General features: G+C 45.2%; 1 protein-coding gene across 1 annotated transcript; it reads left to right on the top strand.

Moving 5' to 3' along the window:
* Nucleotides 1–24,276: 24,276 nt before the first annotated feature.
* On the top strand, nucleotides 24,277–26,344 carry ASCL1 (achaete-scute family bHLH transcription factor 1). The gene is made up of 2 exons (XM_084794381.1): nucleotides 24,277–25,583; nucleotides 25,906–26,344. The coding sequence occupies exon 1, from the start codon at nucleotides 24,857–24,859 to the stop codon at nucleotides 25,541–25,543; it is 687 nt and encodes a 228-aa protein (XP_084650507.1). The 5' UTR covers nucleotides 24,277–24,856; the 3' UTR covers nucleotides 25,544–25,583; nucleotides 25,906–26,344.
* Nucleotides 26,345–65,422: the final 39,078 nt, after the last annotated feature.

Genomic DNA, 65,422 nt, shown 5'->3' with positions numbered 1-65,422 from the left:
ACGCTCACTCGGTGCTGCTCTTGCCACAGGGTGCGCTGGATAAATGGAAGATAATGCTTAAAGTCTGTATTCCCCCCCCAAAAAATGTGATACCAGACAGTTATTGAGCATTTGTTCTATGTGCCTGGTGGTGTCCTAGGCACCGGGACTGCAGCAGGAGCAAATAACCTCCCGGCCAGCAGTGAATCATTCTAGTGGTCAGACAAAATAAGCAAGTTCAGACTGAGCTAAGCAGGGGCGGGGGGGGGGGGGGGGGGCGGAGAGGATGGGGGGGATGGGGGGAACGGGACAATAGAAGCCTGAGCTAGGGGTGAGCTGAGTACTAGGTACTGGGGAGTGGTCTCAGGTGGACATGAAGGCAGCGTGTCAGGACCCCATTTTCCAGAGGAGAAAACTGAAGAGAGATACTCACTGCTAGCAGGGAAAGCAACCTATATAAACAGTGGGAGGGTCAGTTTTGGAAAGATTGAGAAGTCAGGGCCATCAAGGGACTCGAAGCCTGCTTAATATTTACCCAGGCAAAGGTAATGGGCCGTGAGGAAACAGACCAATAATAGAAGGTGCTCGGAGTCCACCCCATCCCCGCCCACAATTCTTTGGCCTAATATCCAAGTATCTGGCAAAATTTAAAAAAAAAAAAAAAAAAAAAAAAAGGAAGAACAGCATTCCAAGCTTGAGATTCAAAACAAGTGGATTAATTCCTCATTGGATAAACAGCAACTTGCACCCGTGCCTCAGTTTCTCTGTCTTTAAAATGGAGGTCTAGGGCTATTATTAGTTAGGATTCCTTGAACCTCTGTAATGCGACAGATTTTCTCCTGAATCCCAAGGCTGTCAATATTGTAAGAATACGTTCTGTCCGAAAGATGTCTTTGGGTGTCTGATCAGTCTTCCCTCTGACAAGTGGCAAGGCCACATGCCTGGCTTTCACCCTCTCTGTCTAGTGGTTCTCAACCCGTGGGTCTCGAGCCTCTAATCTCCAAAACCATTTACGTTGCGATCCGTCACAGTAGCAAGTTTACAATTATGGAGTAGCGACAGAAATAATTTTACAGCTAGGGGTCACCACAACCTGACACCCTGTATTAATTAATAGAGGGCCGCAGGGTTAGGAAGGTTGAGAAGCACTGGTCTGGAGGTCGTAGATATGAAATAGGGCGTGTCCTTCAGCTCAGGACTGTCTTAGAAGTGCCAGTGTGCTACAGAGGGCAATGCCATCAAAAGGACCTCCCATGAGGACATGGGACAATGAATGAAGCAGCCATGATGGCAGCCTCATCTCCAGGCACACTATGTGCTAACCACCAAGTGGTGGCAGCCTCATCTGCAGGCACACTGTGTGCTAACCACCAAGTGGTGGCAGCCTCATCTGCAGGCACACTGTGTACTAACCACCAAGCCAACCTCTTCACACACAGGACTTCATTCCTTCCTCTCATCAGTCCTACGGACAACTTTTTCTCCTTTGTATAAACAAAGCAGTGGCTGTCCAGGACATTTAAACCCACATCTGGAATTCAAACAATGTTTGATTCAAGCCCAACGCCTCTCCTTATTGAAATAAGCACTTTAAAAAAAAAAAGGATAACACAGTGACCCGTCTCTTTTCTTTGAACATCAGCTAAAAGCAGAATTCTAATCCTATTTTACCTTTTAACAATTGCCCCAAGTATAGGTTAAAAAAACAAAAACAAAAACAGTATATTTCCTTGCTCTCCTGTAAAAAAGAATGCTAATAGTTTCCTTTAAAAGTAAAATAATAAAGACCTCGGTGGACTGGGATGTGGCTTAGTAGTTTGTTTTGAAAGTCCTAGGCTTGATCCCCAGAACTTCTGAGAACTTGGTTTGGTGGTGCATGCCTGTGATCTCAGCACTTTGGAAAGTAAAGGCAGTAAGATCAGAACCTCAAGAATATTCTTGGCTATTGAAGGAAGCTCAAGCCCAGCCTGGGCTAAATGAAAACAGGTCTCCCAAAACAAACAAACAAAAAATTTTACTTGAGCAAAAAAGATGATTGCATTTATCTATGGACCAACACAAGAATGGATGCCGTAGGACATTACTTAGTGAAATAAATTTCATAGATGGTGGAATGTGTGTTGTGACTCACAAGGGCAGTGGTGGGTGATAAGAAAATGGGGGGGGGGAGTGCAGATCTCGAAGTGTTCCGTAGACCAAGGCGGCGCGTTAATGGATGTGCAGAATTGAGCACCATGTAGTGAGGTGAGCAGCCAGCTGTTACTTGGCCGTCTTGGAGCTGACTTAATTGATTTAAAAGTTGAAGATTTCCCAACCGTTGCTGGTTTATCGGCTCCTTTCTACCGAACTTCATGCACACAGGGCTGAGTTACTCATAATCCACAAGTTCATGGCACACAACCAAATCCTATGAGGCACTTTACTTACCTGATTTGTTCATTCTCTTTTATCTTGATTACTCAAGACAAAACAATGCCCCTGGGCACCTTCACTGCTGGGTGTGTTGTCAGATGCACACCTGTGTGTACAGTAGTGTGTCTTCCTGATATGTGATGCTGTTCTATAGATTGTAGCATATAGACCTACCATAGAGTTCAGAGTCTGCTCTGAAAACACAGGCATGCCCTGGGATGTGGACACGGTTCTCTGATGATCTGTTTTAGTGTAAACTATCCTCTGTGTGTAAACCACTACTGTTGCTGTTGGACGCAGGTTTCTGATGTTGTAACCTGTATTGACTTTGCAAAATTCTTCTGACTGTAGAGTGAAGTTCATCCGCTCCCATCACAAAACGTTGAATTGAACAAGTGACTTTTAGAATTTACTAAGAAAAGCATGTGATCTGCTTCCATTTAGTCCATTAATGTGGCTAAACATTAATAAGATAACATGTAGGATTATAGCCACAGAATTTTCAGATATGAAACCGTTTTTACTCTAGAGTAACCTTTGTTCACGGTTTGTTAATTTTAATGCTTTATTACAGATGGTTCATTCTTATATATGTTAATTGTCTTGCATTCGTTTGTGTATGTTTGTGATCATATGTGTACCATGTCACATGTGTAGAGACCAGCAAACACCTTGCAGAGTCTATATTTTCATTCGGACATTGTAGGGTGCAGAGGACAACCTCAAGTCATCAGGCTTGGGGTCAAGAGCCTTTCCTTTACCCGGTAGTAAAACCATCTCATTTGGTTCATTATTAGTTCACATCCCATGGAAGGCTTTTCTACCTATGTTTATGGGAAAAGTGAAACTTCCACCTTCACCTTTCTTTTATGTCATCTTATTTTGAAATAACAATTGTAACTTTTTCCTGTAAGACCTTGCACAGCTTTCTCTGTCTTTATAGTTTTGCTCAGCATCTACAGAAGGTAGAAGGTATTTGTTTCTTGGCAATTTTTTAGGCCTTCTTTTATATATATACTGGGCCTGAAGTAAGTGGGTAGGAGAGGGGATCTCAGGGAAAAATTTGAGGACACATTTCAGTTTCTTTAGCTTTACTGTCCCATTCCTGGGGTCTATTTCATCTACTTTTATATTTTTCCAGAAATGAATGGAGCTTCTTAAGGGCTCTACGAAATAAACATATTACTGTTCATAACGTTATTTTCCTATTTATCTGTACTTATATCCATCTGTTTTTTTTTTCTGTGCTTCATTATTTGTTGTTTTGTTGGGGGGTGCGTGTGCACACCACGTGTGCTTGTGCGTGCGTGGAAGATGACCTTAGGCGTCTTTCTTCTAAGGCCACACCCACCTGTGTGGATTCTGAGGGTCGAACTTTGGTCTTCTTGATTGCACGGCGAGCACTTTTCAGACTGGCCTACCTCCCAAGTCTTCTGTTTTATTTACTTGCATCTTCTCTCCTCTTGCCTGATACTTGTGCACGAAGAGTGGACATTTCATAACACCAGTCTCCTCCGTGTTGCTCTCTTTCATTGTTTGCTCCCTACTTCCTCTTACTCTTTCTTTGTTGAGCTTGTTGTGTGAGTCTTTTCCCATCTCCTTGGGTTGACCACTAATTTGTTTTCAGTTATCTGTGTTTCCTAATAAGTACATTTAAAATGAAACCGTTCTAAGCACTATTGTAGTTCAGTTCCATTAATTTCATACATGTGTTTTGCTCCTGCTCAGCAGAAGGTTTTGAATACAGTCTTCTCAGTAACCCAGAGGTTTTAAAGGGTGTGTTCTTTATATACCAGGTTGGCTTTGGCTACTCTCAGCTTTCCTCTTTATCTCTAATTGGCTTCTACCAATTTATTGTCCATTGGCAAAATGTGAGTCTTTTTCCCTAAACCTATTCTAATACAGTGTGAGGTGGAATGTGACACTGGTGATGAATATCAACAAGTCCAAACTCAAAGAAGGACCAAGCATCAGTTGAGTAAAGCTGATGGAAATGCTTAGACATTTTTTTTTCTCACAGAAAGAGGTCCTTCACATTGTCTGGGACAAGCCTGCTGTCTTCACCAGGTCAGTTCCCCTCAGAGACAACAACACCTGAGTGAAGGTCAGTCCTCATGACAGCTCTCATTCCTGCTTTACACCCAGACTAATGGATAGGACACCAAAGGAATTCTGGGAAGAACCTTGCCTGGATGCCAGACACAAATGCCTGGAGCAGACATAACACATTAATATCGTGTGTGTGTGTGTGTGTGTGTGTGTGTATGTGTGTGTGTGCTGCACGCTTACACAAATAGGATATAACATAGCTTCTCCTCTCCTCACCTGGGATTAAAGGTGTGTACCACCACGCCTGGCTGAATTTACTAACTTTTATATTCTGTATCAATTAAAAAAGGGAAGGGACCTAAGAATTCTTAGAAGTATTTAGACAGTAAGTTACCTCACAATAAAACCAATTAGTAAATCAGGTGTGTTTGGGTAAAGGTAATCAATTAACATTTCTCACCATGCTTCATGCATTATGAGTTTAAATGATAACTTTTATTTTAAGAAATGCTTTCATATATTTAAACATACTGCTTGTGGTACTGGTAGTTGGATTTTGGATCTTGCATATGCTGTGGAAATGCTCTACTACTGAGCAACATCCTTGCTTCTGTAAATATAATTTGCTTTCAGTTTACCATAAAAAATTTTTTTAAAGATTTTTTAAAAAACTATCAGGCAGGATAAAGGCCAGAGGTTTGTATGTAACCAGAGCCCACTTCCATATCTAGGTGCACTGAGGCAGAAAAGAAACTCCACAACTGCAACATGGCATTGGATGCTTTCTTTCTTTTTTTTTTTTCCCCTTTAACAATATTTAACAAATGTTTGAGATGTCCTACTAAGTATTTTGAACATACTCATTACCCCTAGGTCCTCTAATGAGCACCCTCTGAGCCCTCTGAGTCCTTCCCGCCCAACTGGGAGATATTTTTCCTTTCCTCATCAGTCAGGTGTGTGTTGCCCAGTTAGGCTTAAGAATAGGGCCTAGCATCTCTGGCCTTCAGAGGCTTTCTACGTCATCTTCCGTAAAGATCCATGGGTCTTGGGGCAAGAGGGTTGATATGGAAGTCCCATGTAGGGCTAAGCACCTGACAGCCTCTTATTCTCTGCACACTGATCAGTTCGGGGGGCAGGGGCGTGGTGGTCTGTGTTAGTCACCATCTACAGAAAGGAGAAACGTCTCTGGTTTGGATTGAGTGATACTCTGGTTGGCGGGGAGAGCCATAAGTCACTGAAGCTGTTTTAAGAGTGTATCTACTGAGGCCATGTCGATGTCCATGGGCCATGCTGCTGCTGGGGGTCATGTAAGAGTTCGAAGATCCTGCAGCCGGGTTCTGTGTTCACGTCTGTAGTCAAGGTTACTACCGAAGGCCATGAAGATGTCCATGGACTGTGCTGTTGCCATGTCTATGTCCACGAGCCATTATGCCACTGGGGGCCACACTGTTCTGAGTAGCCTGCATCACCACCTGAGACCATGATGATATCTGGGCCCATGCTGCCACCAAGGAGACATGTCTGGGTCTGTGGTCCTACTGCAGTTAAGGTCTGAGTGGATGTCCGTGCCCCAGGCTAACCCCGAGGGCCGTGCTGCTGTTCATCGTCTGTGATGCAGCTTGAAGCCATGTCGATGTCTCTTGGCGGTACTGCTCTCCAAGCCCATATTGATGTGGGTGGCCTGTGCTGCCACCTTGAGACCTGTGTTGATGATGTCTGCGGTCTGAGCAGCCACCAAGCACCTTGTCTGGATCCTGGACTGTAGTCCCACTTTCCCAACATGGGGCCATGATCTGTGCTGTCACCAGAACCTGAGTGAAGACCAGTGATCCGTGGTCCCACTGACTGTGAAAATCAAGGAGGCTTTTTTGCCATGATACCGATGACTACAGAGGCACATGGAAGACTTCCGTGACAACCCCTCCCCCCCCCACAAGCTCCCTCTCCTCCCTCAAAAAAAAAAAAAAAGTAGCAGCCTAGACAGGAAACCACTGAAGAGGATTCTTTAAAACTACGACAGAGAAGCCTAAGAGTGTCTCTCCACAGTCGATGGCTGCGTGAAGGGATGTGAAATGAGGGGGAAGGACTCAGATCTATTTAAGGGGCAAGACAATAAGGCTTTGGCCATGATCCGGGGAGTATATACATAGCACAAAGTAGAATTTCTTTTTCTTTCTTTTTTTTAAAGTATTTTTATCTTTTACTTCTTTTGTGGGGAGAGGTCACAAGGTAGGGGGCCGACATGGAAGAGCTGGGAAGGGATGGGGGTATGTGGTGTGAAACTCCCCAGAGAAACAATAAAAATGTTATGTGGGGGAGGGGAAGAGGGAGACTATATCCACTTAGCGGAATATTCGTATTGGGTTCTTCCCTAGGGCCTATCGAACCACAAGGGCGTCAGGCAGCGGGAATTTCCTAAGCCTTATAGTGTGACATTACATTGCTCTCTATATTTTCCTGGGTTTTTGTTTTGTTTTTTAATATCTAGACTCTAAGTATTTCTCTGATGCAGTATTTTATTAGTGCCCTCCCTGGTGATTATTTCTCTCTTTGGGTCAAAGGGCATTTCCAGGTCAGGATAATAAGGATAACTCTGAAGATACTCCGTAGTATTAATACTTCCTTCCTCTTAAAAGAAAAAAAAAAGCTTGCTTTATTCTGGAGTTAAAAACCATGCCTGTCTTTGGAAAAGAGCATCGTGTACTCATCATCAATTCCTCGCTACCTTGCTATCCGAGCGCCCTCATCTCAGAACGCCTTAGACTGAGATCCCACCTGAAGCTGTTCCACATTGACGGGAGGAGCCGATGAAAGCCCCGTCGTCTCTTACATTTTCAGTAGCAAGCTGAATCCACTTATGCTGTTTCCCCACCAGCCCGCTTTATGGATGCATGGCAAGCCCACTTTCAAGAACTTCAGAGCCAGCTGAGGAGGGGGAGGAAGGGAACCGCAGCACACACACCTACACAGGCCAGCTGGACCCTTCTCACTTGTGCAATGGAAACTGGAGGTTGGGCTAAATAGCTGAAATCACTCATAGGAAAAAAAACAGTGCATTTCTCAGACTTCCTTGAAGCTAAGCATAGCTCCAAATCAAATGTGTGACCCTAGAAATGCAAGAAGAAAATCTGTGTAACTACCAGGAAGTGCTTTTAAGGCAGTACACCCTCCTCCATCCACTGTCTTTTCCTTGCAGGTCCCAATGCAGAAGTCACGTTGGAGCAGGAGCTACCATGTTGGATTATGAGATAAACTTAGAAATATCAACCGTTTTCTGCTTTTCGAAGCAGAAAAAGAGAGAGGACAAGAAAGAAAGGGTGTGGTAGTCGACATCTGGAATTTTGTAGAAACGGAGCAACGAGCTGCTGTTTCATTTAAGCCCATTGTTTTGTGAGGTTTCTTTCACAGCCACATCCCGGTGCTTACGAGATGAGTCAGAAGGGAGGGGACTCATGAGACGGATTTGCAGTCAGGGGAATTGCTCTTCCTCCAAGCAGAACGTAAAGGACACGCCTCAATGTCACGCCTCAGATTGCAGGAAATTCCCACCCTGCAGTCACCTTCTGCAGAATTTCTGCAACACCTTTTTCTCTAATCGTCTTCCCCACATAGACAGCCCAGAAATCTGCAGGTCGTTATTGACTAATGCCTCCATATACTAAACACAATTAAGGTATGAAGTCATGCTTTTTATCAGAATAATATTTAGGGCTAGCTATTCCGGGAATTCCTAGCAGACCGTAGGCATTACCTTGGCTCGTAATTAAATCAATTAGTAAATCAAGTGCCTTTGATTAAAAGTATATTAAATGAAAAGGAGATGTGCTAGGATGCAGTGCAGCTTCTGGAGCCATCCCATTAGCATCTCGTCCCGGCAGCATCAGAGTGAGATCACCGGGTATGGTCATCTGCTCGCTCATGTACTTGGTAAATATTTGTTGAATACATATTTACCAGGCACAGTTCTGGGCAGTGATGATCAGGACTGTCAAGGTTACTGTTCCCATTGATTTCACATTCTAGTAGGGACACGAACAGTAAACAAAAAGACTAGGGGAAAAAAACCAAGAAAAATAAAATAAACCCAGCATTGGGTATTCTTTTATTTAAAGAATATTATTTAAAAAAAATATTATTTAAAAAAAATTATTTAAAGCTATTATTTAAAAAAAAAAAGAGGTTTTGAGAAAGGCTGGCTAACATGAGAGGAGATTTGTTGAACATGGAAACTTTGGGCAGATTTTTAGAGCAAACTAGGTTTTTGATAGAAGGGACACCTATACAAAATCTCTACAGTAGAGTTAAGTGGGACACTTCTCAGAGATACCCAGGAATACACCTAAGCTTGTGCTTGGAGCAGGAGAGAGAGGTGTGTGCTGAGCTTAAGCGAACAGGTAAGTTCATGCACCTCAGGGACTGTAAGAAGACTAGAGGAAACTTATCCAGGCTTCGAAGAGCTGGTTTTCCAAGCATTTGGTAGCCCTGATGCTAAATATAATTGTGACTTACAGATAAATTACATAAACTCACAATTGAAAAAGGTACACCAAAAACATGAGACTTGGTCGGAGAAATAGCTCAGCGGTTAAGAGCACTGGCTGCTCACCCAAAGGTTCTGAGTTCAAACTCCCAGCAACCACATGCTGGCTCACGACCATCTGTAATGAGATCGGGTGCCCTCTTCTGGCGTGCCGGTGTACATGCAGGCAGAACACAGTATGCGGACTAAATAAAAAAAAATTTTTTTAATGTAAGACTAAACACATCACTTTCTAACACTTGGCTATGTTTTACTACCACCCATGCTCATGTGTGGTAGAGATAAGAATACATTTCGTGTGTGTTTAGTGGGTGTGATTACGTCATTTCATGGACAATTAAATGAAGCTGCGCATTCAGGTGTAACGAGGACTCCGAAGCCAGTCCTGTTAGCCGGCACACTTTACAGTCCTAAAATGTTCTTCTATTCTACAGTGGCCACTTTTCTTCAATTCCTAGCCAGAATGTTTGCTAGGAGTGTTTGTTTGTGTGTTTGTTTGGTGTGAAGGAACTTTGGTTTCTTTCCGCCTTTCCCCTCTTTTACTCAGGTGTCTGCAGAACAGCTCAGGCCCACGCAGTTGTGGCTCCACCCCACCCCCCACCCCCACTCAGTGGCCTGCGCTGTGGGAGCTGCTGACCAGTCCTCAGCAGCTGGCTGGGCGCCCCAGTCTTCAGTCGGAAAATGCTGGATGGGTACAGAGGGCACCTGCACACCCTCAGACTGGTCTGTGCCACCTCTGGCTGAGCAGGGGTGAACTCAGGAGCAGGCGAGGGACTATTTGCTCTGAGATTCCTCCTTGATCATGGTCTTTTCAGCATCAGCTTGCTCCTCCTCAGTCTTCTCGGGGACTCTGTAAAAGTAGAGTTCGGATGTAACCTCCTGTGGTTGCTTACGTGGCGGGGGGGGGGGGGGGGGGGAGGCCGGGCGGGGGAAATGGTGCCACACATTGCAGAATGCTTCTGGGGCCAGCAGCCCCAGCCCCGCGGAGTGAGCTCCCTTGTTGCTAGGTGGGATGGCAGTGCCCATGTAACTCAGAGCCATGGTGGGTGTGAGGGGCTGGCTGTCAGTACCGGGATCGATCAGTCACCACTTTTGTAGATATAATACTCCATCTGAAAGTCAAGACTGGTGCCACCTAAGTGGGCTCCCTGTGGCAAGGAATTCGAAGACATCCTCCTCCTTCATCTGCAGGACATCAAGGGCTCCGGACGTTGTGTAAGTTTCCCTTTAAGTTGCTATGGGAATCAAGAACTGGTCCCTGGGCAGCGCAGAAAAGGAGGGGTCTTCATAATAACAAAGCATAAATAAATGTAGATTGCATGCTTTTATTTTATTTTATATTTTCTCTTGCTCTGATCAAAGGGATGAGAACCATGGCAACCCAAGGACGAAAGTTCACATCCTTAGAGGAACAGACTGGGTAAAGTGAATGCATACCAAAGGGGGCTTACACTGTGCGTGTTCGGATAGTCCGACAATGGTTATTTCACAAGGGAGAGGCCGAGAACTGGTAGCTTCTCTTTTTTCTGTTTTCTTTCTTTCTTTTTATTTTTTCTTTTCTTTTTTTTTTCTTTTCTTTTTGGAGACAGGGTCTCTCTGTGTTAGCCTTGGCTGTCCTGGACTCACTTTGTAGACCAGGCTGGCCTCGAACTCACAGCGATCCACCTGCCTCTGCCTCCTGAGTGCTGGGATTAAAGGCGTGCGCCACCATGCCCGGCTCCGGTAGCTTCTCAATCCACAGAGCTAGATGCTGTACCAGTTCCAGCATAGCGCTGAAGGAGTGTCGGGTTCGTACAAAGCTGCTGGTCTTCAGTCTGCGTTGGAAGCCCCCAAAGAAGCTGGGTCCTAGTGTCAGCAAAGGTGCAGCAGCAACAGCAAGTTGTATGAACTTGCCAGTGAGAATGAAGGCAAAGTTTCTTTCCTTTTCCTCCTTTTAGGCTGCCATTGGCAAGCAGCACCATCATTTACAGTAGGTTCTTCTCACTTCAAATAGCCTGATCCGGAAAAATCCCTCACTGGATCGCAGATGCCGTTACGTTGGCAACCAAGATTTAGCATCACAGGCCAGGGGCACCTGATGCACTGTGCCAGTCAAGTGATTCGCTGAACAAAATGAAGTCACTGGCGAGTGCATCAGCCTTGAGAGCTTCTAAGAATCAGAACCACAAAGAGGTTAGAAAACAGATGAATAGATTACTGGATAGATGATAGATAGATAGATAGATAGATAGATAGATAGATAGATAACAGACAGACAGATGGATAGATGACTGATGATCAACAGTTAAGAGATAGATAAGTTAATTGATGTATAGGTGAAAAACAGATGGAGAGACATTATATATTAGAGATTACTTCACTCAGCCTCAAGTCCTACAACCAGGAGACCCAGGAACAAGTGACCTAGAATAACATAGAACAGTTGTTAGATACTGGTTTACTGATTTATTTAGTGATGTACTTGAAGCACCGCTTGCTTGGACCGATCATTTCTGATCATAGCTTCACCTGCTGCCTGGAACAGAATGGCCTGGAGGAAGAGCTGAAACTGTGGGTTGTTACCCTTAACGACCTGACTGTGAAAGCTTACACCCATCAGCTATAACCGAGGCCTCCTAAACACAAAAGGCTCGCTGCCTCCTTCGCCTCTGTAAACTCTCACTTGCTTGCTCACTCCCGCCTTGTGGTTTTAGAGTATAAGATGAGACTATAAACTGGCCCCCTTCTGTTCTATTCAGGTCACCATTGGGCTGGGGGAGGCCCCAACCTAGGGAAAGTAATTTGTACTGCCCAGTCTACATCTCAAATGTTAAAGTCATCCAGAAACATCCTTAGAGGCACAGTACTAAAACCACTTAGCCGGCTACCTTAGCATTTTGGCCCAGTCACCCTGACACAGAAATTTAGCGGTCAGAATGAGGACCTTTGGTGAAAGGGAAACATCAGCAAGGGTGAAAAACAAATGGATGAGTCACAAAGGCAAGGGATGAGTAGCCTTCCTTTTTAAATTAAAAAAAAAAAGCCTTTCTGTTTGCTTGTTTTGTGAGCACAGTTATGGCTTAGCAAAGACATTAAATCTATGATGCGGGCTTAAGCATGGGATTGAGAAAAAGAGAGATTTGATGGAGACATCGCATTTAGGGCTGTGAGTGCTGGGCTCTCTCACTCTCTGCGTAATGCCTGGCTGTGGCCCTCTAGGTTTGCTCCCATCTGCTGTAAGAGGAAGTTCCTCTGGTGACGGATGAGCAGGCACTGGTCTGTGGCAATAGAAGAATATAACGAGGAATCATTTTATCACTACATTTTGTCTTTTGTTTTTAAACCAGTATTATTTGGTGTCCCCCCTGCCCCCCGTAGGACCAAGGACTATCTAAACCCCTCGGAAGAGGAGGCAGGAAGTGTATGCGAGCCAGAGGTGACAGGGGGGGGGGACACCAAGAGAAAGAGACCCTCTAAACCAGTGCCTTCCTAATGCTGTGACGTGACGCTCATGTTGTGGCGGCCCCCAACCATCACACTGTTCGGCGTTGCTGCTTCATAACTGTAATTTTATTACTGTTGTGAATTGTAATTGTAAGTGCCTAATGTGCCACAGTGGCCTTAGGCAACCCCTGCAAAAAAAGGGTCATTTGATCCTCAAAGGGGTCACAACCCACAGATCGAGAACCTCTGCCTTAAATTACCATGAGCAAAGCTCTCAAAAATTCACGGAGGCTCAAACAGGTCTGCACCAGTTCCTAGTACGAACAGTCTGTGTTTATGGCTTCCAGTTTAGTGTTTTTGTGGGATTCCAGAGTGAGGGAACAGTGGGGTTTCCAGGCGTAGGTGCCCAATATGTAATGGATCCACAGGGTTTTTTTTCTTCTGTGTGTATTTTATTTGGTTACAGTTTGGTGGGTGTTTTTTCTGTTAGGAGTGGCTTCATTTTCTTGGTTTGGGGGAGATTCTGTATTGGGCTTTTGAGACGGAACTTGGAGTTGAGCCGGTAGAGAGGCGGGGAGGATCTAGAAGGGCGTGGGGGAAGAGAAGAATGTGATCAAGAATATATTTAAATTTAAATTTGTGTTAAATAGTCAAAATAAGCTATAATAAAATAAAATATGAAAAAAAAAAACCAAATAGAGAAAGAGAAACGCTAAGAGCGAACAATAAGACACCGAAGAACACGGGGTGTTGCTTCTCTAAAGGAGTCTCCAGGAAAAGTTGGTGATTCTAAATCTACGGGGTAATCAATCAAGCTTTCTGGACCGAGTTGCAAAGGGACCAGGTGGGAAGAAAATAGTGGTGGCTGGAGGGAGGGAGAGGGAGAGGGGGAAGGCGGAGGGAGAGAGAGAGAGAGAGAGAGAGAGAGAGAGAGAGAGAGAGAGAGAGAGAGAGAGCGCTCAAGAATGTGGATAGGATACAAAAGAACCTGAGGATGACGTCACAGCAAGGCCAGGAAGCAGCCCCCAGCGGAGGAGGGCTCAGTAGAACGGAAGTGGTTAAGAAGGAGAAATCCCTGACCCTGAGCAATCACGTGGCCACTTTAGCCTTTGAGTCACGTTTCTGACCACCCATTAAGGCCATCACAAAAAGCCATCTCAGTAATAAGGTATCCATTTCCCCTGCCCTCGAACCACCAGGGCACCTGACCTTCCAGGGCAAGCATAAATTCCTTACCATAAAAGGTTCAGTTTCCCTGCTCTTCACTGCCTTACCCCTTGGCATGCTTCAGGCAAGGCAGCTCTCATCCTTGGCATAGGAAATGTGGCTGGTTGGGAGAACAAGGTCCCCGGTCTTGTTCGAGTGGGCACGAGCGGACGTTTCGGAGCCCAGATGTGGAATGCACCTTAAGTGTTTGGGGAGATGGCTCAGACAATAAAGTTCGTGAGACTCAAGTATGTGGACTTGAGTTCAGAGCAGCAAAAGTAAAATAAAATAAATGCCAGTCACCATGGTGTTTGGGTAAAGGGATGAGGAGTTCCTTGGAGCTCAATGGCCAGATAGTCTCACCAAATGGAAGGAGAGACACTTTGTCAAAAAATAAATAAATTATATATATATATATATATATATATATATATATATATATATATATATATAATTTTGTATATACATATATGTGTGTGTATGTGTATATGTGCATACACATATATGTATATATGTATATATGCATGTGTGTGTATATATATATGTATGTGTATATACATATATGTGTATATATATATATGAGCCTGACTGAGGAAGAATGTGTTCAGTGTTGACCTACCATCCTCTGCCTTATACACACACACACACACACACACACACATACACACACGTATACATGTATACACACATACACCACACACAGAGAACACCTCAGACATCACTAATGTGGCCATCATGGTAAATGAGACCCACACTTCACGGTGCTCTACGGCTAAACTGCCTCACGTAGAGCAGAATTCACAGACTTGAGTTGAATGGTGTGCAGTGAATCCCATTGCAGATTCCCCACCCCACACCCAGTCCCTGTTGCAGTTCAACAAACACCCAGCAGGTGGCAAGCGACACACACACATCCCTCAAAGGAAGCTGGGGTAATTAATTACCAGGTCCCCAAAGCCCACATGAGAAACTTGTTCCAATCCCAGGTGTGTGTCCCCTCTCTCCAGCAAAATTGTGGGAGACTGTGGTGTTTCACTTCATTGCATGCTAATCACAGACTGGATGGTTACCCTGGCCCCCTAATCATTTGACTCTGGAATGGGAAGGGGTTGCCCTCTGGCTAGCAGGGCCCATAATTTGAACAGCAGCACCATCCCTACATAATGCAGGATGAGGATGATGTCATTTTCCCCTGAAGGTTATTTTAAAGAAAGGACTAGCAAAAAAAGAAAAAAAGAATAAAGAAGAAAAAAGTTCAAAGAAGAGAGTGACTGTCACTAGAGGACTCTGTGGAGGATTTGAGGATGCATGCATTTGCAGCCCACTTTTTTTTTACCTGAAATGTATATCTGGGAGGTATTCAGGCATACTAGGAGGGTGGAGTCCAAAGATAAAAGAAAGATGGAGGCTGTTCTTGGTTGCCATGCTGTGTCTAAATGGATTTTCTTTCCATCCACATCAGCTATGCCATCTACAACTTCATGGGAAACAGCCACTGTGGTCTGTTTTCTTCCTCCCAAACTTGCAACAGTTAATTGATGGATCAATGACTGTATCAGCCCAAATCACTTTTAGAATTAAATAGCATTTTCTAACACTTGACAGAACTAGTGTGCACATCTTGCTACATATGTAAGTGTGAGTTTAATACATATTTATCTGGGGGCGGGATTCTGTGTGCTTGGCAAATTGTCAGAACTTTATAAATAGTCCTTAAAGCCTGTCTTTGTTGCTATTTAAGGTTTTATGTCAAGGAATATCCATGTTAAAAATTACCCCCTGGCCCTCTCCCCTACACACACACACACACACACACACACACACACACACACACACAGTGAAAATTGGCTGGCTGCTGTCACTTGTTTTTGCTGCAAATAAGCCTATGAAAGAGTGGCACTAAACAGAACCAAGCAGGCAAGGCTGTTCTGCCGCAGTGAGCAGCATCTGCTGCTTCTGAAACCTGTTGCTTAACAGTAAACTTTCCCTTTGGCCTCAGTGCCAGCGTCCAGGTTTGCCAGAGATGGAGAAAGCTGTCCATTGATAAGCCAAGGTATTTCCAGGCTGTACCGCAAGGAGTCAGCCTGCGTCTGGACTTTAGGGAGGTGCTGATGGACACAGGACGCGTGGCCACACAATGGGGACACACGACTGACCTCAGACACTTGGGTAAACTGTCCCAGCTTTCCAGAGGCGTAGGAGCCTGTTTCTCACCCACTGGGAGGCTCCTTTGGCCCCTTATCTGGATGGCGTCCACAGGCTAACAGAAGCTCCCGATTCCCTGAGCTTTCAAGTCCTGCCCTCACGATGCCAGCTAGGGTCCCTTCCACAGTGTACAAAGAAAGGTGATCGGGCTGAGCCCGACCCTAGGTGGCTGGAAGTGAACTTTCAGGGTGAACTTTCAGAGGCCCAAGGCAGGCGGGTAGTGTGGTGACTTTACAAGGAGGCTCCCCGGGATAAAAGGGATAATTCGTGTTTAGCTGAAGGAGGGGAGGTGTGTGCGAGAAATGAGAATTAAGTAAAAGGCTTAGAGACAAAAATTCCAGAAGGAGCAAGGTAGGGCAAAAAGAGCATGGTTTGGGTTTGGAGAGTTTGTTTGTCTGTTTGTTTGTTTTTGTCTTCTATGCAACGGTCCCTTGGTCTTAGTGTAAAGCCTCATTAGCATGAGCTGCAGCCAACTCACTTAAAAGTTCTAATTATTTATTATGCTGTCCCATAGGGGTCGCAGCCCAGCGACGCACGCGAAGCTACCCCAGAGCTCCCTCGTGGCTCCGGAGCCCTGAAGCGGTAGACTGCCCAGAGTTGATGCACGTCTGTCTAGAATGCCTTTTCCTCAAAATTCACGGTAAGGCTGCTCTGGTCCCGGCCAAGGTAACGTGCCTTTTGCCTAACACCAAGTGAGTGTAGGCTGCTGGGATTTGAGTGCGGTAGCCAATGCATACACTTCCCAGGAGTCTGAGAGCAATCTAAAGATCGCGGCAGCCCCAGTCCCTGCCCCTCCTCCACCCCCACGCTCCAAGATGGTCCATAAGGGGGCGCCGGGGGGGGGGCGGGGGACGCGGGCGGGGGAGCGGTGCGGAATGCGGGCAATGGGCTGAAATCTGGCCACTCACATCCACGGTTCTATTCACAAAACAGTTTCAAAATAAGTTAACCTCCGTAGGGTGTTTACCCCTCCCTATCTAATTGTGCTGGTTTCCCCCTCCCTCTCCCCATTTCCAGTCTGTTCTATGCCCCTCTGCGTTGTGCCAACTATTTTATCTTTATTCCCTCTCTTTCTCTGTCGCCATTCATTCCCTTTTTTTGTGTGTGTGGCTTCTGAGGCCGATGCGCGGCTCATTACCACCCACTGCAAGCTCGCTCCTGTCGCTGAGGTGTTTCTATACAAACGGGAGAGTCCAGTTGTCATATTAATTATTACACTGAGTAATGACTGAAATGGTCAAAATAAGGGAAGACTCGAGAGTGCTTTTCCCTGCTGCTCAAAGATTCAGCAAAGAAGCCGTGCAACAAAGCGCTAATTGGTCCCCAGAAACACTCTGACAAGGCATGGAAGATAGGTTTCACAGAGCCCTGTGATTGTGAGGAGAAGCTCTGAATGGACCCCACGCTTCTTTTCTAAACTCTCTCGCTGAGCAAAAAAAAAAAAAAAAAAAAAGGACCTCTGTTTGAATACTGCCCTGATCCTTGAATACTATACCCAGCAGAGAGAAAAAAAAATGCACCATTTATTGTAAGTTTTTTTTTTTCCTTCTCAAGCTATTCAGGGGTTTTCTGTGAAGAATCAGCTGGTTTTGTTTACGGTGAAAGACCTTTGCTTTGTTTTCATTCTTGGAGGAGGTGCCCAGGGGGGAGGGAAGAAGAACTCTGTGCCTAGACTGAGCTGGGCAGGCCCTACTGTAACAACAAAATAGAGTGTAACAAATCCTACAAAAGTTTAGAATGTATTGATTCTTTGGAGAGCTATATAGATTAACGACTTTCTTTATGCTTATCCAAGGAAGGTATTTAATCATAATGTAAATGGGCCTTTAGAAAAAAAAAAAGAGTTAGCATTAGTTCTCCTTATTTAGAGAACTTCAAAAGCTCCTGTGAGGGTGACTGCAAATTACTCCTCCCTCCCCCACCTTCCTTCCTTACCCAAAAAAGCCACAATAAAATATACTTTGCACTTGTTTTGTTCCATTTGTTTCTCCAACTTTTTTTTTTTTCTTTTTAAGACATATTGAAAAAGTGAATAGATTCATTAGAAGTCTGGAGTTCCTGATGCAGGTGCAGGCCGGGCTGTTGTGACCAATCTGCTGAACAAAACCAAACGTGAGGCTTGCCTTGCGCTCCTTGCTCCCTTCTGTCTGGTCCTCCTCCGGAGGTGACCTTCTCTGCCTCTGCTGAACACCCAACAATTGCCCTCAAAGTTACCTGCAAAGGCTGTGCCTGACAAGATGAGATTATTTAGGGTGTGCTTTGCATTTTCCCTGGGGGAGGATAGTATCTACCATAAACTTAGGGCAGCTTACCCACCAGGAATGAGGTCCTGTGGTGTGGCTGGCAGGAACTATACACTCTCTTTTCTCACAGCACCTGGAGTTCTGGGATTCAAAACACCTCCAACTTGATGATCAGGCTAAAAATCTTGTGGCCAAAATCAGAGTCCAAGGCTTAACTACATTTTTTTTTTACTCTTGGCCTCCTCATTTAAAAGCCACTATATACATAACTTTATTAGGATATTGTTCCATGGAAACAGTTTAGCCAGATGGTAGTGACATACGCTTGGGAAGCAGAGGCAAGTGGGTCTCTGAGTCTAAGGCCAGCCTAGTCTACAGAGTTCCATCCAGGAAGCCTTGTCGAAGAAGAAGAAGAAGAAGAAGAAGAAGAAGAAGAAGAAGAAGAAGAAGAAGAAGAAGAAGAAGAAGAAAGATGGGAGAGTGGAAGGGAGAGAGGAAGTCAGAGAGGGACGAAGGAAAGAAGGAAGTCTAGATTAGTCTTTAGTATTGAATATCCCAACCTAAAATATGGCATAAATGAAACTTTTTCAAAGAGACTAGACACACCCAATTTCTACAGAGAGAAGTCACAGGATTCTGAGTTGTATATGAATAAAGTATTACCTTACTGACCTTCTACTGTGAGTGAAAATTAAGATTCCAAAGGACTAAATGCACAGTCTCCAGTCAGCTAAGAAGCAGTTCCCACGGCTCCCTAGGAAAGCCTTCTCCCTCTATGGGATCTCAGCACAGGATACAGACAAGAACCAGCCTAAAGTATGGTCCAGCTCCAGGATGCTACAAGAAAAACTAAGGGCAGAAATTAAGTCCCTTCTCATATTTAAAGATAAGACACTCTCCTTTCCCCCAGGATGTCTGGGTAATGCCAAACAGGGGACCAATGTATTGCCCTCCCCTACCACAGGACAGACAGAACATTCATTGTGCACTGCCAGTTGGGAGAATGAAAAGAGCAGTTCCTGATATGCATAGGCGTCATTACTGAGCTTTACCCATCAGCAACTTCTGACTTCTCACCCATAACAGCTTTGACAGATAGGCAAAGGGTGTGTGCCTCGACCCCATGTGGGATAAAGGTTTGCAGTTCCTCTATGAGACATCTTAGTCCTTCCTCCTAGATAAATGGGACTTTGTTCAGATGAACTGGTCAGGTAACTTGTTTAGAGTCAGCCCACTGGGTGGACAGGGAGCCACAGAAAGCTGATGTGGAATGCTGGGCCATTTCGTGAGAGATTACAGAGAACATCGTCAAGACCATTAGTGTTTTAAAACTTGGTTCCTCTCTCTCTCTCTCTACTCACCAGCACCATCCCTGGTCTTCAGGAATAAAGGGAATGATTTAACCTTAAGTGATGGGCACAGAGATGCGATATTGAATTTCCAGTAGTTAGAACAGTTATCACGGGGAGGCTTCGGGAAGCTAAAAGCTGAGGGTCTCCTGCTCCACATTAATTTGGACCTTAAATATTCCCTAGAGATCCATGAATTAAAAGTCTCGTTATTCAGGGTGATGTTGTGGAATGGCACTAGAACCTCTGAGAGGCAAGACCTCCTGGAAGCTTCTGAGGTCCCTGGAGGCCTGAGGCCTGAAGGGGACTGTGGGACTTCAGACGCTTTCTGTATCTGCTGTGATAAAACATGATCAACAGAGGAAACTTAAGGAGGAAAAGGGATTTTTTTTTGTATTGTTCTGCTTCTTTGTTTTGGGCTTAAATATCCTGAGTCACATTGAAGGAAGAAGGAATGGAGAAATATTAATTGAAGGAAGCCAAAGCGGGAACTCAAGATAGGAACTGAAGAAGCAGAAGCCATGGGGGAATGCTGCTTGCTGGTTTGTTCCTGGTGGTTTGGTCAGTCTGCTTTTTTATACCATCCAGGATCACCTGGCCAGGGCTGCGCCATCCCATAGTGGACTGGGCCCTCCCACATCAATCCATAACCAAGAAGATGCCCTACAGGCTCATCTACAGGCAATCCGATGGAGGCATTTCTCAACTAAGAGCCCCCCCCCAGATATGTCTAGGTTTGTGTCAATTTAAGGAAACCAATCAGTATAATCAGCCCATTGTCAATTGGACACAAACACATCATTTATTAAATCATAAGCTTTCCTTTCTTGTTCATCCCCAAGATTTCCCACTAATATCACAATATAAGCATAGCATAACTTTAAAAGTCTCAGTCTTAACATTTTTAATACTTTAAACGTTCAAGTTTTCTTTAAAAATCCAACATGTATTTTTTTGAGATTATAGTTTAATGATGTTTCTTCTTTCCTTCTCCTTCATCTAAGCTCTTCCCCATATACCCTTCCTTGCTCTCACTCAAATTTATAGCCTTTTAAAAAGTAATTGTTATTGCACGCAAATATATATATATATATATATATATATATATATATATATATATATATATATTCTTAAATCTAACCTTTTCAGTCTGTACGCTACTTGTATGTTTGTTTTCAAGACTGACCCTGTGGCACTGGAAAACCAGTATGCTTTTCCCTAAATATGCCTTTATAAATTCAAAGTCTCTCAGCTGTAGGCTCCTGCAGAATAAAAAAAAATTAAGTTAAATACTTTCTTACTCCAGGAAAGATGAATCAGGGCACAGCCACAATCAAGTCAAAGAAAAGCCAAACTCCAATAGTATAAATAGCTCAGTGAACAACATCTGGGACTCATCCACAATCTTCTGGCCTCTGAGGAGTCTGAGCAGCCTTACTTCTCTGGCTCTGCCACACAAAGCCTGTCTCATAGGCTCAGGTGGATCCCACTCCACAGCTGCTGCTCTCCTTGACAGTCACCTCATGCTACCGGTAGCTTCACTGTGCTCTAAGTGAGACTGCACCTTCACTAAAGGCTTATCTTTGAGGACTCCAGTCCTGCCATACTGTGTCAAACCTCAGTCGCCTTCATGCCTTCAAAACCAGTACAACCTGAGGGTGGCTTACGCATTGATTGTCCCGGCAAAGCAAAATGTTTCACTTTAGTATTCCTGGCCTCTTGATAATCACAGCTGACATTTCAGCCTCAGCTTACCAGAACCATGAATTACTAATTCAAAAAAAAAGCAGATGGTCTTTGCTTCCAAGGCCTGCATTGTCTGCATCTCTTTTCAGCATCCCTACCTTTCACTCTCCCACAACAGGGCATTGGAGCTCTCAACATTCAATGGGGATTCCAGAGCCCTCCCCAAATCCTCCCAAAACAACATGGTCAGGTCACCACAGTATTGTACCTGGTATTGATTTCTGTCTTAGCTGGGCTCCTATTGCTATGATAAAGACCATGACCAAAAGCAACCTGGTAAGGAAAGGCTTTATTTCTTTTTTATAGCTGTAGTCCTCCAGGAAGGAAAGTCAGGGCAGGAACTCCAGGAACCAAGGCAGAGGCCAAGGAGGAACACTGCTTTCTGGCTTGCTCCTTCCTCCCAGTTTTGCTCAGCCTCTTTTCTTAGACAACCCAGGACCATTTGCCAAGGAGTTCCCACTGTGAACTGGGTCCTTCCACATCAATCATTAATTTAAAAAAGAAAATCCCCCAGAGACTTGTGAATTGACAATCTGACAGAGGCATTTTCTCAATTAAGATTCTCTGTTTCCCAGGTGTGTGTGTGTGTGTGTGTGTGTGTGTGTGCGCGTGTGTGTGTATATATATATATATATATATATATATATATATATATATATATATATATATATATGCACTCTTCTCTTGCCCCTTTATTTTCTGGCCATAAAGTGGCTAGTTTTGCTCTTCTATGTATTTCAGCCATGATAAGCCCTATCTCACACATGTTCAGAACAAAGGGGCCAGTTGACCACAGATTAGATTAAACCCTCTAAAACTGTGAGCTCCAACAAATCCTGCCTCTCCATTAGGCACCCCAAACCTTTCATTGTTGCGACAGGAAGATGGCATACACAGCCTCTCAGGGCCCATGTCCTAGATGGGTGTTTCAGAATGACTTCCTTACCAGTGCAGTCTCATTCTACAGTCGACTTCTGTTGCGGCCTGAGGAACCACGGTACTGAGTGAAGAGAGTTAACCAAGATAGAGCCTGTGGGCTTCTGTGAAATAGGGGGTGGGGGGGGGAGACTACAGAATTGGTCTGTTGGCCTGGCTACATCCAGTGCTCCCCAGACCTAGCCTTCTACAAAGAGAAAGCCAAGGCAAAGTGTGTGATTCACTTGGGAAGTCATTCATTCTTCTTCCTACACACGAGCTAAGAATACTGTTAATTAACCTTTCATGTCTAGGACTTCTCTCTAGGTCATCCCCATGGACCCTTTAGGAAGACGGATCTCCACAGAAAGAAATCCACATAGAAGTAATTATCCTGGTCTAAAGGGAAGTGATAGCCAATGCTCATAATCTCAATACTGGGGAGACCAAAGTAAGAAGACAGCCCAAGAGCTCAAGGCCAGCGTAGGCTACGCTGTGAGATACTGAAAAGATAGTATTAATAATAATAATAATAATAATAATAATAATAATAATAATACCGACGATAACTAGAAGCCACTATCCTTAATTCACCATAAGCATCAGTGAACCCCAGTCCTGGACTTCTGGAGAAATCCACGAAGTGATTGCCCTCCCCGTGGTTCTACCTAGGCAGACCGGACCAGAAACCAGCCCAGGGTGCCCCATAGCCGACCAAGACCTTTGCCTGCAGTGCCTGGCGTTTCTAAGCTGGACTTGGGTCAGACCGAGAGTGCCAAGCCATAGGCCCAGAGAGGGCGCCTGGGCAGGCACTGTCCCAGCGTCTGGGCTACTGCTGCAGGCGCCTCCCCTTCTTTGGCGGTGCCAGCACACGGCCCCAGCGGGCTCCGCTCCCAGTCGCCTGCCACCGGCCCGCCAGGCACACGCCTGGGGCGGGATGGAGGCTGCGCCAAGGCCTCCGAGGCGCCTGCAACAGGGCGGGACAAGGAGGGAAGGCTTTCCGTTTGCCCAAACTTAGTTACCCTCCGTTCCATTCCGCACAGCCTACACCTTCTTTCTCCAGAAGATTTGGAATAACCTATTACCTAGAGCGCTCTCCTTTCCCAGCTGGACTAAACAGCACAGGGTGTTATAGAAGGCCAAAAACAGATAAGCCAGAGAGCGTTCATGTATAATTTCCCTACACCAAGGACTACAACAGTCGCGCTGCCCAGTCACCTGCGGGGGGGGGGGGGTGTTGCAGGCGCGCGCGCGCGGGGGTGGGTGCCGCTGAGAGGGAATCTCACAATGTAGTTCATGTTATCCTCCAACTTAAGATTCCTGCCTCAGTCACTTGGATAACTGGCAGCCACCAGTTCATGTCCACTGTCCTCTCCACAATTGCGGAGTTGTGTTTGACACATCCTATTCTTGAAGCTGGATAGAATAGCAATGGCCTCAGTGCAGCCTTCTATGGCTACGGGGGGGGGGGGGGGGAAGGCGGCGGTTCCGACGGGACAGAACTTACCAAGGGCCACAAAGCTAGTGAGAGGGCTCAAGGGACCAGAACCCAAGTTCCCATACAGCGATCAGTACTTTTCTCGCAGTCTGCAAGCGCTCTCCCCTCCCATCTTTCTAAACCTAATTGCAAATATAGTTTTTGTTTTGTTTTAGGATCGGCAAAGAATCCTCCTGAATAACTGTAGTGAGAAGAAAAGGGGGGGGGGAGCCCAAACTCCAGACCTCAAAGTGTTGTTCCCTTTCCTACTTTTTTTTTTTTTTTTTTTTTTTGCCTAAATCCTTCCGTGCATTTTCTTCCAAGTTCTCAAGAGACTCCAAAGACACTCTTCCCTCCAGACTTTCCACCTAGGGACCCCAAGCCCCAGATCCGTTTACCCTTTTTAAAAGAAGACCCCCGTTTCTAGAGCCAACCCCACCCCCCACCCCGGCGCCCCAGCCACCGCCCTGAGCGCGCAGGCTGTTTATTCAGCCGGGAGTCCGGCACGCGCCAGGCGCACGCACTGCAACAACAAACCCGGCTGAATGGAGAGTTTGCAAGGAGCGGGCTCGGGCAACCGGAGGGGGTGGGGGTGGAGGGAGGGGAGGGAGCTGAGAGGGTGGGTGGGGGGAAGAGGAGGGGGAATGGGGGCTGCAGCCGCCCGCTGCAGCAGCGGGGAGTGGGGGGCGAGGCGGGGCCAGGGCTGCGCGTGGGGCTGGGTGTCCCATTGAAAAGGCGGCCGCACCGCAGCCGCCCAACACTCTCTCACTTCTGGCCAGGGAACGTGGAAGGCGCACCGGCTGGGAGCCCGTCAGGGAGGGCGAATTGGGGGCGAAAGAGGAATTAGAAAGAAAGGGGGTTAACCAAACAATCCCAGAACCAGGCTGAAACAGGAGAGACTGAGCGCAAGAGAGCGCAGCTCCGGAGCCGCGGGACCTGGCTGAGCGCGCCCAGCACTGACTTTTGCTGCAGCTTTCCCTTTCCCTTTTTCTTTTAATACCGAGTAGGCGCCGGCGGCGGCCGCACACGCGAGCGCCACGCGAGGCTCCCGAAGCCAACCGCGGCGGGAGGAGGGGAGGGAGGAGGCGGCGCAGAGGGAAGACGATCGCCCAGGCACCTTCCTTCGCTGCAGCCTGAGAACTCGGCGGCTTTCTGCGCGTTTCTTCTTTTAACTTTCCTCCGGGACTGTTCCTCTTCTCTCCTTTTTTTTTTATTTTCCCGCCCCTTTTGACTGTGCCTCCGAGTCCCGCTCCCCTCGCTCCGCGCACCCCGCATACCCCTTTAGATCTCCCCCGCGACTCCTTGGCCCGGCATGGAGAGCTCTGGCAAGATGGAGAGCGGAGCTGGCCAGCAGCCGCAGCCCCCGCAGCCCTTCCTGCCTCCGGCAGCCTGCTTCTTTGCTACAGCAGCAGCCGCGGCGGCGGCAGCCGCAGCAGCTCAGAGCGCGCAGCAGCAACAGCAGCCGCCGCAGCAGGCGCCGCAGCTGAGCCCGGTGGCCGATGGCCAGCCCTCAGGGGGCGGTCACAAGTCAGCGGCCAAGCAGGTCAAGCGCCAGCGCTCCTCTTCTCCGGAACTGATGCGTTGCAAGCGCCGGCTCAACTTTAGCGGATTCGGCTACAGCCTGCCTCAGCAACAGCCGGCCGCCGTGGCGCGCCGCAACGAGCGCGAGCGCAACCGGGTCAAGTTGGTCAACCTGGGTTTTGCAACCCTAAGGGAGCACGTCCCTAATGGCGCTGCCAACAAAAAGATGAGCAAGGTGGAGACGCTGCGCTCGGCTGTCGAGTACATCCGCGCTCTGCAGCAGCTGCTGGATGAGCACGACGCGGTGAGCGCCGCCTTCCAGGCGGGCGTCCTGTCGCCCACCATCTCCCCCAACTACTCCAACGACTTGAACTCTATGGCGGGTTCTCCGGTCTCATCCTACTCCTCCGATGAGGGATCCTACGACCCGCTCAGCCCAGAGGAACAAGAGCTGCTGGACTTTACCAACTGGTTCTGAGGGGCTGCCAGTCCCTACTGGGAATGGACTTTAGAAGCAGGTGTGTTTCATTGGGGAGTAAGTAGAGGCTTTCTTGTCTGGGCCCCTTTTTCTCATTTTGAAGGGTGCTGTCTCTAGGAACGCGGGGTGGGGGGGTATTGTTGTTAGTTTATCTATTTCAAATCCTAGTTTGATAGTTTCAGTCTTGGCTCCTGCAAGTGGCTTTGCCCAAGTTTCCAAGGAATAGAGGCTACTGAGTACTGGATACCCTGGGTACTGAGTTCTGGGACTTTTTTTTTTTAACCTGACAGACTCTCACAGGCCTCCACATCCTCTACCCCTCCCCTCCAAACTTACACTAACCTCTTTTGTTTCCGTTACAGGGAGGCAGCAGACCCTGCATCTTTAGTGTTTCTCGCCAACAACGTTGAACGGGGAGAGGAGGGGCAAGAAAAGAAGAAGAAAAGAAAACAAACAGAACCAGACCACCAACCTGCGGGGCGCCGGGGGTGTGTGTGGTGGGGGGAGGCCGGCCGGGGGGCGCACCTTGACTAACAGGCAATGTTCTCAGCAAACAGGGGTGGGCTCCAACAATATCATTTGCACTCCGATCATCCGCAGACGTGAGATGAGTGACTGGTGCCTGAACCTTAAACCCAAGTCTCAACAGCTGGCCTGGCTTGCTGGAAGCAGTGGGTTCTTCTTCCGGAGCAATAGAGCCATATACACCCAGCCAATGCTGATAAGCAAGGGCTGAAAGCTCTTGCCAGTGCCTTTACCTTCCACCCTCTGTCAAAGCTGTCTTAGCCCCCTGGAACTGGCTTGATGCCTTTCCTCAGTCACCCCCATTCCAGCGAGGTGTGGACATTGGTCTGCAGCAAAGCTATGCTATACTATACTCAGTCCTTGGACACGCTTTCCCTATCCTGGTGGCCTCTTCCCGGTTCTCCCTCCCACCGTCTTTGCTTCTGTTTTCATCATACAATGCTTCCAATCTTTGTGAATTTTTTTATTATAAGAAAAAAAATCTATTTGTATCTATCCTAACCAGTTTGGGGATATATTAAAATATTTTTGTACATAAGAAAGAGAGAGAGATTTATAGAAGTTTTTTGTACAAATGGTTTAAAATGTGTATATCTTGATACTTTAACATGTAATGCAATTACCTCTGCATACTTTAGATGTGTAGCCCATCTTACAATTGCCACTCCCCCCCCCCACATATGGTTTTGTAAAGAACTCTCCTTACAGGTGAGATCTAAATGCCACCAGAATGACTTCAGCACCAATGTGTCTTACTTCATAGAAACGTTGTTAATGTATTAATGATGTTATTAAGGAAAAAACTGTTCACAGAGAACAAAGTTTATGCAGCTACTGTCCAAACGCAAAGTGGCGGCCAGTTGGTTCCTGTAGGTTGCCTTTTGGAAATTTCTACCACTGCCTTTCCTCCCCCACCCCCACCCCCACCTTTGCTGTTTTATTACAAACTTACAAAAACATGTATAACCCTGTTTTATACAAACTAGTTTTGTAATAAAACTTTTCCTTTTTTATAAAAGAGAGAGAGAGAGGAGGAAGGTCAGCTGCCTCCACGTCTTCTTTGGCTCTGCGGCTATGCTATCAAAACACTCAGAGGGAGGAGGAGAAGGGGGGGAACAGGAGGGAGGGAGGGCTGGAGGGGGGAGGGAGGGAGGCAGGGTGGTGCCAAGGGTGCTCCGTGGCAAACTGAGGGAGATGGCTGGCTCAGCTAGTCCTGCCCCAGCGACAAGGCTGTGATGGTTGTATGTGGGGTCGTATTCACAGTGGTGTATTCAGCTCCCAGGGAACCCCTTGGCAATCCAGAGCTGCCTCATCCCACCACATGTTATGCTTTTTTTAAAAAAAATCCAATTCAGTATTTTGGGAAGAGAAGCTCCACATCTCCACTTTTCCACTCTCAGCCCATTTGAAGTCGTCCGTTGTGGTGAGGTGGCAAGCTGAGCGACCCGATTCAGTCTAGACCTGGGTGCTAGGGAGGGTAGTGCTGAAAGTTGGGGCTTGGAGTAAGTTTCCCTCCCTGCAAACAGACTTCAGGGACAGGGTGGATTCCTCTGCTCTCACTTCCAGGTGCATATTTTTCACTCAGTATATACATATTTCCCCTCAAGATATGCATATCCTTTACATCCCGATTTTAAGTAAAATGCCCATATGAAACAAATTCCTTCCAGAAGGAATTAGGCTTGAATAAGTAAATGTCGTAGAAATGTGTGGTCGCTTTGAGACACTGGCCCATCTAAGCCTGTGACTCTATCCCAATAGCGTGAGCAGCGTGTAAAAGTACCCAATTACCAAGATTCAAAAAGAAATTGGTGGGTTTTTTTGGCTGGCTTGCTTCTTGTCAGTTAGCAAGGACGTGATTTGAATCCTACTCGGCCTCTAGCAGGCTCCTTGCTCGCTGCCTGCATCACTTGCAGATTCAGTTTGCGTGTCTCCAGCCAAGCGGAAAGCCAGGCGCAAAATGCATCTTACAAAACCCAACAAAGAGCGGGGAGCCGGCACGTCTTCCAGAGTTAAAAATCTAGTCTGTGTTGGTATATCTATACCATTTAGCGGCACAGAATAATCATTTTTTTAAGCTGCTATGCATGGAGCATGCCACAGCGTCTGATGTCATTTTGCTAAATGACCCTCTATAGAATGCACATGGAGGCTTCAGTCCCTTTCATAGAGATGGGCGTAATTAAGGGGAAAAAAATCAGTAAATTCCCCATCGCCATAAATAATCGGACTTTCTGCCAGCAGTGGGCCAATTTAGGGCTTACTTGGAGGAAGCATTGCTTCTTTAGTACAGGCTTTTGTTTTTATCTTGTTTGGAAGACCAGCGCTAGGCGCTCCTCGGCCGCCCCCATCCCATTCCATTTGATTTAACTGCCTAAGGTATGCAAAGAAAGTGTTGCAAGTCATTTATGGCTATGAATATAACATTAGGATAATGTTTCAACCCATACAAAAGGGATTTTTTTTTTCTGTTCTTCTTTTGCCTGCAAGGACAGGTGTTCTTTTACACCCATCTGAATGGGAAATATCAAGACTTGGTTAAACTCTGGGCAAAGTTAGCTGGTTGTTTGTCACAGTGTGAAGGCAAACTCCAAAAATTCACAACACACACACACACACACACACACACACAATTTTTGCCGAAGCTCGGAATGGGCAAATCTCATTACATCTGCTCTAATCGCTTAGCAACACAAAGCCGGAGCTTGTGCAGCGAAGGGCAGCCATTCACAGAGCTCTGACAGGCCGTATTCAGCTAGCATTAGTCAGCTCCATAAATCACCGCCGCCCATTGGCTGCGCGGCGGGCTTAGGGCTGTCAGCGAAATACAAAATGTAGACCCCAGCGGCCAACAATCGTGCACCCTCCGCCCCATTTTAAGCCTCCCTGCCCTTCTCTCCCCCTCCCCCCCTCGGGGGGGGCACTCTGGAGGAAGACTTGGTTTGCGTTACTGACTGAGAGATCTTACCTATTTTATTCGGTTAACAGCCTGGAGACCAAGACCACTAGTTAAAGCTGGAAATCTGCCTGAAATAGAGGTGGGGAACTAGGGAGTTTAGTGGGGTGAGAGAGGAAGAAAAAGAGGGGGAGGGGGGTACTCACTAGTACTGGAGCTGCTAGCAGAGAGAGCTACCAGGCCACATTACCCGCCCCCCCCCATGTCTTTTAACATTGAAGATAGGAACCTATGCATGGGGAATGATTCAGGTAGCCCCATCAAGCAATGGAAAAAATGGTACTCTGTTGCATTTGACCTAGATTTTCAAAGGAGAGCAAAGCTGACATGCAGCAGAGAGGGAAGCACAGATCTCCACTCTGCCTTACCACAGGGACATCAGAGCACAGGGAAGAAACAACCCGATTCCTTGGTGTGCACAGCAAGTGCATTAAACTGTATAAAGGGGTCTAATGCATATCCTTATGGTAGAAATTACAAACCCTATGTAAATGGGCCTGAGTGGTTCCCCCACGCCCTCACTCTAGCTAATCAAATGTATCTAAATCACAGTTCCAGACTGGATTTGCAGGACAGCCTACACAGAATGGTATCTGAGATTCAAAGCCGAATCCAAGTGGACTTTCTTAGAAATTCCAGCTTGCATCATTCCTCCAAGGAACATCCCCCCATCACCCTGTCTTTTCACCTGTCAGTCATTTTCTGTAGCCTATCCTTCTTTTTCTTCCTAGGATTTAACCACGAATGTTTTTGTTGTTGTTGATTTTCTTCTTCTTCTTCTTCTTCTTCTTCTTCTTCTTCTTCTTCTTCTTCTTCTTCTTTGTGTGATTGCTGGGACTTTGTCATGTTTGTGTCAGTGAGCATATGACCATATTACCTGTCTTGTTTATTATCAACCCCTTGGGGAGGGGGGGGCAGGAACAATTGCTTGGAGAAAAGATTCTGGGTGGTCTGCAGTGTTCCATGGTGGTGTTCCAACTCTGCTGCCTTTAACCTTCAGATTTGCTCTCTGTCTTTTCCTGCCCCCCCCCCCTTCCTGTGTTTCAGCAGGCTGACATCAGAGCTTGGATGCTCTCTGGCTTTCCTGCTAGGTTTGGCTAGGGAGAGGCACCAGAAGAAGGCCACCACGCAATAGGAGGAGAGATGGGTTGGCGGGGTGGGGACGGGGGTGTCTGTATCAGTGGTTCATTCACTTGCTTTTGGAAGTGGAGGCGCCTTGGTCCAAGGCCACAGTTGGTCAGTTTGTTTCTGCCACAGGTACAGCTTTGGTCGACTTTCAATTACAATCCCACCTCTTGCTGGCTCGGAGGTGACAAACAGTGGCTTCCCCTTGTTACTGGTCTCTGCTGGTCAGATGCTGCCTCTCGGGGGCTCACTTGCCTTCCCCTGTATGTATCTCTATCTCTCCGGTTAACTCTTCTCATGTGCCTCTTTAAGGACCAATCTTCTGCTGCCCCTGACTGCTTCCTAACCACCACTCCCGTGCAGCAGGATCAAATGGATGCATCGCTTTTGTGTAAGATTTTTTCAGAGTTTCTAAGTAAGAGACTTTCTAAGGTCTCTTCAACACCATTTCTGGGGGAAAGAAAAATTGCTTCATCTTTTCAGACAATAATTTACCTGCAAGTTTGGAAAAAGAAGTTAGGTATGCGTTTCACGACCGTGGCGTACAATAACAGCTTTAAGAGATGAATACAAAATGAAAAGGCCTCAGGGCGGCCAGTGGAGGTCCCCTTTCCCAGTGGTCTCTTTGAACCTGGTACAGAGGCGGTGCTGGGACTAACAGGTAAGGGAAAAGGAGCCTGGGCAAAGTGGTCCCTCAAGGTCATTAACAAGCACTCGCTAAATGATGCAATGCTGCTAAATAGCCAGCATTTCTAGGACTTCATTATCATAACTTGAATCTTCAATATAAGCACTCTAGGAAGCTTGTCTTAGCCAACTTTTAAAAACTCCACTAAGGATGCTTTTTCAGTGTACTAAAGCCAAAGGCAGTGTGTGCTGCTCTTTTCTTATTGCTTTGAAGCCTCTGAACTTCCCTCTACTCTTGGGCCGAGAAATGACCCGGATTTTTTTTTCAGACGTCTCCCAGAAATTCCAGGTTACAGAGGCAAAGGGAGGGGAAGTAAATGCATCTCCTGACACTCACGCTCTTTCCCCCAATGCGTGTTGAGAATGGGCTGGGCTCTAGCGTGGGTCCAAGTTATGTGCGTTCTTCCTTTGTATGCAAGATTAGGTTGTTACAAAAGGGAGTGTGTAGGTTAATGGCAGGAAGCAAGTTGCAGTGTGCAGTGCTAGCCCTGAGCGCGTGTCGGGCTTAATGATTTATTCAAGCTGCAGCGCATCCGGGCGTTGATTGGCTGTAGGCATGCGTCTGCTGTCAGCTGCGTGCGCTGGGTACTAGCGGGGCTACCTGATCCAGAGGGAGTGGGCAAAGAAGGGAGGGGGCCCAGGTGAAGGGAGAGCAGACTAGGGACCCGTTAGCGAGGAATGTTTGAAAAGGAAGAATCGGTAGGATGTGAGACCCAAGTCAAAGAAATTGGGAGAAGAGGGACAATAGAGAGAGGAAAAGGAAGAGATTGAAGAGACGTAGAGAGAGGGAGAAGAGGAGAGAGAGAGAGAGAGAGAGAGAGAGAGAGAGAGAGAGAGAGAGAGAGAGAGAGAGAGAGAGAGAGACGAAGAAAGGCACAGAGAATGAGGAAGAAGAGACGTCGCGGAGCCCAGTGGGACGCGCTCCCAGAACGTCCGGCGCGCGCCCCTCCGCAGGCGGCCAGCCGCTCACAAAGCCGCCTTTGAAGCAGTGACTATCAGGGCTATTTTGGGGATGAGCTGGGGGAAAGCCGCCAACCCACGCTTCTTTAAAGGAGTTGCTTTCCGCAAAGTGAGCCATAGAGGTCTGGGCCTTGAATCTGAGCTGTCCAGCACCGGAAGTGGATGCAGGGGACAAAAGCTCCGCACCTGCCAAAAGCAAGGGCATGCATAGTGACCTTTTCCCCCACCGCTGTCCCTGCGGAGCAACCTAGCCCCAACTCCAGGCTCCGCAGCTTGGACCTGTCCTTCTGCGGTCCTAGGACCACTTCTGCTGGATCTTTCTGGAACTGTCCTTGTCGTCGACCCCACCCCCTTCTTTTTGTCTTTCTCTATTCTCCACTCACTTATTCTTTCCACTTTTTTTTTCTCCCTCACCGTTTCCTGTGTAAAAAATCTCAACAGCAAAGTCAAACATTTCTATGTTGGAGTAGATTGAGGCAATAAGGAAGAAGGAGGAGATGGAGAGAGAGAGAGAGAGAGAGAGAGAAGAGAGAGAGAGAGAGAGAGAGAGAGAGAGAGAGAGAAGTACACTCGCTGCCTAAAAGCGTGGCACTTGAGACTCCCGATGGGAAAACCAGCCCACAGTGTGCACGAGGGAGATAGAGTTGTTCAGAGTGGAGAGGCAGCAGACAGAACGGTGGCCTCAGTGTTGGGGGGTTGAGAATTGTGTCAACAACCTTCCCTATCCAGAAGACCCAGGCAGAAATAATGGTGGCGTGTTCTCTGCCCCCCCCCTCACCCCCGCCCTCCCCACAGAGAGTCCACACAGCTCAGGCCTCCCTCAGCTATCTCTCTTTACTAGAAAAACAGTCTGTCTCCATTGTCCAGGTGCCAGCAGGGCCTTTGGCGAAAGGGAGGCCGGCCAGCCCTCTGATCAAACTCAAAGGTTAGTTAAAAGACAAAACCAGCTGAAAAGTCCTCATGAATAATCCTGGGCCACCCCTACCCCAAGATCGCCCCCACCCCCACTCCCCCCACCCCGGTCGGTCAGTGTAGGGCAAGCCCTGCTCAATGCCTGAGCTCTTCGTTTTATGCTGCTCGCCTAAGTCAGAATTTCACAGAGAGCCCCAGAAGAAAAAGCTCCCACAATTAGGGGTCGCCTGTCAGAAAACATTAACGCCTTCCTCGCCCAGCCTGTCAGACATGCTGCACGTACAAACCGCCATGGCGAATTGGCCCTCCACCCCTTGAAGTTGCCAGCCAAAGGAGCAAGGATTTGCAAGCCAAAGGAACTGGGGTCCGAGCGAGCGAGCGAGCGCAGAGGAGGAGTGTTGTTTCTCTTAAGAGTCTAGGTGTGCAGAGATGTCTCCAGCTCTGCTTTCTCCTTACAATGCCTGGGAGAGAGGCTATCGGTGCTTACTCACCAAGGCTGCGAAGAGGTGGCTGTTTGTTTGTTTTATAAGGCACAGAGTAAAATATTGGTGAACAACTATATTCTGTTTCTTTTGTCTTGTTCATCCCCCACTCCACCCCCACCCCTCATGCCCCATCCTCGGGTGACAAGATCTCTACCTGGCTGTCCTGGAATTCTTAATGTAGACTAGCCTGACCTTGAACTCACAAAAGATCTGCCTGCCTCTCTGCCTCCCAGTGCTAGGATTAAAGGGTGTGGACCACCTCGTCTGATGATGGCTAAATTCTGATACGTCATCTACTGAACATAAATTCGAGTTCCGGGCATCACATTTTTACTTATGGTTAGGAGCAGTCCCTGAAAATGATCTATTATTATAGAAGATGGTATATACTCTTATATGAAAACCACTGTGTCACAGAGAAGCAACAGGACTTATCCATGGCCACACAGCTATAGGGGGTGACAGAGACAGACTTGGAACTCAAGTTTGCCTAACTCCGAATTTTATAGGCTTCCCACCATATCCTAGGTTCTTACTTCTCCAATAAGATGCAGGGAGCAATGTGAGCTTCTGAAGGCGTCCCTGGCACACAAGCGCGTTCTCAGCCATCTTCCACACAGTCCCGGGTGTCACGATTTGAATGTAAATCCTCCCCCACTCCACCCCCACCCCATCCCACCCCCACCACCATGGCAATATGTGCTTCAATTCTGCGTCACCTAATGGAAGGTGCTGTTTGGGAAAGTTATGAAGCCTTTGGAACACGGTGGGGGACCAGCGGATAGATGATTGTAGCACCCCCACCCTTGGGGAACCAGGCTTTGAGAGTTAAAGTCCGGTCTCACTTCTGACCCAGTCCTGTTTCCTGTTTGCAGTCATCTTGCTCCTGTTGCCATGGATAAAAGTTAATCCCACTACCACGCCTTCAGGTGCCATGACTGACTGGTAGCTCTGAAACTGTGAGCCAAGATAAACCTCTCTTCCTATACGTTGTTTCCATCAGGTGTTTTGTGACAGCAATGAAGAAGCTAACTAATGTGCTACGGAGATCCCCTGGTTTAGGATAGGATTTGACACAGGATACTTGTCGTGAGCTTGGGAGGAAGGAAGGAAGGAAAGGGGAAAGAAAGGAAGGAAGGAAGGCAGAAAGAGATGAGAGATGAACTCTTTAGAAACGTCACTGTGATTTGCTTTGAACATGGTTTTGTTCCAGAAGATATTTGATTTTTTAAGTCAAGAGAGCCAGTTAGGATTCAAGGGATTATCAGCTACCTAGATGAGTCCACATTTGCATAAGTAGAGATGATAATAATAGTTACATGCTAGGGCCGTGGTGAAACCAGAATAAAATAAACTGTGCCAAAGTGTTTCATACGAAGTCGAACACATTGTAGATGCTCAGGAAAGTCGGTGAAAAGTAAAATAGGAGTTTTTGTTTTTGTTTTTTAGGTATCAGGAAAACATGTTCTATGCATGCATGCGACATCTATGAAACATGTCGTACTACAGCTGAATTACAGGGAATGTTGTCATTGTTCTGTGATGTTTACACTGCATTGTTCAAGTTAAAGTAGGGATGGCATATGGGGTATTAGGAAGACTCCCAAGTGCTTCCAAGATAGGAGTCAGCTATTGGCTTCCTGTAAGAGCAGAGAATGTTGTTCATTGCTTAGTTTTCCACAATAAGGCAGGTGGATCGTTGTGAGCCTGTTTCATCGAAGAGAGAACTGAAGTCCCGTGGCGTGACTCCTGTTGAAAATGAACACTGGGCACTTGAATCTGTAGCCACCCTTGCTTCCTCTTGGGGTCCTTAAGCCCTTTACAGATTAGAGTGGATCGGAGTAGAGAAGTCCTCCACAGGCGTCGGGAGGAATTTCAGAAAACCACACACAGAGTTTAGGAGGTAACCATTACTGCTATTGCATTAGACACTGGACAGATCTTTTAAATTTGTTCCCTAAACTCCAGAATTGGCACTAGGATCTGTTTCTGCTCCTACTCACAGACCAGTTATTTCAGTTCCCAGACGTCAATACAAACAGGAAAGGGCGAGCAAAGCTACTATGTACAATCCCAAATATGTTTAATCACTGAGTCAAAGTTATTGAGTTTCCCAGTCTTACAGCAATTCATGTGTGATGCTTTGGTTTCCAAACGTCAGGGCCGATCTTCAGCTTGTCTGTCTTGGTCTGTCCCACGTTTCTCTCTCTCTCTCTCTCTCTCTCTCTCTCTCTCTCTCTCTCTCTCTCTCTCTCTCTCTCTCACACACACACACACACACACACACACATACACACACACACACACATACACACACACACACACACAAAGCATCTTTGTATTTCAGATTCACAATCATCATCTCATGGACTGCTGGCCAAAATAATGGAGGGATAGAGGAGCCAAAGCATGTTTTGATGACATAGACTCCAGTCTGTCCATGCCAGCATCTTACCAAGGACGGCCCAAGTGAGTGCCAGAACGTGTGCAAGATCAGGCCAGCCCCGGGCTGGGCAAATTAGTGGTGAGCTCTTTGCTCTTCAAAACCCATGGAAAACCATTATGACGAAATGTTTTAGCCCTGGGAAGACTAAGCTGAGCTACATCAGCTTCAAGGCTCAGGCTTTCCTCTTACCCCAACCTCCTACAGCAACGCCCACTCCTTGGAGAATACACCCCTTGGAAGAGGTAGAAACCTCATGTTTCTCTATAGCATTTCCTCCTGCTGAAGGTGACCGAGAAGGTGTCTGACTTATGCCCATCTCCCCGCCCTCAGCAGCGTCACCCTCTTTCATCGGGCACACAAACTAAGGAACCTTTACTGTGTGACATCTGTGAGTAAGTAGCTCATCTGTTGTCAGAGATTTTTCTAAAATGACAACAGATCTTCTAGCGTTGATATAATTCTGGGTACTTGCCTACGAGGGAAAAAAAAAGATCAGACAAGTTCAAACTATGGATAACGGACAATAATTTTTGTAGATTTTTAAATAATACTAATATATGAAGCTAGTTGAGACTTCAAAATATTGGTTCACATAATCATTTACATGTTCTCAAAATTATATGCAATTCCCAAAATTTTGAATTACTATATTTTTAATTATTTAAAACAAAAATTTGAATTTAAATATATTTTGATCATATTCTTCCCCTTCCCTAAATCCTTCCAGATCCTCTTCCCCTCCCTCCCCACCCAACTTCCCTTTTTTCCCCAAAATGACAAAACTCCTATACAACAGAACTCCCCTCAAGCCAAGAAAACAACATTCTTCCCCCCCTCCCCAAATCAGCCAAAGTGTAACTAAATAAAAGCACACAAAAAGGGATGGAGTTCACTAAGTGTTGGTCAGTTACTCCTGAACGCGAGGCTGCCCTAGAGTGGTTGATGTACCCAGTGCCACTGTATTTCCTTCTCCCAGCAGCCATAAGTGACAGTTACATTTACCCCAGTGGCTACTCTCTTTCTTTCTTTCTGTTCTTTTCTGTTTTCTTTCTTCCTTCCTTCCTTTCTTCCTTCCTTCCTTTCTTCCTTTCTTTCACTCATTTTATATATATATATATATATATATATATATATATATATATACACAATATATATATACAAATATATATATATATACAAAATTATTACATCGAAGTTGGACAAGACAAACCAACATTAAAAAAGAGAGCCCAAGAGAAGGCACATGAATCAGAGACTCATTCATTTGCACACTCAGGAATCCCATAAAAACACAAAACCGGAAGCCATAATATGAACACAGAGGACCTAATGCACACCTGTTCTGGCCCTGTGCGTGCTGCTTCAGTCTCTGAGTTTATGTGAGCTTTGCATGTGTGAGGTTAAGAAAAAGCCTTGTTCTCTTGGTGTCCTCCATGCCCTCTGGCTCTTACACCCTTTTTGGATGCTCTTCTGCAGGGTTCCCTGAGCTCTGAGGCGAGAGATTTGATGGAGACATTCCTTTTAGAGGTGAGTGTCCCAGGGTCTCTCACTCTTTGTGTAATGTCTGGCTGTGGGTCTCTGTATTTGTTCCCATCTGCTGCAGGAGGAAGCTTCGCGGAGGATGGCTGGTAATTCCAAAATTTTTATTACATCTATTTCGTGGCTATGTGTGGGAAGACACATAGTGTGAAGTCAGATCACAGCTTGCAGGAGTATTCTTTCTTCCATTATGTGGGGCCAGGGACTCAAGTTCTCAGGCTCAGTTGCAAATTCCTTTTACCTGCTGAGCCATCTCCTAGGCCCTGCATTACAACTTTTAAAATGATAATGTAGATTAATGCTTCCCAATATGAGACTGCATCTGTGATATATAATGGTCCATAAACACAAAGAAGGCATAGCCATTGCTGGATTAAAGCGGCCAGCATCTGATTAAATATTTCACAAAGTATTATTTTTATCTATAACCTATTATTTTTTTATTATTTTGGTTATTTGCTTTACATCCCAATCACAGCTTCCCCTTCCCCCCTCTCCTCTCATCCCCCCCTCTCCCATCCTTCCACGACCCCCGACCCCCATCTTCCCGTCGCTTTCTCCTCTGAGACAGGGAGGCCTCCTATGTATACCAACCCACCTTGGAATATCAAGTTGCAGTAGGACTAGGCAGGTCTTCTCCTATGGAGGCTAGAGAAGGCAGCCCAGTCAGGGGAAAGGGATCCAAAAGCAAGTTATGTAGTCAGAGGCAGCCCCTGCTTCTGTTTTAGGAGTCCCACATGAAGACCAAGCTGTACTTCTTCTGTTCCATAGGTGTAGGAGTCCTAGAACTGTCCCAAGCATGCTCTTTGGTTGGTGGTTGAGTCTCTGTGGGCCCAAGTTAGGTGATTCTGTAGGTTTTCTTGTGGTGTCTTTTTTTTTTTTTTAAGATTGATTGATTGATTGATTGATTGATTGATTATGGATACAGATCTTGTTATAGGTGGTTGCGAGCCAACATGTGGTTGCTGGGAATTGAACTCATGACCTTTGGAAGAGCAGTCAGTGCTCTTAACCTCTGAGCCATCTCTCCAGCACTCTTGTGGTGTCTTTGCCCTTTCTGGCTCCTTGAATCAATTCTTCCTCTCCTCCACAAGATTTCCTGAGCTCTGCCTAATGCTTGGCTGTGGGTCTCTGCATCTTTTTTTTCCATCAGCTGCTGGGTGAAGCCTCTCAGAGGACAGTTATGCTAGGCTCCTGTCTGCAAGTATAGCAGAGTATTATTAATGGTGCCAGGTGTGGGCTTGCTGTCATGGTATGGGTCTTAATTTGAGCCAGCCGTTGGTTGGCCCTTCCTTAAATTTCTGCTCCATCCTTATTTCTGTACATCTTGTAGGCAGGACAAATGGTGGGTTGAAAGTTTTGTGGGTGGTTGGGTATCCCCATCTTTCCACTGGAGTTCCTGCCTGGTTACAGGAAGTGGCTGTTTCAGGTTCCATAATCTCCTATTGCTGGGTGTCTTAGCTAGAGTCACCCTAGTTCTCATTGATTACTGGGACTTTCCCTCGTCCTAATTTTCTAGCTTGTCTCGGAGATGCCCCCTGCCCCATTGATTCCAGTTCTCTCTCCCTCTGCTGTACCCATCATTTTTATAAGGGTTCGCTAGATTCATTATTAAATCCACAAATGCTTTCCCAGATTCCACTGTAAACTACCAGAATCCTGCAGTGCAAAATACCACGTTCACCTCACACCCTCCCCCAAGTTGGTATGAGAAGATGGAAATTCAAACTCTAGTGTTCGTATGTTTATAAACCTTCTGTTTTCTAATAGCGTGATTTTAAATGTGGATTGACTGTGGGGTGATATCTTAGCCCACCGCTTCCCCATCTATTTATGCACAGGCTTCTTTCTTGTCCTCTTTTCCTACCCAACACATGAACCGATGGGAACCTTTTCTAAACAGTTTCACATGTACATGATCATATGCTCAGGGCAAACCTATAGAAAGGGGGGACCTGCACTGCCAAACAGAATGGAATTCACTTTCTCCTCTGGGATTCCGAAAGGTTGAATCCATTATTATTTCACCATCAGTGAATATTAACCTCCCTGAAAATTGTTGCAGATTGCTAACCTTTAAACAAATGAACAGTATTGACCAATTGGTGTCCATTTATTTATTTATTTTTTAAAAGAGCAAACATGCTCAATATGTGTTTATATGAGAATGTTCTTATGTGACACAAAAATTTTAACACACAATAAAATACCAAACCACCACAACAAAGGTGATAGCCAAGAAAAAGAGTTATTTTACTCTCTTATTCTGCTTGTCTTACTTCACTAGAGGCATTGGGGTCATATAGACTTAGTGATTCTTACTCGGGTGCCTGGATTGGGACTAGAATAAATGGGAGGAGAAGTTTGCTTACAATTCCTGAGACTTCTAAGCCACTGGAGGGTTTTGACAGATCAGAGCATGGGCAGCTTTTCATTTCAAACTTCGTGTGTGTGTGTGTGTGTGTGTGTGTGTGTGTGTGTGTGTGTGTGTGTGTGTGTAGATACCAAATAACTAGCTCCAGGAACGACAGATTTGTGTCATTTAGTAGAGCCACCTATGCCATAAAGATTTCACATATACATCCCATACATTTATTTCACCAAGTTACTTGAGTTGGTCGTCCATCCGGGGTGGTCATCCAAAGGAGGCAAATGGAGAGACTTGCTTTGGATTCTGATCCCCCCACCTCTGGCCCCCACCCCCACCCCCACCCCTAGTGTTTCCTCCCCCTCCTCCAAGCCTCTTCCCATTCAAGTTGACTTCCCAGCCCTGCCCCCCACAGGCTGCCAGCCCGGAGAAGAAAGCCATTTCCATTGGCCTTGGCTGCCTGGGGAGATCTATATTACTCCTGGGAAGACAAGAGCTGTCTCCATCTTGGTAGAGTGTGAAATTCGGTTTTGATTGCAAAGGGAAGCCATTTCAACGGGGGTTACACCGTGACCATGTAGATTCAACTGGGCCATATGGCCTGGGGATGAGGCTTCGTACCATCAGGTAGCAGCACATTGCTAATGACGTGATGATGACATTTTCAAATGAAAAATAAAGCCACCTGGACAGGAATAAAAGAGGGCAAAAAAAAAAAAATGACAAGACACTGGCAAGGATTAGTAGAGCTCTTGCCTCTGCTGGCTTTGAAAATAAGTGATTTGTTTAATTCATAAGTAAACCAGTGAGCGTGGTGGTAATGAAAAGACTTCTTCCTGCTTGGCATGGGAGAGTGACATTTTCTATTTTTATAAAAAGAAATCTAGTGTTGACCTGAAGAGGTTGTTTAGTCTCACATAGCCCCAGTTTCTTCACCTGTTGAGAGGACTTATAAACACACGCCACAGAACTGTCCAAAAAAAAAAAAGAAGAAGAAGAAGAAGAAGGAAAGGAAAAAAGCAATGAATGTTTGATGATGATTTATGAACAACTGATGTACAAATAGGGAAAAGGAAACTTTAAGAATTGCTCACAAGAAAGAGAATCTCTGGCCTTTAAATGAAAGTTCACTTTGGCTATTTTATAGATTTACTTTAAATTCTAAATCCTGGGATGGAATGTGGACCTTAAAAATGAGGCAGCACAGCAGCCCAAACTATCTCACAGACTAGACGGGTCTGGCTGCAGTCTCTGCTGCTTCTTGTCTCTGGACACCAACATTTGCACCAACACTGTCCGTAGCACTAGGCACTGGATGCTAACTGTGTCATCACCCAGATACTGGATGGTTGCCATAGCCCCACATGCCTCGTGTCAACAATGGGTTTTCCTCATTCCTGATTTTTTTTGTCCTATTTGCCACCATGTCCTTGTCGAGGCAGGGTTGGGTACCCATGCTGGTTAAGGCACAGATGTAAGGGAGGTTGGAAAAACGGGTAGCTGTCCTCTGCTAACATCCTGCGATGCTGGGCAGCCAAAGCCAAGGCAATAAACACCAGACACTTTCCTATTTTCTCATGTCCAGGGTTTCTGAAGGTCTTAATCCAACCCTCACTGATATCCAGTTGGCTCTGAAGAAAAGCTATTGCAAGCACAATGCCCAGTTTGCTCTCCAAAGCGTGTTGCGTACTGTCCATGCAACATTTTCAAGCAGAGACCCAAGTCATTTGTTATTTCCCCATCCATTCTCCAGTGAGCATCATTAAGTCCAGAGGCTTTTGTATAGTGTCTCAAAATTCCAGAAACCAGAGAAAATATTCAAGCTATTTATTACACTCTTAACTAGATTAATGAGTACAGGCATTAGGTTTTATATTTAGAGATACTTGTCAGTGAAGATACCTGAAATCTGAAGGAAAATACTGTTAGTATATAACTTAAAGTCCAAGAAATATACTCCTTGAAAATAATTTGTTTCATATTTCCAAGCCTTTTTAGGTCTCTTACCATTCAGCTCCTGTATTCTAAACCCACTCCTAGTGGTTTTTTTTGGGGGGGGGGGTTGTTGTTGTTTTTGTTGTTGTTTTGTTTGTTTGTTTGTTGTTGTTCAGGAAGTTGTCATTTCTTCCGGGACTTTAGCTTCATACTTAGTCTCCTTATTCTTGTCACTCACCCATCTGCCTTCCACACTGTGGCCACCAATGTGCTTTAGAAATAACGGGCAGACGACATGCCTGCCACCAAAGTGGGGTCATACATTATCACTCACTCTTGTTTTAGATGCTTTCATAGTTTCCTCATTGGCCGTGATAGCTTCTGTTTTACTCAGCCTACAACTGTTTATGAAGTTCGCGCTGTGTACCTGAACACCATGATAGATAGGCCAGGATGATGCTGACCAGGACAAAGGTACCACCCTGGCTGTCACTCAGGGAACTCCCCATCCAGTGAAGGGCTTTGATGGCCTGGCTCCTGTATGCAGCCCTCTCTATGACCTCCAGCCATTTTGGTAGGTCTTTCCTGCCAGAAATAGCAAGCATCCTGTTTCTTCTCCTCTTTGTATCTTTTTTTCCCTCCTTTATTAATTTATTCTTGTTACATCTCAATGGTTATCCCATCCCTTGTATCCTCCCATTCTTCCCTCCCTCCCAATTTCCCCTTATTCCCCTCCCCTATGACTGTTCCTGAGGGGGATTACCTCCCCCTCTATATGATCATAGGGTATCAAGTCTCTTCTTGGTAACCTGCTGTCCTTCCTCTGATTGCCACCAGGTCTCCCCGTCCAGGGGACATGGTCAAAGGTGAGGCACCAGAGTATGTGAGAAAGTAATATCCCACTCTCCACTCTACTGTGGAGAGTGTTCTGTCCATTGGCTAGATCTGGGTAGGGGCTTAAGGTTTACCGCCTGTATTGTCCTTGGCTGGTGCCTTAGTTTGAGCGGGACCCCTGGGCCCAAATCTGCCTATCATAATATTCTACTTGTAGGCTTCTAGGACCCTCTGGGTCCTTCTACTTTGCCTTTCTCCCATGATTCTCTCATCTAGAGTCCCACTAGAATGTCCTCTCCTCTGTCACAGTTTCCTGGTAAGTGAAGGCTTTCGTGGGACATGCCCGTTGGGCTAATATGCAGATATAAGTGAGTATATACCATTTGAGTCTTTCTGCTTCTGGGTTAACTCACTCATTATGATCATTTCTAGCTCAATCCATTTATCCACAAATTTCGGGAATTCCTTGTTTTTAATAGGCTCTTTGTATCTTTTAATATATAAATACGCTCTTTACAGATCTGGCACCTCAAACGATACTTTCTCTCGGATGTCTTCCTTGAGTCCATTTAAACTAATTAATCACAGCCCCCTGGTATGTACGTATGTCTTGTTGTTATTTATTTCTCCTTTCCTGATGTTCCCTAACTTCTTTATGGTTTTTCCTTCTTTTCTCTCTAGGAGAAAGAAATGGTCAAAGCAAAGCAATGTTGACCTATGCTTCAAATTCAGACAAACTTCCAGATTCACTCTTATTTCATAGTCTGAGAGAATGTGTGTGTGAGAGAGAAACAGAGAGAGAGAGAGAGAGAGAGAGAGAGAGAGAGAGAGAGAGAGAGAGAGAGAATTTCATAGTGGCCACCAGGAGTTACAATGAGCATTTTGTAGCTTGGAGAACAATGCCTCTTAAGAAAAGGAGCCAGAGACTCCACAGACGCTTTATCTTACTCAGCTATAACAGTTTGTGAATCCTCATTAATTGTCTAACAATGTTTCATGAATCTTGAAAGTAACTGAAATAAAAGAGTTCATTAGACCGCCTCATAATGGGGAAACTCAATTTTCACAACACAAGAAGAGAACTGTTCTTTTTAACTCTTTAGAGTCGGGAGGTCCGGGGAACAGAAAGAACAGTCGATAGCAAAATGTAATCTCAGTTGAAAATCGTCTTCTCAGCCAAAACCAGCCTAGTAGTAAGAATAAAAGGGATGTTGGAAGGAAAGCTTAAGGAAACCAGATTTATGTGTTCAGGGAAAGGCTCATTTCTATTCCCCATGATTTTTTTTTCCCCTATAAGAGGTGGATTTTACATTTTATTTGTGCACTAAGTTGTTAGGCATTTTGGGTTAGGAAAGGACTTCATCACATGTTCTCCGTGTCTAATGCAGACACACAGGCTATTTTCAATACGTGTAGATTTTAATGAAATGGGAGTGTATGTAATTGACGATCGCCAATGACTAGAAAAACACTACAGTTAATGATGAAAGAATTAAAAAGCAGTTACATAAATCTGGAGGCTGCTAGCTAAGATACGTTCTGCATTGTAAGCAGTAAAGAGTTAAGGCCTAGCAATGGAAAGTACTTGTTCGTGTGTTCAAAGTACACATAACACTTACCTATGGCCTGGGTCATATGCCCACTCCAAGCCTTGTAGTTTCAACTTGTAGGCTACATGACTCGAGTCTGATTTTCCTGGTGCCCTGAAAAACCCTTCTCTTTTTGTTGTCTGTGGCAGTGACAAGGAACTTTATCCTGCATTTTATTTCCAACTTTTTCTTTTCAAACAACCTCAGAGAGCCCCAGGTGTAAAGAAAGAGGGAACCTCCACACTGTTCTAGCTCACTGGGCGAAGAGTTCCCTCTTTCTGATTCCGATTCATATTTTTTTTATTTGTTCTTGGGTGCCTCTTCTTCATCAACCCATTCAGCCAATCTCTTGAAAAAATTTTATACAAATTCAATATGTGTGTGGGTTTTGGGTGGGCTGTGGAAATTGATTTACGAGGCAACCGCTTTTCTCTTTTTCTTGCCATCTCCCGCTTGAGTGGTTTGTCGGCTCGGCGCTTTTCTTTCACCGAAGGAGAATACGGTTGTCTATGGAAGAGGTCAGCATTTCAAATTGGTGGAGTTCAACTGCACAAATGACATAGAACTGACAAGAAAAGACAGGGGGTTTGAAGGTCACAGACTGCATAGGTCTCGCTTAGGGTTTTTGCTTTGTGGTGAACCCTGGCACCAAAATGAATTAAATAACAGGCTTAAGGACTATTGAGGGGGGACTGAATGCAAATCAAAGATAAGTAGAAGTTTTCTTTCCTAAAAGGGGAATGATTTTTTCCCCCTTCCCTCTCCCCGCTCCATATCTGTGCCGCCAAAAGCTGCATGTTAAACCTGATTTCACTGGCATTATGCAGGCTGCTTTTACTCCGGGAGGCTGTGATGGCCTATCTTGGCCTATGATTAATGACCTGCTAGGCAATTTGGAAGCCATACTAACTCCACAGTACACACACACACACACACACACACACACACACACACACACACACACCATATAGCTGCGTTCCTTCTGCAGATTTGCCAGACTGTTGTTACCAAGGGGCCCGCACAGGAACCGGATTGCTAGAGAGATAGCCAGACTCTTCTGCAAATGCCATTCGGGCCTTATCTTGCTGCGAAGTGCGTGGAGCAGTGGGCTCATTTACACAGTGCAAAGCCTAGATCTCACAGCTTCTTTATTTCAGCCCAGATTAGGGGAAACAAAACAAAATGGAACAAAACAAAACAAAACAAAACCCAAATTGTTAAAAAAAAAAAAAACTGGTCAAAAATGCAATCATTTCATGTGCTCGCTGGGCTCACAATGGTTCCATAGCTCACTTAGCCTTGTTTTCAAATCTCAAATTGAGTTTGCCGACCCCTAGTGTGAATAACACCCGCTAAAAGCAAAGGGAAGACTTGAACACTCCAGGCAGAAACAAAGGCTGTGCTCCAACGCTGTCTATTCATAACAGGTTTTGGACACTTGGGATGGAAAACCTGCTCAGGAAAAGTGAAAGGATGCTACACTGGCAGTGTATAGTGGGCAAGGGAGGGTCTAATCTCAGTCCTGCCACCACCAGCTCTGTGACTGTCAACTGGTCTCTTATCCTCTCTAGACTATGTTGTTCTCAGAACAATGAGACCATTGGAGTAGCGAGCGATCTAGCAAGTCTTTTCTGCCTCTGATTTTTATTTGCGTGCAGCTACGCCATCTCACCTGTGCCATCCATTTGGACTCTGATGATACTTAGGGAAGACAGCAAAGTCCCCTGCATCCGGAAAGCTTCTATTCTAGAGAGATGAAATGATCAGCAAAAAAATAGAGGAGCAAGCAGGTCCTCTGTGCAGCAACTGTGTAAAAGGAAAGGGCGGAATCCATGAGGAGGAAGCATCCATGCCAGGGAACGGGGCTCAGGGGCAGAATGCAATAGGAAATGTGGCGGCCAGTGCGACTGGGCAGGCACCTGAGGAAGACAGGGAGTCTGCCAAGCCTCTGTCTGAAGGGGAAGTGTGCTGGCTAGATCAAAGGCCCCCGTGGCTTAGGATTCCGTTGGCACTGCAATGTGTTTTGAGACTGATTGGCTGTCAGTTACTTAGCTAGCTGGTGGCGACTTTATCATGGAGCAGCATGGTGTTCAAGCCTGCCAGTGCGCTCAAAGCACCCTGGGAATCACAAAGCGACAGAGACCTGGTCCTGTTTCTAGAGATTCTGACCTCTTGGTGCGGGGTGCAGCCTACTCCGCCAGGGTATTCAAGGTACTCCTATGCAGCTAAAGTTGATCTAGAACGGGAGGGTCAACCCGGACCCTAACCTTGCCAGGAGCTGTTTGTTACCAAAGGAGGCCATCTTATGATTCATGCAGCCAAGACAAGTGAATGTCACCCAGGGCACAGGAAAATGTCTTATCCATAGCTTTCTCTGCACCACACAGGTCACGAAAAGGAGAGTGGGATAGTGTGGAGCACGGGGGAGCAAAGGCACGTCCAGGCAATCTTTGAGATGGTGAGGTTGGTACCAGACCAAGGGCACATGAGCTGCTAAAATCCATCTCAAGTGTGGCATCCTTTCAGGCTCCTCGGATACTTTGGGATGACAGCACATAGGAGATGAAACATACAATATTTATCTTTCTGTGCCTGCCTTGTTTCATTTAATATGGTTGCCTCTAAGACTATCTTTCTAGAAAATGTCATGTTTTTGTTCTTTATGGCTGAAAAAAAAAACCATTGTGTGTACACGTTACCATGGTTTTTTTTTTTTTTTCTTGTCTGTTCATCTGTCCATGGGAACCTAAACTGATTCTATAGCTTGGCTATCGCGAACGGCACTGCAGGAAATGTGGCGCATGCGTATCTTCTATACATGCTGACTTTGTTTCCTTCTAGTGTATACCAGCCGTGGCATAGCTGGACCTCAAGGAACTTACAGTTTGGGGTCCTTGAAGAAACTCCACCTCTCCCCACTATATCCATAAAGGTCTCTTTTCTCTCTACATCCTCCCCAGCATTTGTTATGTTTTACTGACAGCCATTCTGACCAGGGAGAGACAGAATCCCATCAGTTTTGATTTTTTTTGTCTTCCAGATGACTACAGAGGCCCAAGCAACGCTTTCCCCTGTGTTTATTTGACCATCTTCATTTCTTCAGAGAAGTGTCCGGTTAGAGCGCGTCACCACTTGTTGACTGGATTACTAGTTCCTTCGTCGTTAAAATGTCTGAGTCCTTTATATATACAGGATGCTAGTCCCCTGTGAGATGAATGGCTGGAAAAGATTTTCTCTCATTCTGTAGACAGTGTCTTTATTCTGTTGGTAGTAGTCTCTAACATGCGGGGGTTCGGTTTGTTTGTTGTTTGACTTGATGTAGCCCTGTATGCCCGGCGCTGCTCCCATTGTCTGTGCCACTGAAGTTTTGCTCAGGAAATCGTTACATGCTCTGATACCTGGATACACGCTCTGGTTCCCTTTAGGGGCTTCAGACTCAGGTCTGTTTTGAGTTATCTATTTGCAATGAGATATGGGAATTCTAGTTTCAACTTTTTACATGTGTAATCTGGTATTTGCAGCATTATTTGTTGAAGAGGTTGGTTTTGGTTTTTTTTTTATATAATTCAGCATATTTTTAATGTCTCTCCCCGCCAAGAAACAGTTGGTGCTAGGTATATGGTTTTATTTTGGGGCCCTTTTGTGATCCCATCATTCCACATGTGTATTTTTACACCAATGCTATTCCTGGTTTTTGTTTCAATGAGTGTGTGGTATAATCGGAAATCAAGTATTATGATCCCCTGGCATTGTTCCTCTTTACTCAGTCTTGATTTGGTTATTTGGGGTCTTTTGTGTTGCACATGAAATTTAAATTTTGAAAAATATCTGTGAAGAATGTCACTATAGTTTTGGAGGGGGTTGCACTAAATCTGAATATCACTGCAGGCAACACAGTCGTTTTAGTAATACCACTTCTCCCTATGTACAAACAGCTTCTAGAATTTTCAGTTTTTTTCTTCAATGTTTTATCGTGCTTATTATAGAGATTGTGGAGCTTTATCTTTCACCTCCTTGGTTGGTTAGATTTCTTCCTAGCTTTAGCTGTTGCTTTTATTTGTATTGTTGTTATTGTATTCTTTTGCTTTTGTTGAACTTAATCTGTAAACATTTTATTGATGATTTTGGCCTGTAGCTTTCTTTTTCTGTTGCGTCTCTGTCAAGTATTTATTTTAGGGAGATGCCAGATTTGTAAGTTGTAAATTTGCAGATTTCTATTGTATGGAATTTTATTGAGGAGCAGTGATAGTTGGTTCATCTGTATGACAACTACTTTTCTTCATCGTAAAGCTTCTTTTTAGTTACATTTTTTTCTTCATTGCTTGTGGTTCATTTATTTAGATTTCTGTCTCCTCTGTTAAAGCTGAGTAGGCCATCTGTGTCTATAAAACTATCTATTACTTCCAAATTTTTAATTATCAACATATAGTTTCTTAAAATATACTTTAGAGAAGTCTATTGATTTTGAAAGTGTCTATTGTAGCCACCCATTTCATTTTATTTGTATCTTCTCTTTTTCAGTAAGCATGCCAAGGGCTTGTCTTGTTTTGTTTATTTTTTAAAAAAGAAAACATTTAAGTCCTTGCCGATGATGATTCATGAAGGTCCACCCATCCCCGAAGAACAATCAGTGGCAGTTAATAATTGCTGGGGAAGAAATCCTTCCCTCCATGGGATAACCACCAACAAGTTGTCTCTGCTGCAGTAAATACTCACATCCATGCTTATTCCAAGGGACCCTAATGGAAATCAGTAGTTCACAAAAGTAAAAGAGGTGAAAGTAAGTGACAGAGGGGAACTCGCTGAGGTGAGGAAGCAGTTCAGGGGGGGTGGGAAAGGGATGAGAAAGCGTAACAGGGGAGCAAATATGATCGCGCATGCGTCTAGGACATTCTCAATAGAAGGGAAAAGAAAAACGTTTGATGTTAGGGTATGTGGATTTTCTCATTTACTCTTTAACCCCGCCCCCTTTCATGTAGGAATCAAAAATCACACCGCGGAGCCCGGAGATCCTGAGAAATTGCTCTAATACATTTATCAGTAAACACTTGAATAGAACCCTATCTGATTTTAGACATAGTTTTTTCTTCTTGCCCTGATGCACTGTGTCTGCACTACAGCAGGTAATATTGTTTAACACCATCTTCCACTGAGTGGTGTGGCTGAGGATGAGCCTCTGGATTGGCCGAAGTCCCTCTTCTCTGAGATGGAATTCATAAATGCATCCCTCGCTGGTTTTTATGACTATCTATGAAGTCAGGTATGGTGAGGACTGCACGGAGTTAGGCAGGCTTAAGGAGGAGTCTCGGCTCTGTGTGACTCTAGACACACGCTATCTGCTTCCAAGGCCTTGCTTGTCTTATTTGTAAGAAGTCCTTTGTCAAAGGACTATGATAAAGATGAACAAGACTATTTCTATCCTGCATTTGTATCTCAGGATCTGGTCATAATGAGTTCTGCAAGATGATCTATAATTAGATACTTAAAAGCATTTTTTCAAAGAGCGGTGTTTTAATTAATGCCAATTATTAAAATTACATTTTATTTTTGGTACAATAGAGTCACATACTCTCTGAAGCAAGGGTGATTTCTCTGGGTTTTTAAAAAAAAGAAATAGAACACCACTCTGGCTTGACTATTGAACTCAACTCCTCATCCCCTTTCAAGGTTCAACAAAGCAGATCTACTCTCCCTTGGCTGGGAGTAGAAGGGAGGCCATTGGTCTGTTTTAGTCTTTGTCAGGGTCAAGGTCTTTGACAAAGTCCCCATTAGCTCATGCTTGTTTTCACAGGCTGTGACTTGGGCAGCCCAACATCTCTCTGTGGTTTCTCTAAAGTACCACGTGGCTGGTTTCTTTAGACCTGTTTCAGCTTGACTGACTCAGGGCAAGACAGTCTATCAGAATAATCCACCACACTTGAACAAGCCTAGAAGATTCTGGTATAGCCCCTCTCTTAGTAACCCCAAGACTCTATCATTGGGTAGCTTAGTGTTTCACTCCTCTCTATTCTCTAGATCCCAACCTCACTGTTTTCTTCACAGACAAAGATTAGTATGTGTGCAGGGCTCAGAGTTCTTGACATAACTAGAGGGTTTTGTTTTCCCCTGAGGGATGCCATTTTATAGACATTGTAATTTTTTTTTTTACTGCATATACTTGAATACAGCTATTCCTACCCTAAACAACCTCACATAGCCCAAACCTCACAAAGGACCACCTGTGTCTGTGTCAGAGAAAGTTACCTGTGGTGTAAGAAGCAGTGTGGACAGATTCTGTTGATATTCTTATCTGGACGTGATGGCATGCAGCTTTAACACTAGCACTGGGGAGGCTGGATAAGAAAGAGTTGCAGTCAAGCCTGAGCTATACAGTGAGATTCTGTCTCTAAAATCAAAATAAAACAGGCAAAAAAAAAAAAAGATAGAGAGAGATTCTGACCAGCAAGCACATTCTGAGACTTACAATAACCACAGTGCCCAGAACATTCTCCTTGGAGGAGGTTGGATAAGAAAGTGGAAGGACTGTGAGAACATGGAGGCAGAAAGAGGTCAGTCGGCCTGAGGAAGGCAGGATGCAGAAGCCACTAGGAAGCAGAACCTGGAAGCTGGGAGGCCTGTGCAAAGAGACATTGTGAAGAAGCAAACAGTCAAGGACTGAACTCTGAGTGTGATGGAGTGTGATAGAGGGACCATTCTAAAGGACCGTTTGCTAATGCATCTACTGACTCATTAGACACTTGATAAAAAAAAAAAATCCCAACTTTCTGAGCTATCCCAAATGGCAATAATTGAGAAATAATTAACACAGTGTGTATTGCATATGCTAATATGCACCATTTACTAAGTTTCACACACACACACACACACACACACACACACACACACACACATATACACACACACACACAAACGGAGTTGTATTCGTCATCACAATCAAGATAATGAATATATATTAGCCCAGAATCTCAGGCAAGTAAGTGTCGTAGCTCCAGGGTCCCTGATAGAGAGCTACTCTGTGGGTTGGCAGGGGTCACGAAGAAGGAGTGGAGGCCACCGAGGAAGACTGAAGGGAACGGTGGGGAAGAAAGGGGGACCCTGACCTCACACCGAGAGGTCAAGTCCGAGACAGATGAAGGTGGGCTAGGAGGAGCCATTCAAGGCATTTCAAAGGAAGCTCAGTCACCCACCTCACTAGAACGTGCTCATGTGACCCATTCAGGATAAGAGACTCCCACAAAGCGTGGTATTTCCTGCCTTTCATCCCAATGTTTTGAAGGATCAAGGCAAATAGCACTTTGGAGAGAGGAGGATCCTGAGTTCAAGGAAAACTGATCTATAAGGGGACATGTTGTTTCAGCAGCAGCAACAAAAACAAACAAAAACAACCTCATAATGAACACACTTTTGGAGACCGATATACTGAAGCACTTGCCGTGCTCTGCTGCTGCTAAGAGATGGATAGTATATAGCTTCTATGTGGACTGATCTGCAGTTGAGCCTTTCTGCCTGCGTACACATTTCTTTCTCACGTATCTAATTTTGTTGCTATTATTTTCTTAGGGTAGATCAATATGTTTATTGGTATAATTTTTGTCTACTTACAATGTTCCCTTCTATGTTCTTCTTCTGATTATGAGCTCTGAGTTTTTCTATGTCTGCAAAAACCCTTTCTTTCTTTCTTTCTTCCTTTCTTTCTTCTTGTTCTTCTTCTTCTTCCTTCTTTTTCTTCTTCTTCTTGTTCTCCTTCTTCTTGTTCTTGTTCTTCTTCTCCTCCTTCTCCTCCTCCCCTCATCGTTTTCCTCCTCTTCTCCCCTCCTACCCCCTCCCCCTTTTGGTTTTCTGAGACAGGGTTTCTCTGTATATCCCTGGCTGACCTGGAACTCACTCTGTAGACCAGCCTCAAACTCAGAGATCCTCCTGCCTCTGTCTCCCAGGATTAAAGGCATGCGTCACCTCCACCACCCAGCTTGTTTTCAAATTTATTTTCACCAAAAATAAGACTTTATGTTAGCAGGGTCTTCCTTCCTTCCTTCCTTCCTTCCTTCCTTCCTTTCTTCCTTTCTTCCTTCCTTCCTTCCTTTCTTCCTTCCTTCCTTCCTTCCTTCCTTTCTTCCTTCCCTCCTTTCTTATCCTACTCGCACCTAAGTCCTATAAGGATGTTATTTCATCCTTATATATAATATATAACATCATTATATGTAATATAGTTATACATATCACATATATAATATATAATAATATGTAATATTAATATATTCATCTCTTAGTTCTAGCTATAAGATTTCTGGATCAACTTGAATCATCGATTTTTCATGTCATTGTTTTGTGTCTTTGCATGTCTGCCTGGTCATTTTTGCTTGAAAAATTACCAGAGTTATTTTGAGCTTAACCTATTGTGTGCAAGATGTTCTTACATCCCTAAAAGTACTCTTGAGCTCTGATCTGGAACACAGTTAAATTACTCTAAGAGTTATGGGGGGAAATCTTATTTTAGAAACCCAATCATTCCTTTAATCTAGGGTTAATTATTGTAAACAAGCCAATTTCTATTTCCTTTTAGAACTCTGATGCCCTGTAAATGAGATCCCTGAGTCTGGTTTTGGAGACTACTCTTTATTGCTGGCACTGTGTGATCCAGGCATTGTTTGCTTAAATTCTTTCATGCTATTCTTTCCAAATTATTAGGTATGTTCCTGTACACGCTTCTCAGCATCATGCTGGTCACTCTAGGGATGCCCAATTCACATCTTTATGATTCTCTCTTTGGGGTTATCTCTTCTCTTGTACTGTGCCCTGTGGTGTCAGGTTTCCTTGGTCTCCACAGATTTCCAGGTTTTAGCACTCAGAGATGTGGACATGCTCTGTTGTCCCCTCAGTCCTAGTAAATATTCCTGTAGCCAAAGAATCAGAAGTGATTTCTGACATACCAGAATATATTTATTCTTTATTGGAAAAAAAGGAGGCATCTTAAGCTGCATTGCTTCTCATGATACACAGAAAACAATCCTCCTCCCACAGCAGATTTTAAACAATTGGCATGGTATCACTGAGCAGAATTGGGAAGCGATGAATAGGTGTACACCATTATATACAATTCCCATCACATAGACACAGACTCAATACACAAAATAACCTCAGCCACATAGGTGATAACAAAACATTGTCAAACAGAGAATGGTGAGTTCTGAATATTTGTTACTTTAAAAATTAATAGTTTTGTCGTAACTTTGCTTAATGTGATTTTTTTCATTATGGATATATTAAAAGAATTGTCCCATAAAACTTAGGAAAATTTAGCAGTCGGTTCTTGAGTGTTGGGAACAGTACACTCCAATAGCTCACTGTATTCAATGGCTTACCATTCTATTCTTTCTAGAGCTAGTTTTCTTGATAAATAGTTAGAAAAGTACAAGCTTCCCCCTTAAGGTATCCAGTATTCTTGCAAGTGTCCTGAAATTTTTAGTTATATTCAGTTCTATTTTTTAATTGCTTGGAGACAGAAGCACAGATATACAGATTCAGGGCAAGCTACAGGAGTGATGGCACCCACTATTATGGATCGTTGAGGAGTCATTAAAAGAAATTAATGTTAGAAAAGAAAATCCAAATGTGATGTGACTATTACAGGATACAATACACACACACACACACACACACACAGAGAGAGAGAGAGAGAGAGAGAGAGAGAGAGAGAGAGAGAGAGAGAGAGAGGGAATCCTTCACTTTGTGTGCATGAATGCTTGTGTGTGTGAATACATGGAGGTCAGCGGTCATCTGTGCACGTCTTTTTTTGGTAGCCTTCTACTTTGTCTTCTAACAGAGTCTCTGGAATGTGGAGTTTGAAAATTTGTCTAGGCTAGCCCCAGGGATCCACTTTCTCTTCCTCTCTGGGGCTGGCATGGCAATTGCACACCAGCATGCCATGTTTCTTTCACATGGATGCTGGGGATGGAATTCAGGTACTAATGTTTACTCAGTAAGCACCTTACCAGATGAGATAGCTCCACCGCTTCTAAAGCCTTCATATATTTTATAATTCAATAATGATTCATTTGAAATTTGATTCATACCAGGTATGATGTTAGAGCCATTTAAAAAAGTCAGCACATTTCACGATTTCAATTTGGATGATGCCACGTGTTAAATATGAATGCTACTCGTTCGTGTGTTGGGTGCTTGATCTCCAGCTGGTGACATTATTTTGGGGTGTTTTGTTAACTCTGGGAAGTGGAACCTAGTTAGAGGAAATAGGTCACCAGAAGCATGCCTTTTATGGTTATTGCCTTTTAAGGTTATGCCTGCTCCTGGGCCCATTCCTCTCTTCCTGCTTCCTATCTGACACAACATGAAGAGGCTCCTCTACCACATGTTCTGGCTGACAAGCACATTCTGCCATAGTGCATGGGGGTGTGGACTCTGAAACCACAAGTCAAAAGGAATCCTTTCTCCTTTAAGTTGTTTCTGTCAGTATTTTGATCTTAGTGATGAAAACTGACTGACTGACTGACTGACTGACTGACTCACTCACTCACTCACTCACTCACTGACTCACTCACTGACTGACAACTAATCACCATGGAAGCAGCGATCTTGCCTTTCATTTTCTCACCTTCTTCATGTGAATGTCTGTCCCATGCACTCCAGGAAGAATCTCGCCACTTCAAGTTTTCCCCTAACTTTCTCCTGACATTGGACCTTTCTAGGCTACTCCAGAACTCACAGAAGATGCTAGCCGAGATAAGTTGGAGGATCTAATGTGTATGAAAAATTTCTGAGTAACACCCGCCTTTCAGAGAATTTTATCAGTGGCGATAATAGCAACACTTATTTATTCTATTTTAACATTTTATAGGTAACTAATGGGCTTCCTTAAAGATGAAACCATCCTTCTGAAGGAAAAATATGAGTTCTGTGTCAATAAACCCCAAACATTAAAATATTTGTCCCAGGACCCAATAATATGCAAGGCATCTCTTGTTGTGGAGTTAGCAAATGCGTTGTTGGCATGAGTGAGCAGGCCTCAGGACATGATCATAGGAGAGCTGGCCTGGGAGAGCTGGCCTAATTACTTGTCTGCCTAGCAGTGGCATAGGTGAGGGAGAGATGCCCTCCCTCCTTGTTACCCCTTACCACCTATGTCAGGTGGTGGGAGAGTTGGCCCAAGGTCTTGAGAGCAGGAAAGCTGGCTCTGCTCCTCAATGGCTGTAGCACTTGGGAGAGTGGACCCTTCACCTTGCCTGTACAGCACAGTAGATCTGGCCCTGGTAGTGAAGGCACAGGTGAGCCTACTGGAAAGTGGGAGAGTGGGAGACCTGGTCCAGCCCCTCAACTGCTGCAGCACTCAGGAAGGCAGGTCTTGCACCTCACCTGGGCAACACAATAGAGCTGGACCAGCTGGTGTGGTTGTGGTGAGCCAGCCCCAGGGTACAAGAGCAGGAGAGCTGGCCCTGCCCCCTTGCTGGCTGTGGCACTGGGTAAGTTAATGGGACCAGTGGTGAAGATATCACTCTGGTGGTGTGGATATGGGAAAGCCAGAAAGTTAACTAGCTCAGCTACCACATAGGCCCAGATCCATAGCTTTGAGTTGGCCCACCCCAACATCTACCTCATCTATGAACTGCTGGAGTGCATGAAGGGCCAAGTCCTGCTCATCCAAAGCTGCAGGATCTCCATGACACAGGGTAACAGTAGGATATTCAGGAAGAGCCCCAGTGAAGACCCAGTATTGATAGTGTAGCAGAAGACAGAGGCCTCGAACCAGACCAATGACTCATTGCGTTGAACACTTGCAAGTAAAAATATGTGGACAAAACAGCACAGTGTGGGACACACTGTGACACACTACAGCTTTTAGAATGAGATTTTATTTTTCTTTTGGCAGGGGGAGGTTTCAAGGGCAGAGGGCAGATACAAAGGGGCAGGGGGATGAGTGGGATTGGGGTGCATGATGTGAAATTCACAAAGAATAAAGAAAAAAAAAAGGAAAATGCATTGTAATGCACTTACAGAGAATGGTTAGTTCCATCCATTATTCCTAAATTATACCCCTTCACGTGTGCCAGAAACAAGATACAAGGCCACTGCCAATCCAATTCCTTCCCTGCAGCCTCTTACGCGGTCAGCTCCAAATTGAACAAAGTGGTATTCAGATTTTAAAGAGAAAGGAGATGAAACCAGCCACTGTGTTGTTTAAAAAAGAGCTCATCTTTCAGTCGGGGGTGGGGGTGGGGGAAACAGATACATAAATGAAAGACCACCGTGTAATTGATGACTCCCACAAGTCAGTATGTATTACATGTATTGAACCTCAGAATAAACTCTTTATTCTGGTAGGGGGCATAGAAGAACTGGGGGAAATAGCATATAGACATTGGACAATGAAGGCTTAGAAGATGCTTATATGCCAAAGAGTATAGGAGAATTGGAGTAAAGAATTTTGATAGTATTCATGTATATACATACACATACACATACAGGTGTGCATTTGTGTGTGGTGCATGTGTGTTTTGAGGGAAAGGGGTGATAAGAGATGAGGCTCACACAGTAGAGCAAGTAGAGCCAAAGGTATTTGAACATTCTAAAGAGCTTGGACTTTACTTTGTAGGTGTGCTGGTGTACACCAGGTCATATTCTCCATAAGAGGATGGTTTAGCTGTCCAAAACAACCTTGTTGGCATTGATTATGACTGGTTGGGAAAGAGACAGTGATGGGGCTGTTTGGTAGTCTACATTTCAGTGATAAAGATCTGAACTAGGGTAATCGATATCCTAGGCAAACAGAGAGAACAGGATGGATCCATACTTCATAGGACCCGGTGAATGAAAGGACCAAAGACTTAAGTTCCTTGATGGACTCCTTCCAGGTCAACATGACAACAGAAACAAGGATGAGGAAGGCACCAATAAGCAAGTTGAGTTGGAAATTGGTCAGGTGGGGTCTTTCAAGCCATCAGTTACAAGATAGGTCTACACAATTGAAATCATTAGAAGATAGAGATTGTACTAGTTTAGTATTGCTTCTGTAACAAATTACTACAAAATATAAATCTGTTTATCAGTTGGAAGCTTGAAATGAGTGAGAAAGTATATTTCATACCTCCAAGCTTTTTTAGTGGAGTCTTTAGGATCTCTTATGTATAGAATCACATCATTTGCAAATAGAAATACTTTGACTTCTTTTCCTGTTTGTATCTCTTTTTATATTTTTATTTATGTCTTTTCATTTTTTATTTAATTTTCACTTTATTAATTTATTTAGATTACAACTCAATTGTTATCCCATCACTTGTATCCTCCCATTCCTCCCTCCCTCCTGCTTTCACCCTATATATCTTTTTAGTTTTATCTCTTGTCTTTTAACTCAAGCCCTATATTGATTGAAGAGAGTGAATACTCTTGTTTCTTGGGACAGGGACTTTCATTGTGCCCTGGTTCGTGTAGGATTAGGAATGAGACTAGGACAGTTGGCCAGGGAGCCCCAGAGAGCCACCTGGATTGGCTTTCCTAGCACTGAGATTGCAAGCACACACTACCAGATCGTGCTTTTCATGTGAGTGCTAGGGATCACACTTGCCAGGCTTCCCACACTTGCACAGCAAGTGCATTAGTGCTTAAACCATCAGCTCAGGCCCGGATCAAGAAATTTGTAAAAGAAGAAACCATACCCTCCAAGGGTATGTACTTCTGAACTGGCCTTGTTAGCTGCCAGTCACCTTATCATTAGCCTACAAAGTTAGCAAAGATAGCAACCCAGCTCATGAAGCAATTGTCCAGGTGCGATCTGCAAGCTGCTGACTTATTTGCTCTGCAGTATTGAACTCTTCCTTAATAAACTCTGAACTCCTGGTTTGACTCCCACGTCTAAATCCAGACGACATTCAGGAACATGACCCTTGACCTCCCTTATCAGAGCCCAACAGCTTCCCTTTAGTTCTACTTTCTCAGTTCAGCCTTCATGATCCCTGGGGACCTTCAGCTTCTAGTATTTGTGTATACTTTTCCTTGGGCTTCCTGCCTACAGAAGGCTGTATCTTTGAATCTGGTCTCATCACTTAGTATTTTCTTTTATTGAGACAGAGAAAAACTTCCAGTCCTACTTGGTCCTGGGCTCAGTGGCAAACATTTGGGAAAATGTTGTCCGTCCACCATTTAAGTGTAGAGTGAGATATTTTGTTATGGTCATTCCAGAACCGTGTGGGATAAGAGAGCTCAGTTACCTCAAAGAAGTTCCTGCTATAGCCACAAGAAGGAAGCAAAGGTTGCTGGGCAGACAGCAAAACAGCTAACACTTCCCTGTGGAAGATCATACCATTCCATCGATCTATTTTCTACTGAAGAGATTGCAGGACTCCGATAGCGTTATCAAGAACTTCTAGAATAGTCTGTTTGAGAGATGCCAACCAATCACCACTCCTTTATAGACGCACGCTACAAAGAATGAAGCCAATTCCCTAATACCTAACATAAGTGTTAAAAGAAAATGCAGCCACAAGGAGAAAATGCCCCATGTGACTCATAGCACAAGGCTTGGAGCACACAAGAGATTCAATAAACACTTGTTAAATTAGTGAGTTGCAGGAATACCTATGCTAAAAGCAACCACCTCAGTCTCTGGCCTACAGGTGGTTTCTCAGGTGTCAGGTAATTTGTTGTGTTTGTGGTTGGGAGAGCACGTCACTGTCACTGTGTAGGTGACAATGGCCAGCCTGGCATTGAACTCAGAAATCTGCCTGCCTTTGACTCCTGAGTGCTGGGATTAAAGATGTGTGCCACCATGCCCAGCCTGCTTTTTTTGTTGTTTGTTTGCTTGGTGTGTGTGTGTGTGTGTGTGTGTGTGTGTGTGTGTGTGTGTGTGTACACATATCTGGTAATAAAAGTTCAAAATTTAGAATTGCAAGGCAGCATTTTGGAAGATTGCACGCTTCCACACTGGCTTTAAGGAACTTTTGTACAGTCTTCAGAAGAGCTGAGTAAGAGCTTTGTGACCACACCGACCGACCTAAGCCAAAGATTTTGTGGGGTTTTTTTGGGGGGGGAATTGTTTGTTTGTTTTTGCTTTTGCTGTTTGTTTTTGTCTTGTCTTGTCTTGTCTTGTCTTGTCTTGAGACAGGTTTCCTCTCTGCAGCCCTGCCTGTCCTGGAGCTAGCTACGTAGACCAGGCTGGCCTCGAACTCTTAGATTTCCTACCTCTTCTTTCTGAGTGCTGAGATGTTTGTAAAGGCCCCTAGAAAAACCTTTGTGACATATGTACTATGGGGGCCAGGCAAAGAAAGGCATTGTCCTTTCTGCCTACTCACATGACATTTTATGGTCAGTGTTCTTACAGGCCTAAGCTCTCAGAAAACTCCTTGTTTCCATCTGAGAGACAGTGAATTCCCTGCTGTGTGGCACCATCAGAAACAGGTAGATTTTAGACTCTCCTGGCTATAATGCGTGTTATTAACAGCTGTAATACTGCTGTCCAGGGCACCAAACTTGGTTCTTGGGATGGGAAAACATCTTAAGAGATTGCCGTGATAAGTAGCCCCTCAGAGGACCACACCAAGTAGAGAGTATATCTCTGATCATTTCATGGGGGACACATTTGGAGGGAAACAATGGCAAATGTTCCCTCAGGAAGAGAAGTAACAGCAATTTTAAAGGTTGAGAAACACAAGAAAAATTTAAAAACCCATGAGAACAGTTGAGTATGGTGGGGGTATATGCTTTCAGTTTCAGCATTTGTCTGGGGGCGGCCGAAGACTCACTGGGCTACATAGTGACAGCATGTCACTGGGCTCAGTGACAGCATACGTTGAGATGGTGTCAAACAAAACAAAACAAGAGTAAACAACAACAACAAAAAAAAATAAAAGAAATCAGACACATTATTACCATTCTCTTTCTCATCGTAACTCTTCCTCTAGATAGAAATATACCACATTGGGGGTGGGACTTTGAATTCTAGCTTTTATTCATCAAATATTCAGTGAGCTCCTTCAGCATAGTTCTAAGCTCTGGAACTGTGGCCATCGACAAGGCAAACCTCTCACTCCCAGAGTTTTTGCTTGAGGTTGGGCTATGGTAAATCCATCACAAATGTCTGTATATCGTAATTATTTTTATGTAAGGAGAAGGATTATTACTGACACAACTCATAGATAATAGCGCGTCGTAAACATTCACAGTGTTCAATGCTATAGGAATTTCAGAAGAACAAGAGAAAAATGAAACCTGCAGAGTGTGAATCCAGTATGGTCTACTCAAAGGAGGGCATGGATCCACTCTTACAAAGACGTTAGGGCCAGAGCTAGCAAGACAGCCAGTAGGGAAAGCTCCTGAGCCTGGAGGAAGCTTGTGTCCAAAGGACAACAGTGGGTATACATGCGGATGGAGTGTCCCAGGTGAGAGGAGTGAGACCAGAATCAGCAGGGCCAGAGCACCCTAGGCAGGACAGGAGAAGGGAGGTGCTTGCTTTTATTCTATTGGCTGCGCTGTGTGCCTGTGGGTTAGTTAGCTCATCCCATTCCCATCAAATGCTAAGTGTGAGAGAGATGCTGCTGCTGCTGAATGGCTCCTGACTTCTAGGATGCTGAGTCTAGTTCCATTTAATTCAAGATTTGGGGAGATGCCTGTCACTTTTGGAAAGGGTATAGAAAAACAGGGACTTTGACGTCATATCAGTTACATTTGCAGCTTAAGGAGGAAGGGAGGGCTTATTTTATCTCAGTTCTTCAGAGGGTTATGCGCATGTTTTTTTGGCCTCTCCCACTTCTGTCGAGCATCATGGTTGCAGGAACCCTTCGCAGTCAGGAAAGTGGGGGGGTGGGGCGCAGGTACCGCTTTCAAAATGGCCACTTGTTTGTTTTTGTTTTTGTTTTTCGAGACAGGGTCTCTCTGTGTATCCTTGGCTATCCTGCACCCGCTTTGTAGACCAGGCTGGCCTTGAACTCACATCGATCCGCCTGCCTCTGCCTCCCGAGTGCTGGGATCAAAGGCGTGCGCCACCACAATTCATAAACAATAACAGGTGACTTGGAGACATGCTTTGTCCCAAGGGTCTGGGTGAGATAGCGGGTAACTCTCAATGTTTCAAATGCCTGGGAAACCCTTCCCTTCCATTTTTGATTTGTGAGGCACACCGTTTTGGTTTTTGTTGTTGTTTTTCTTTCTTTCTTTCCCGCAAACCCCCCTCCCGCCCCTTTCTCCCTCTTCCAGTCTGCTTCTCTTATTACGTCATCCCAATGGAGTTCGGGAAAGCTCAGGCTCAAGGGTCAAGGACGTTGGGCCCAGAACCCTGTGTCTGTTTGTAAATCACTAGGTGGACCTTGCCAGACCCTTCCCGGATCTGGCCTTCCAGACTCTCATCTGGGACCGTGATTAAGATTCCTCCTGGAACACAGGCTCCGTGATTCTATTACCTTCCTCCTGGCGAGAGTTGAGGAAGGGTCAAACTCCTGCACACAAGCCCACCCAACTGTCCTAGAGCAATAAAGCAATTTCCTTGGAAATTTTCTTAAGAAGAAAAGTCATGAGGCCCTTGCAGAAGATGATGAAACCCAGTCTCGGCTGAATATTAAGTTAGAGAGGGGTCTGTGATTCAGTGGGGGTGGAAGTTGGAGAAAAAAAATGAGGGGGGAGGTGAGGGGAGAAATTTTAATTGCGATTGTTTGGCCCGTTGATCCTAGGCAAAGGACAAGAAGTCCCAAAGCAGTCTCAAACACAGATATTTGAAAAGCAGACGGCTGGGGGATGGTTTGGTCTCTCCCTCCCTTCGGAGGCTGTTTGAGGAGCGGTCTACAGCACTGACAAGCACGGGTTTTGGAGGCCATTGAAAAGTTTTGGGTCTAAATAGGGTAGGCAGCTTGGCTCAAGCGTTGCTAAGGAACACCTGGCAACGGGCAACAATAGGCCTTTTAGAGAATCCGGGGCAAACAGTGACCGTGGTAATGGGGTGGGCTTAAGGGTCTCCTTGCAGCCTGGGCCCCTCCTCTCCTCACACAGGGGCCTGGGCACTGGGCTATGTTCCGGAAATTCCCTGCACAAAGCCCCATTCAGTGGGAGGAGGGGCCAATGCGTGTGCTGTGCGGGGAGTGGGGGTGGAGACAGGGAAAAGGGGGAGCGGGGGAGGGGGGGTGCCAGAGAAGGCGCTTTACTGCCAAAAAAAAAAAAAAAAATGAAGAAGAAGAAGGAAAGAAAGAAACCCCAACCCTCTCAAGCCTCTTTCTTCTCGCAAAGACTAAAAAGAGGCACAGAAAGTGCTAAGTTTGTAAAAAGAGGCTGAAAAGATTCAGAAAAAAGTAGCATAAAAGGGGCTGGGAACGCCCAGTGAATTTTGAACAGAGCGCAGAAAAGGGACCCTAAAAAGCAATTAGTGATGCCGCTTGTCAATGAGGAGGCCGCTAGTTTGGGGTGGGGAGCTGACAGCTGGAGGTAGGTGTGCGGAGGCTGGTAGGCAAAGGGGGGGGTGGCGGGGTGGGAGATCGGAGCAGGTGAGGAGGAAGGGACTGGGGAGCGTTGGGGGATGGGAAAAGAGAAAAGGGGTAGGAATTGGAGGGGTGGGAAGTGGGGAGACCACGAGTGCATCCTCCACTGGGCAAGCCAGTCCCGGAAAGCAAGGAAGATCTGGGCAAGCCAGGGACTAGGGTGGGACCTGCATCTGCAGCCCTTGTGGTCTCTGATGACCACAAAGGAAACCCCAATATGCTAAGCCCCGGGTGGGGGGGGGGAGGAGGACGGGGGTGTGGTGAATGACCCTCCCAGAGAATGAGGAGTGAATAGTAGATGCCCCAGGGAGTTGGGTGCCTTGCCTGGGTCCCTGCGGAGGCTCAGATGACAGCCAGTGGTGGAAAGCAAGGGAGCCAACAAATTAGCACTCTACAAATTCCACGTGCCCGAGCTGTGTAACATTCATGTTCAAACACCCTACTCAACGGCTCTAAAGATAATAATTTTACATTTCCAGCAGAATGTGCACAGTGACAATTATCTGTATTCCTACTGTGTCGCAGCATCAACCAATAATCAAGAGAATTATGCTCCAGTTGAAAGCAGATTTAAATAAACAGACGCTAAATGGGAGCCAATAATAGATGTACCAAAATAGTTCAGGCAAGGAAGCAGCCATTCAGATACAAAGCTGTTTAATGAAGGAGGCAGGAGGTACCCAGACCCCAGGATTTACTACTACGCCCTGTCTGCAGCTCAGCCCGGCTGGCACGTCTAGTTGTCTCTGCAGACTTTAACCAGCATGCTCTCCTTTCCTCCGGTCCTTCCTTGGATACTCAGCGTTATTAGCTAGAAACACTTGGGCACCATCGCCAAAATTATTAAACCCTGCCCTTAGTTAACATTTGCATTCCTCTGCTCAGGGTTAAAATGCAGTCATGTTGGCCTTGCCTGGGGCAGGGGCTGAGAGTGTTAGCTCCTTTAGAAAGAACATCAAAGTATCATATTTTGTTGTTGTTGGAGGAGGGAATGGGATACTGGAAAAGAAGAAAGGAGATGCACCGTGCACCCATTAAATCAGCAGTTCTCACCCTGTGGGTCGCCACTCCTTTGCGGGCACCGAATATCAGATATCTATATTGCAATGCATAACTAGCAAAATCTCAGTCACAATGTAATAACAGAATAATTTTATGGTTGGGGGGTCACTAGGACATGAGGAGATGTGTTAAAGGGTGGCGGTGCTGGGAAGGTTGAGAGCCACTGAATTAAATCATTGCATATAACAGTGGATGCTCCATGGGTCAGAGATTAAAGGGATGGTTCCATCCTTCGAAAGCTTCCATGTGGGGAGGAGATAACCAGGGGGATCTGTGGCTGTTATGAATGTACAGTGGGAAACCAGAATGGGCTCCGCCAGTGACGTCAAGGAGACACCAGAGTGAGGCAGCTAAGGGTTAAGTAACAGAGATTTTGGGGGAAAACCTTGCTGGCAGACCAAAGGGCATGCTCAGAAGGCCTGGTTGGCCCCAGTAACCACACTTCTTTGGCAAAAATGGCTTAAGAGCGAGATACAAAGATAGTTGAAGCAAACCGTGTTGGGGAACTCACGGTGACCCCAAAGAAAGTTTTTACTGTGGTCTTGAGGTCAGGGTGATGACAGGATAGTGGCCAGCAGCCTCATCTCTATTGGCGTAAGGTTCCCCCTCCCCCAGGGCACTGCTCCTTCATCCTTGCCCAGAAGTGGGGAGTTGGGCTCCATGCTATCCCGTTTTGAATGGAAGGATGCTGCTTCTGATCTTCTCTTGGCCACTCTGCAATGGGAGTCTATCTTTCTAGGGGCAAGACTCACCTAGCTCTAGCTCTCTTAGTGCTCAACGATGAGGCCGTCCGATTGTATGTGCAGCGCTAAGCTGTTGCTCTCCCCACCCCCCACCCCCCCGCAGTTAACGCCATTCATTTTTGGCTGTGTGTTCATTAATACATTTGAAAACTGATTTCACTCTATCTTTGGACTCTGTGAGTAGAGAATAGAGCGAACTGAAAGAGGTCAGCTCTTATCCTGGAGTATGCACAGGGTGTAAGTGGCATTTAACATCTGTGAGCAGAGGCACAAGATGTGACTGCTTTGTTAGCTGGGTGGAGGAGGTTTTTTGGGAGAAAGAAGACATTAGGAAGAAAAAGATAATAATAGGCTTAATTGGGCAATGGTACTGGTATATTGGGAAAGAGATACCTGGGGACGTGTTGACGGAGTTTGAGTTAATAAGGAACAATCCTGGTTTGTGGTAAGTTACTTTCAACGGGGGTTGTTGAGGCAGAAGATGAAGAAAATAGGAGTGTTGAATTTATTCAGTGGTGATTTGGAGTGTACACAGAAGACTAAGGAGAGATGCTAAGAGTTATTCAAGCCCAGGGCATCATGAAAGACAGTGTAGCCAAATTTGTAAATTCACCTAGAAATAACTGTTGAAACATCGAAGTAAGAAATGTCTGAGAGACGCTGTAGAATAAGATGACGACATGTGTGGATCCAAACCAACATTTAAGCCAAGTTTGAAAAAAAATGTATTGAATCCCTCCTGAGAGCTAGGGGGAATATTTATTGTCTTCAGAGTTTAGTAGAGTGCCGGCATGTCATAAAGGCATTTAATATTATTTTATTATCTGTTACTATATAATGTATGTCTACAATGCCCGATGACTCACTCTTTCTATGTGTTTGGTAATAATTCAAGGTGTGTAGCAGGTTCATATCCATCTGCCTTACACATGTGTAACAATATAAAAGATGAGACTTTTGGTGTATGAAATATGTCATTCCAACATATTAAAAATACACAATAAAAATAGCCGTCTTTTCAGTCACTATCTTTTCAGGACCACAGACAGCTCAGTATATTCTCCTGCTCAGTGTATTTAATTTCACGGTCTTAAGTAAAACTACATGTGTGCCTTGGTTATACTATCTTTATTTTCCAATTTATATATTTTCTCTAAAATAAAATAAAAGCCACATTTGAGAACAGCAAGTCATCAGCTCATTTTGTCAGTTTTAATTTTTTTTTTTGTACTCCAATTGTAATTACTCA

This window comes from Acomys minous, assembly GCF_964271855.1.
Source record: "Acomys minous genome assembly, chromosome: 9".
Taxonomy (NCBI): Eukaryota; Metazoa; Chordata; class Mammalia; order Rodentia; family Muridae; genus Acomys; species Acomys minous.
Note: the sequence above shows the minus strand (reverse complement) of the source record. Positions and strands in the feature narration are given on the sequence as shown.

What these genes read in the sequence shown, in the direction of transcription:
- ASCL1 (XM_084794381.1), top strand. Translation starts at nt 24,857, where the DNA reads ATGGAGAGCTCTGGCAAGATGGAGAGCGGAGCTGGCCAGCAGCCGCAG.